Raw genomic sequence first — 72,089 nt, forward strand, 5'->3', positions numbered from 1 at the left:
TATAGCTATACCTCAAGCATTTTAGCCTGTAATGCAACATCCATTCCGCACTCAAAAACATTACGTTTGAGTGCGGGATTTTCATAGTGCCTGTATTACAGGTTGTGCGGTCCGGCTACAATGCTTGTGCTACAGCCTATACCGACACGATCCATACTGCCATCTGAGACCAGTAGTTATGGAATGTTTCACAAAACTCATAACTAAACTGTTACAAAGTACACTAACACCAATAAACAACCTATTAACCCCTAAACTGCCGCCCTCCAGCAATGCAAACACTATATTAAACTTAATAACCCCTAATCTGCCTCCCAGCCACATCGCCACTATTAAATAAACCTATTAACCCCTAATCCACCGTTCCCCGACATCGCTAACACTAATAAGTTATTAACCCCTAATTCGCTGCTCCCCGACATCGTGACAGCTAAATAAACCTATTAACCGCTAAACCTCCAGCCCCCCACATCGTAACTACTAAACTAAACCTATTAACCCCTAAGCCGCCGGCCCCCACATTGCAAAACACTAAATTAAACTATTAACCCCTAAACCTAACAACTTACCTGTGAAATAAAAAAAATAAGTTTAAACTATAAATGAACCTAACATAACTATTTAATAAAATAAAAAAAATACCAATTAAAAACCTAAATTTAAAATTTAAAAAAACCTAACACTACGAAAAATAACAAACTCTAAGATTACAAAAAATAATAAACAAAATTATCAAAAATAAAAACAATTACACCTAATCTAATAGCCCTATAAAAATAAAAAGGCCCCCCAAAATAAAAACACCCCTTAGCCTACAATAAACTACCAATAGCCCTTAAAAGGGCCTTTTGTAGGGCAAGTTAAACAGCTCTTTTACCTGTAAAAATGACCAAGTCTCCCCCTAAAAGTAACCCCCCCACTTAACCAACCCCCCCAAAATAAAATAAACTAACTCTACAAAATCCTAAGCTACCCATTGCCCCTTAAGGGGTATTTGTATGGGCATTGCCCTTAAAAGGGCATTCAGCACTTTTACTGCCCTTAAAAGGGCATTCAGCTCTTTTACAAGTGCCCAAAGCCTTGGAGCTCGATTACATATGCGGCGTCACCCGCAAAAGCCGGCGACGCCAGTTTTTTAGCGGGTTTGGTATCCTATATACAGCACCGCATATAAATGCGGCACGTATATTTCACCCGTCGCCCGCAATTTTTACTCCCATAAGCTAACATGGGACCGCGTCGCAAATTGGTATCCAATGTGGTGAAAATTGAGAAATCTTACTCCATTTTCACCTTACTATAAAAGGCAGCCATAGCAAGCCTTGCGCTGAGTATGGGAGCACCGTAACTCCTGAAAATGCCTGCAAAAATAAACTGACACCTAACGCATGCGCAATATCAATCTACCTGTTAACCGCAATACCCACCACAATAACTAATAAATGGCTAGATTACGAGTTTTGCGGTAAAAGCTGCTCGGTACTAACTTGCAAGTTATTGTCACCGCTCACTTACCTACAGCACTGGTATTACAGGTTTGCAAAAACCCGGCGTTAGCAGGTGATATTGCACGTAAAGCAAAATTGAGCTACATACCGCACTCCAATACCAGCGCTGTGGTGAGCTGGTTTTACGTGCTTGTGCATGGGGAGAGCTGTCTGAAAAAAAGGCTAACACCTGCAATAAAGGAGCGTAAATCTCCGTAACGCAGCCCCATTGATTCCTATGTGGAAACTAAATTTATGTTTAAACCTAACACCCTAACATGAACCCAGAGTCTAAACACCCCTAATCTGCCGCCCCCGACATCGGCGACACCTACATTACACTTATTAACCCCTAATCTGCCGCCCCCGACATCGCCAACACCTACATTACACTTATTAACCCCTAATCTGCCACCCCCAACATCGCCGCCACCTACCTACATTTATTAACCCCTAATTTTTCACCCCCAACGTCACCGCCACTATACTAAAGTTATTAACCCATATCCCTAAGTCTAACCCTAACAGCCACTAACTTTAATGTAATGTAAATAAATCTAAATAAAACCTACTATTAATAACTAAATAACTCCTATTTAAAACTAAATACTTACCTGTAAAATAAACCCTAAGCTAGCTACAATATAACTAATAGTTACATTGTATCTATCTTAGGATTTATTTTTATTTCACAGGCAATTTTGTATTTATTTTAATTAGGTAGACTAGTTAGTAAATAGTTATTAACTATTTACTAGCTACCTAGTAAAAAATAACTACAAATTTACCCGTAAAATAAAACCTAACGTGAGTTATATTAAAACCTAACCTTACACTACAATTAAATAAATTACATTTATTAAATACAATTAACTAAATTACAAAAAAACAAACACTAAATTACACAAAATAAAAAAAAGAAATGATCAAATATTTAAACTAATTACACCTAATCTAATAGCTCTATCAAAATAAAAAAGCCCCCCCAAAATAAAAAAAACCCTAAACTAAACTGCCAATAGCCCTTAAAAGGGCCTTTTGCGGGGCATTGCCCCAAAGAAATCAGCTCTTTAACCTGTAAAAAAATAAAATACAAACAACCCTCCATTAGTAAAACCCATCACCCACACAACCAAACCCCCCAAATAAAATCCTAACTAAAAAGACCTAAGCTCCCCATTGCCCTTAAAAGGGCATTTAGCTCTTTTTCCACCTAAACCCTAAGCTAAAAATAAAACCCACTCAATAAACCCTTAAAAAAACCTAACACTAACCCCCGAAAATCCACTTACAGTTTTTGAAGACCCGACATCCATCCTCAACGAAGCCGGGAGAAGTATTCATCCAAGCCGGCAGAAGTGGTCCTCTAGACGGGCAGAAGTCTTCATCCAGACGGAATCTTCTATCTTCATCCTTCCGACACGGAGCGGCTCCATCTTCAAGACATCCGGTGCAGAGCATCCTCTTCTGACGATGGCTACTGTAGAATAAAGGTTACTTTAAGGGACATCATCCAAGATGGCGTCCCTTGAATTCTGATTGGCTGATAGAATTCTATCAGCCAATCGAAATTAAAGGTGAAAAAATCCTATTGGTTGATGCAATCAGCCAATAGGATTGAGCTTCAATCCTATTGGCTGATCCAATCAGCCAATAGGATTGAGCTTGCATTCTATTGGCTGTTAGCCTATTAGCTAACTCAGGTTAGGTAGTGAAAAAGAGCCTTAACGCTGCTTTTTCACTCATACCACAATCTCGTAATCTAGCCAAAAGTGTATTAACCCCTATATCCGCCATCAAACCCACATCGGAACTAATAAAAGTATTAACCCCTAAACCGACAACCGCCCCACAACGCAATAAGCCTAATTAAACAATTAACCCCTATATCCGCCATCAAACCCACATTGCAAGTAATAAATAAATTATTAGCCCCTAAATCCGCCAACTCCAACATCGCAAACTACCTATTAAAACTATTAACCCCTAATCCGCCATTAACCCACAAGGCAATAAACCTATTAAAGTATTAACCCCTGAACTGCCAAAGCCCACAACGCAATAAACCTAACCCCTTACCTAACACCCCCTAAATGAACCCAAATTACCCAATTTACAAAATACTAAAGTTACTATTAAATTAAAAAAACTAACACTACTTTAAAAATACAAATAAACTAAGTATAAATTAAAGGGACAGTCTAATCAAAATGCTAGTGTAGACTGTCCCTTTAAGATACAATTACAGAAAATAAAAATAATCTAAGATTACATAAAATAAAAAAGAAAATTACCAAATTTAAAAAAAAAAGATACCTAATCCCTATGAAAATAAAAAAGCCCCCCCCAAAGTACCCCCCCTACTCTAATAAACTACCAGTAGCCCTTAAAAGGGCTTTTTGCAAGGCATTGCCCCAAGATAATCAGCTATTTTACAACAAAATACACAAATCCCCCAACAGTAAAAACAAAAAACAAATAAAAGAACCTAACACTAAAAACCCTAAACTACCCATTGCCCTGAAAAGGGTATTTGTTGGGCATAGCCCTTAAAAGGGCATTTAGCTCTTTTACTGCCCACCCTATCTAAATAAAAATAATAAAAAAAAAACTTAAAAAACCCTAAGTCTAATCCCCAGGTTGGTACTCACCGTTCCTGAAGTCCGGCGGAGAAGGTCCTGTTCCAGGCGAGAAGTCTTCTTCCAAGCGGCGACATCTTCTTTCTTCTTTCTGGAACATCCTTCGCTGAGCGGAGTTGGAGACTGAAGACTGCAAAGCTAAAGACCGGCGACCCTGGAACTGAAGACCAGCTACCGCGGAGCCATGGAGCGTGAAGGATCCTCTTTGTACGATCTTCACAGCACACTGGATAGAGAATTCAAGGGACGTGATTAAAAATTGCATCAAATCAGCCAATAGGATTAAAGCTACTTAAATCCTATTGGCTGTTCAAATCAGCCAATAAGATGAGAGCTACTGAAATTCTATTGGTCTTCAGTTCCAGGGTCGCCAGTCTTCAGCTCTGCTTCGCAAAAGATGTTCCAGGAAGAAGAAAGAAGAAGTCACTGCTTGGAAGAAGACTTCACCGCCTGGAACAGGACCTTCTCCACCGGACTTCAGGAAAGGTGAGTAGCAACCTGGGGGTTAGACTTAGGGTTTTTAAAGGGATTTTTTTTTTTATTTTTATTTTTTTATTTAGATAGGGTGGGCAGTAAAAGAGCTAAATGCCCTTTTAAGGGTAATGCCCAACACATGCCCTTTTCAGGGCAATGGGTAGTTTAGGGTTTTTAGTGTTAGGTTCTTTTATTTGAGGGGGTTTGGTTAGTGGGGGGCTTTACTGTTGGGGCGCTTTGTGTATTTTGTTGTAAAAGAGATGATTATCTTGGGGCAATGCCCTGCAAAAAGCCCTTGTAAGGGCTACTGGTAGTTTATTAGAGTAGGGGGTGTTTTTATTTTGGGGGAGATTTTTTTATTTTCATAGGGATTAGGTATCATTTTTTTAAATTTGGTAATTTTATTTTTTATTTTATGTAATCTTTATTTTTTATATTTTCTGTAATTGTAGCTTAAAGGGACAGTCTACACCAGAATTTTGATTAGACTGTCCCTTTAATTTATACTTTAATAGTAACTTTAGTATTTTGTAAATTAGGTAATTTGGGTTCATTTAGGGGGTGTTAGGTTAGGGGGTGTTAGGTTAGGAGTTAGATTTATTGCGTTGTGTGCTTTGGCAGTTTAGGGGTTAATACTTTAATACGTTTATTGCGTTGTGGGCTTTGGCGGATTAGGGGTTAATACTTCAATAGGTTTATTGTGTTGTGGGCTTTGGCTGATTAGGGGTTAATACATTTATTATTAGTAGTGAGAAGGGGGATTGCAGATATAGGGGTTTTACATGTCAGGTTTATTTTTGGGAGGCGGGTTAGACTTTTACGGGAGATTTTATGTTTTTTTTTTTCTTTTCTTAGGTGCCGGCAGTTTCTAAAGTGCCGTAAGTCACTGGCGACTCCTAAAATTTGAATTTACGCTCATTTCTGGACATCGCTAGTTTTTCAGACTTACGGCACTTTATGAACGGCCGGCAGGGTTTATGTAATACCCCAATGTGCAAGGTGAAATTACGGGCGCCGCAGGTTGCAGCGCTGGCGCTGAAGCCTGCGCCATATATGTAGTCTCGCCCCTAATCTAAAAAACACTAAAAAAAAAACTAACACTAACCCTACATTTTTAACTTAGGTTTTTAATTGGTAGATTTATTTATGTTATTTTATTATATATATTATGTTAGGTTAATTTATAGTTTAAACTTATTTTTTTTTTATTTCAAAGGTAAGTTTTTATTTTTTTAAAGATAGTTATATTGTAATTTTAATTTAACCCCTTAAGGACCACAGCACTTTTCTATTTTCTGACAGTTTGGGACCAGGGCTATTTTTACAATTCTGCAGTGTTTGTGTTTAGCTGTAATTTTCTTCTTACTTATTTACTGTACCCACACATATTATATACCGTTTTTCGCAACATTAAATGGACTTTCTAAAGATACCATTATTTTCATCATATCTTATAATTTGCTATAAAAAAATATATAAAATATGAGGAAAAAAAACACACTTTTTCTAACTTTGACCCCCAAAATCTTTTACACTTCTACAACTACCATAAAACACCCATGCTAAATAGTTTCTAAATTTTGTCCTGAGTTTAGAAATACCCAATGTTTACATGTTGTTTGCTTTTTTTGTTTAGGGCAATAAGTACAAGTAGCACTTTGCTATTTCAAAACCATTTTGTTTCAAAATTAGCGATAGTTCCATTGGAACACTAATATCTGTCAGGAATCCCTGAATAACCTTTCACATGTATATATTTTTAAAACGAAGACAGCCTAAGGTATTAAACTTGGGGTATTTTGACTCTTTTCATGCAACCATTTTACCACTAATCTATGCCAAAGTTTGAAAGAAAAAAAAGGAATGGTGATTTTTTGACAAAATAGCAATTTAAGAATACATTTACTTGAGAATCTTAACTGTCATCATGCACTCATGTCCTATTTGGAACATTTCTGAAGCCGGCCAATGTAATTTACCCCCATCAAACCATATATTTTTAAAAAGTAGACACCCTAAGGTATTTGAAATGCAGGTATTTTAACACTTTCCATGCACTAATCCAACCATCAATCTTTGTCAAACTTTGGGTAGTCATTTATTGTGTTATTTTTCACACACTTTATAGTTTAGGCATGGATTCTTAGTTCCTGTTATGTGTTACTGCAAAAAAGCACCTTAATATGTGTTCAACAACATCTCCTGAGTACAGCGATACCACCCATGAATAGGTTTGTTGGGTTCTCAGGGGGCTAAAAGGCCTTATTTTTAGGGGGCACATTCCAGTTTTCCAACTTGGAATTTTCACATCTGTCATCATCCACCCATGTCCTATTTAGGTCATTTCTAAAGCCGGCCAATGTAAATTACCCCATCAAACCATATATTATTGAAAATTAGACACCCTAGGGTATTTGAAATGCTGGTATTTTAACACTTTTCATGCACTAATTCAACCATCAGTCTTTGTCAAACTTTTGGGTAGTCATTTTTGTGTGTTATTTTTTACACACATTATAGTTAAGGCATGAATTCCTGTTATGTGTTACTGCAAAAAAAACCCTCAATATGTGTTCAACAACATCTCCTGAGTACAGTGATACCACCCATGAATAGGTTTCTTGGGATGACATCTGTCATCATGCACCCATGTCCTATTTGGGACATTTCTGAAGCTGGCCAATGTAATTTACCCCCAACAAACCATATATTTTTGAAAAGTAGACACCCTAGGGTATTTCAAATGCTGGTATTTTAACACTTTCCATGCACTAATTTAACCACCAGTCTTTATCAAACTTTTGGGTAGTCATTATTTTGTGTTATTTTTCACACACGTTGTACTTTAGGCATGGATTCTTAGTTCCTGTTTTGTGTTACTGTAAAAAACACCTCAATATGTGTTCAACAACATCTCCTAAGTACACTGATACCACACAGAAATAGGTTTGTTGGGTTCTCAGGGGGCTAAAATGCCTTATTTTTAGGGGGCACATTCCAGTTTTCCAACTTGGAATTTTCACATCTGTCATCATGCACCCATGTCCTATTTGGGACATTTCTGAAGCCAGACAATGTAATTTACCCTCATCAAACCATATATTTTTGAAAAGTAGACACCCTAGGGTATTTGAAATGCAGGTATTTTAACACTTTCCATGCATTAATTACACCACCAGTCTTTGTCAAACTTTTGGGTAGTCATTTTTTTGTGTTATTTTTTACACACGTTGTACTTTAGGCATGGATTCTTAGTTCCTGTTTTGTGTTACTGCAAAAAACACCTCAATATGTGTTAAACAACATCTCCTGAGTACAGTGATACCACCCAGAAATAGGTTTGTTGGGTTCTCAGGGGGCTAAAATGCCTTATTTTTAGGGGGCACATTCCAGTTTTCCAACTTAGAATTTTCACATCTGTCATCATGCACCCATGTCCTATTTGGGACATTTCTGAAGCCAGACAATGTAATTTACCCCCACCAAACCATATATTTTTGAAAAGTAGACATCCAAGGGTATTTGAAATGCAGGTATGTTAACACTTTCCATGCACTAATTATACCACCAGTCTTTGTCAAACTTTTGGGTAGTCATTTTTTTGTGTTATTTTTCACACAAATTGTAGTTTAGTCATGGATTCTCAGTTCCTGTTATGTGTTACTGACAAAGAACACCCCAATATTTGTTCAGCAAGATATCCTGAATACAGTGATACCACCTATGCATAGGTTTGTTGGGTTGGTTAGGTTTTGCAATGCCAAACATCTGACATGTGTTTGTGATTTTTTCAAATTTAACATATCTTCTTTGACTATATTCTTTTAGGGGGCTTTTTTACATACCCCAATTTATTTGCCCACCATGAACGTGCATATATTCAGAAGTTGAGACCCCAAGGTATTGTATAGAGGGTGTTTTGATGCCTTTGATGCAACTGTTTTAGCCAAAAAAAATTGGACAAAATGTGTGGTGGTATTTTTTCATTTTTACACACACATTGCTTTTTGGCTAATTTAGTTAAAAGTGAGAGTATTTCTTCTGATATGCCTATCTTTAGTTTGGGGCCTATCACATACCCCATTTTTATTTAATGCCATGAAATTGTATATTTTTGAAATGTTGACACCCCAGGGTATTGTATATGGTGTGCTTTGATGCCGTTGATGCAACCGTTTTAGCCAAAAAAAAAATGGAGAAATTGTATGGTGGCAATTTTTTAATTTTCATTTTTACACACACATTGCTTTTTGACTATGATTTAGGAGAGACTGTTGTAAGTTATTGCAAAAAAACACTAGGTTGTTTTCTGCAAGGCACCTTGAGTACACCTATGCCCCCCATGCAAAGGTTTGCCAGGGGTTTTAGTTAAAAAAAAAAAAAAAAAAAAAGTAGTGAAATGTAAAAATCTGGCACAGTAAAAGTAAAAAAACAACCAAAAAACCCTCTAACAGTAAACATAACAGCAAATGTATTTATTTTTTAAAAATGGACCATTGTATGGTACTGCTTGAAGCAGTCCCCAATGCAGAGTCCAGGCTGTCCAGGGCAATCAGGACAGTGATACAAGTGTCCCTTCTCAGCCCCCTCTTGGTACAGACTCTGCATTTTTTTTGTGGTTTCTGCTTTCCGGCATTAGGGGGGATTTTAAAAATAAAATGGGTAGCCCCAACTCTGCTCTCTCCCATCACCGCTCGGGTAGCAGGTGCATCATGGTTTAAAAATCCCCAAAATGATCTGGAGCTGAAACTGTAAAAAAGTCTGTTTCATTCCGAGGTTTGCTTTTTTGAACAACAAAAAAGCGTTGTGGATTGCAATCTGCATTAAGTAAATTGCAACTTTTTTTGTACCAGGCCCTTGTCTTCCGCATAACTAGGTAGGGCTGCAGCAGCTGATCAGCCAGATCAACCCCACCCATATGCCAGTTATAAGCCTTGATGCACACTGGCTTCCTTATGATCTCAGCTCTGCCACGTACAGAGACCGCCACCATCCTCTCTGTGTGGATGGTGGTAAGAAGGTATACATCCTTCTTGTCTCTGTATTTAAGTGCCAACAGCTCCTCTTGGCGCAGAGCTGAGGTCTCCCCCCTTCGTAGCCAGGTGCATGCAAGTTGTCCTGGGAAACCTGCGTGGTTCTTTTTAATTGTATCACAAGCTACTGTATCAAAGCAATACAGTAGCTTGAACAAAAGGACACTTGTATAAAAATTGTCTAAGTACAAGTGATACCCTTTGTTCATTAGGGGTAATATCAGGTCTCAGACAATCTTGCCAGTGGTTCCCATATGTTCTGGGCAACCTGGAGGGTCAAGGTGGCTATCCTTTCCCTCATACACCCGGAAGGCCTGAGTATACCCAGTCTCGCTGTCACAGAGCTTATACACCTTTACCCCATACCTGGAGTGCTTGGAAGGAATATACTGCTTGAATCCCAGCCTTCCCTTATACTTCATCAGGGATTCATCCACGCATATATTCCTTCCAGGTGTAAAAGCCTCTGCAAACCTGGCAGAAAAGTGGGTAATCATGGGGCGGATTTTGTTGCTGAAGTGCATGAAATGTAGAATCATTTCATACCTCTTCCTCAACATACTCTGGGAGAAAATGAGGTAGAGCAGATGGGGCTACTGCTCCAGTAGGAGCGAACAGAAATGCAGGTATGTTAAAGATCTCGATCACTTCCAGCGCTCAGTTTAGCCGACGATGTACAGGATACGTCCTTGGTCGTTAACAGCTTTTTTCTTGCAGGGCGTACCCTATACGTCTTCGGTCGGGGGGTTAAAGTTAGGGGGGTGTTACGTTTAGGGGTTAATAGTTTAATTTAGTGTTTTGCAATGTGGGGGACCGGCGGTTTAGGGGTTAATAGGTTTATTTAGGTGTTGGCGATGTCAGGGAGCGGAGGATTAGGGGTTAATAACTTTTATGTTGATAAATTAAATTGCATATTCTTTTAATAAAAAGTAAAAAAAATAAAGATCAAATCACACTTTCAAGCTATGCAATCACCCGAATGTTCCTGTATGATTTTAATGAAACATATTAATAATAAAATGAACTAGAATTACATGAAATTGTTGATTGCACACATGCCATGTCATGAATTGATATATCAGAAATGAAATCAGCTCTCAACATATTACCGGTCTCCCACCCCCTCAAAAGCTCACAATTATCCAAAACTCACATAGTCATAAATTTAGCTCTTTTGCCCCTGTTACTGAGAAAGAAGTTTCTGACCTTATACTGTCCTCCCACCTCACTACCTGTCCACTCTACCCCACCCCCTCACAGCTACTTTCCTACCTCTCTTCTACCCTTACCCCTATACTCACACACATCTTCATCCTCTCCCTCAGCACCGGTATATTTCCCTCATCTCTGAAACATGCACTGGTCACACAGACAGGCCCATTTATCAAGCTCCGTACGGAGCTTGAAGGGCCGTGTTTCTGGCGAGTCTTCAGACTCGCCAGAAACACAACTTATGAAGCAACGGTCTAAAGACCGCTGCTCCATAACCCTGTCCGCCTGCTCTGAGCAGGCGGACAGGAATCGCCGGAAATCAACCCGATCGAATACGATCAGGTTGATTGACAGCTCCCTGCTGGCGGCCAATTGGCCGCGAGTCAGCAGGGGGCGGCGTTGCACCAGCAGCTCTTGTGAGCTGCTGGTGCAATGTTAAATGCGGAGAGCGTATTGCTCTCCGCATTTAGCGAGGTCTTGCGGACCTGATCCGCAGTGTCGGATCAGGTCCGCAAGCCCTTTGATAAATGGGCCCCATAGCCTCAAAAAACCTTCTCTTGATCCAAACTTCCCATCGAACTACCGCCCTATTTCCCTACTCCCTCTTTCCTCAAAGCTTCTTGAAAAGCTAGTATATGCAGACCTATCCAATTTCCTTACATTAAACTCCCTCCTTGACCCACTACAATCTGGATTTCGCCCCATCACACCACAGAGACAGCAATCATTAAGGTTACCAATGACCTACTTACAGCAAAATCCAAAGGTCACTTCTCTCTGCTCATCCTCTTTTATCTGTCTGCAACCTTTGATACTGTTGACTGCCCATTTTTGCTCCAAACCCTCCAATCCTTCGTCATTTATGACACAGCTCCCTTGTGGTTCTCTTCCTACCTGTCTAACCATGAAATGAAGGAAATTGTCTGCACACCCGGTATAAAAGGTGTAAAAAGAAAAATCTTTATTAATCCATTAATAACTTGCAGGGTAAAACACGCGTCTTACGCATTTCGGCAACACAGCCTTGGTCATAGATGCTCATAACTACATTGAGTCTGGTGCAATAATTTAAAACACAAACATGCAAGTAATTAGTTGAATTAATCACATGACATAATCAACACATAATTGGTACTTAAGGTGGCATTCTCTTATACAATTCACACACACTTAGTGATCAAATATAAGTAAATAGCTACTGAATCGGCAACAATGTTAGTATAGTTTAATACAATAAAACAATATAAACGTAACTATCTATATTAGTTTAATAACTCTTTCCTTAATTGTTCACTTATAGAATAAATCTGTAAAAGTTCAAATGTGAAATTATGTAATAGAATATACCTTCTTATTAACCTGAAATTCACTATTTTTGTCTATTTATCATGAGTTAGAACCTGTTTTATATAATATATATATATATATATATATATATATATATATACAGGTAGCTCTCAGTTTACTTTACGCCGGGGTTAAATCGAAACTGTTGTAAATTGAAACACAGTTTATAATGTAAGTCAATGGGAAGTGAGGGAGATAGGTTCCAGGCCCCTCTCAAAATTGTCATAAGTATCACCTAATACATTATTTTTAAAGCTTTGAAATGAAGACTTTAAATGCTAAACAGCATTATAAACCTAATAAAATAATCACACAACACAGAATATATAATTAAACTAAGTTCAATTAACAAAAAAAATTGCTAAACAGCATTATAAACCTAATAAAATAATCACACAACACATACTTCACTTGCATTTTTCTGCAAACAGTTCTTTCTATGCATTCCAATCTGGACTGATTTATAGACAGGAAGATCTTGTTCCTTTGAAATCTGCTCGATAGCTCAGGTCTGGTTAAACTGATTAATTTCAGCTTTCTTGGCTTTGCTGCAACACAAGCGGACAGCTCCCCCTACTGGCTTTTTTATTAAATGCACTGCTTCTCAATGCTTTTCAATAGCAGTCACATGACTGGAAAAAAAGGTTGTTATTCTGAAACGGTGTAAATTGAACCTTTGTAAAACGAGGGCCACCTGTATATATATATATATATATATATATATATACACACAGTATCTCACAAAAGTGAGTACACCACTCACATTTTTGTAAATATTTTATTATATCTTTTCATGTGACAACACTGAAGAAATGACACTTTACTACAATGTAAAGTAGTGAGTGAACAGCCTGTATAACAGTGTAAATATTTTATTATATCTTTTCATGTGACAACACTGAAGAAATGACACTTTGTTACAATGTAAAGTAGTGAGTATACAGCCTGTATAACAGTGTAAATATTTATTATATCTTTTCATGTGACAACACTGAAGAAATGACACTTTGCTACAATGTAAAGTAGTGAGTGTACAGCCTGTATAACAGTGTAAATATTTTATTATATCTTTTCATGTGACAACACTGAAGAAATTACACTTTACTACAATGTAAAGTAGTGAGTGTACAGCCTGTATAACAGTGTAAATATTTTATTATATCTTTTCATGTGACAGCACTGAAGAAATGACACTTTACTACAATGTAAAGTAGTGAGTGTACAGCCTGTATAACAGTGTAAATATTTTATTATATCTTTTCATGTGACAAAACTGAAGAAATGACACTTTACTACAATGTAAAGTAGTGAGTGTACAGCTTGTATAACAGTGTAAATATTTATTATATCTTTTCATGTGACAACACTGAAGAAATGACACTACAATGTAAAGTAGTGAGTGTACAGCCTGTATAACAGTGTAAATATTTTATTATATATTTTCATGTGATAACACTGAAGAAATGACACTTTACTACAATGTAAAGTAGTGAGTGTACAGCCTGTATAACAGTGTAAATATTTTATTATATCTTTTCATGTGATAACACTGAAGAAATGACACTTTACTACAATGTAAAGTAGTGAGTGTACAGCCTGTATAACAGTGTAAATATTTATTATATCTTTTCATGTGACAACACTGAAGAAATGACACTTTACTACAATGTAAAGTAGTGAGTGTACAGCCTGTATAACAGTGTAAATATTTATTATATCTTTTCATGTGACAACACTGAAGAAATTACACTTTACTACAATGTAAAGTAGTGAGTGTACAGCCTGTATAACAGTGTAAATATATATTATATCTTTTCATGTGACAACACTGAAGAAATGACACTTTACTACAATGTAAAGTAGTGAGTGTACAGCCTGTATAACAGTGTAAATATTTTATTATATCTTTTCATGTGACAACACTGAAGAAATGACACTTTGTTACAATGTAAAGTAGTGAGTGTACAGCCTGTATAACAGTGTAAATATGCTGTCCCCTCAAAATAGCTCAACACACAGCCATTATTGTCTAAACCATTGGCAACAAATGTGAGTACACCCCTAAGTGAAAATGTCCAAATTGGGCCAAAAGTGTCAATATTTTGTGTGGCCTCCATTATTTTCCAGCACTGCCTTAACCCTCTTGGGCATGGAGTTCACCAGAGCTTCACAGGTTGCCACTGGAGTCCTCTTCCACTCCTCCATGATGACATCACAAAGCTTGTGGATGTTAGAGACCTTGCGCTCCCCCACCTTCCATTTGAGGATGCCCCACAGATGATCAATAGGGTTTAGGTCTGGAGACATGCCCCACAGATGCTCAATAGGGCTTAGGTCTGGAGACATGCTTGGCCAGTCCATCACCTTCACCCTCAGCTTCTTTAGCAAGGCAGTGGTAGTCTTGGAGGTGTGTTTGGGGTCGTTATGTTGGAATACTGCCCTGCGGCCCAGTCTCCGAATTGAGTGGATCATGCTCTGCTTCAGCATGTCACAGCACATGTTGGCATTCATGGTCCCTCAATGAACTGTAGTTCCTCAGTGCTGGCAGCACTCATGTAGACCCAGACCATGACACTCCCACCACCATGCTTGACTGTAGGCAAGACACACTTGTCTTTGTACTCCTCACCTGGTTGCTGCCACACACGCTTGACACCATCTTAACCAAATAAGTTTATCTTAGTCTCATCAGACCACAGGACATGGTTCCAGTAATCCATGTCCTTAGTCTGCTTGTCTTCAGCAAACTGTTTGCAGGCTTTCTTGTGCATCATCTTTAGAAGAGGCTTCCTTCTGGGACGACAGCCATGCAGACCAATTTGATACAGTGTGCGGCGCATGGTCTGAGCACTGACAGGCTCACCCCCCCACTACTTCAACCTCTGCAGCAACGCTGGCAGCACTCATATGTCTATTTACCAAAGACAACCTCTGGATATGACGCTGATCACGTGCACTCAACTTCTTTGGTCGACCATGGCGAGACCTGGTCTGAGTGGAACGTGTCCTGTGATGGTCTTTCCCACCGTGCTGCAGCTCAGTTTCAGGGTCTTGGCAATCTTCTTATAGCTTACAATATAAAGTGGGGGAAGCAGAATAATATTAAACAGGATACTTATATATTTATATAATATCTAGTTGTGTATATAATAAGACTACCTGCTTTGGAGTAAAAGCTGAAAACAACTAACAACGTTACAAATGCTACAAACGTAATTTAATTATAAGTCATTGAAAGCAGACTTTAAATGTGGAGTGAAGCCCTTTTTATTTAATTGTATAACTATTTACAATTACGTTGTTAGTTGTTGTAATCTTCTTATAGCCTAGGCCATCTTTATTTAGAGCAACAATTTTTTTTCAGATCCTCAGAGTTCTTTGCCATGAGGTGCCACATTGAACTTCCAGTGACCAATATGAGAGAGTGTGAGAGCGATAATACCAAATTTAACACACCTGCTCCCCATTCACACCTGAGACCTTGTAACACTAATGAGTCACATGACACCGGGGTGGGAAAATGGCTTATTAGGGCCCAATTTGGACATTTCCACTTAGGGGTTTACTCACTTTTGTTGCCAACGGTTTAGACATTAATGGCTGTGTGTTGAGTTATTTTGAGGGGACAGCAAATTTACACTGTTATACAGGCTATACACTCACTGATTTACATTGTGGCAAAGGGGCCTATCTATCAAGCTCTGAAAGGAGCTTGATGGCCCGTGTTTGTGCCGAGTCTTCAGACTCGCCAGAAACAGCAGTTATGAAGCAGCGGTCACAAAGACCGCTGCTCCATAACCTGTAAGCCTGCTCTGAGCAGGCGGACAGACATCGCCGGAAATCAACCCGATCGAGTACGATCGGGTTGATTGACACCCCCTGCAGGCGGCCCATTGGTCGCGAGTCTGCAGGGGGCGGCGTTGCACCAGCAGCTCTTGTGAGCTGCTGGTGCAATGCTCAATACGTAGAGCGTATTGCTCTCCGCATTCAGCGAGGTCTGGCGAACCTGATCTGCACTGTCGGATCAGGTCCGCCAGACCTTGTTAAATAGACGCCATAGTGTCATTTCGTCAGTGTTGTCACATGAAAAAATATAATAAAATATTTACAAAAATGTGAGGGGTGTACTCACTTTTGTGAAATACTGTGTATATATATATATATATATATATATATATTTATATGTACCTATCATATTGTGATATGTTGCACCCAATTTGGAACTTATCAAGCCTATAGTGTTAGACTCCATAATGGAATCTATAGAAACACATACTCATATTCTGAGTTAAAGCCCTTTGGGGTCCTTGTTCCAAAGGTGAAAATCCAAAAAATCTCCCATTTAAGCAACAGTCTAACACGGTCACCCCCTTGTGCTGGTTAAGTAACTCTCTCTATTATTTTCCATTTAAAAAAGTGTTCTCTTCCAAATGAACATCAATGAAGTGTTTAGACAAAAGTGACACTCGCTACTAATTTTTAATGTTTAGCAAGTGCTCCCTGATTCTGTCCCTTGCTTCACGAGAGGTCCAACCTACATACTGTAATTTACAATGTGAGCACCATATCACAAAAGTTGTATGGCAATTCACACATGATTTTATGGAAAAAAAAATCTTATCATGAGTGAAAGATTCAATCTGATCCCCCAACTCCACAAGAAAACATGAGATACATGTATAATGGTGACACTTGTACATTCCTCTGCATGTAAGCCATGAAGTATGTTCTTTTTTTTGAGATCTCTCAACTTGCAAGGAAATAAAATGTTACCAAGTGTTGAACCCCTCCTATACGTAAACTTGCAATCATTTTGGACTACTTGTTTTAATTGATCAACCGCTGATAATAAAGCAAAATGTTTCTTGACAGTTTTACAAATTTAGTCATACTCAGTCGAATATTTTGTTACAAATGTAATGTCATTCGAACCCTGATGACCAACACCAGTTTCTTGTTCCATAACAAATGCGGTCTATAAAGCATATCTACCTCCTTTTTGGCCCTATTTATGTCATAGTCAGAATATCCTCTGAATTTGAGTCTCCCAATCAAAGAATTACTTTGTTTTTCATATTCCAACTCATCCGTACAGTTTCCCCTAATTCTGGTCAATTGACCCTTGGCAATAGCATATGGGACATGACGGGGATGACAACTCTTCCCATGCAAAATTGTAATGCCAGTGATGGGTTTTCTGTACAGAGTAGTTGAAACTTTTCCTTCCTGGTCTATTGCTATGAGAGTAATGTCTAAATAATGAATAGTGGAGTGATGGTGCTCCATAGTAAATGAAATACCCATTTCATTCTGATTGATATAGTTAAAAAATAAATTTATTTGGGAGGAATCCCCCTTCCAAATAAAAATTAAATTGTTGATATAATGCCTATAAAAACCAATATGATGTCTAAAGTGATTAGTATCACCAAAAATGTGTGACACCTCCAACCAACCCAAAAATAGGTTTGTGTAGGAGGGGGCAAACTTGGCCCCCATGGCTGTCCCACATTTCTGGAGATAATAATTGTCCTCAAAAATGAAACAATTGTGTGTCAAAGAAACTCAGCAACAGAAATAACAAACCTCTGAAATTTGCTACTGTAATTAGTATAATGCTGTAAAAAAATACCTAAGCGACCGAAGAACAAAAGTATGGTGTATACTAGAATACAATAAAACAACATTGATTGTAACCCAGGAATTATCTTTCTCCCAATGTACTTCATCTAACAGAGACAATGGGGCCTATTTAAGAACGTGCGAGCAGACATGATTCGATATTGCAGATCATGTCCGCTGCACATCGATAAATGCTGACAGTATACGCTCTCTACATTTATCATTGCACCAGCAGTTCTTGTGAACTGCTGGTGCAATACTGCCCCCTGAAGATTTGCAGCCAATCGGCCGCTAGCAGGGGCTGTCAATCAACCCGATCGTATTGGATCGGATTGATTTCCGGCGATGTCTGTCCACCGCCTCAGAGCAGACGGACAGGTTATGGAGCAGCGGTCCATATGGAGCTTGATAAATAGGCCCCAATAGATGTTGTGTATCCCTCTGATGATAAAGTATAAAATAATGGTTGTAAAATGCTGTCTAACCATTGGGACAAAGGCTCACATAGAGAACCTATGCCAGAGACTCCCTCTAAAAAGAGTTAGAGATTTGTGTATCTTGGGTAATACGTGGAAAATAGGCTCCACTGATTTGTCTGTCTAACCGTACATTTAGTGTAGTTTTGTCTGGGGCATCCTCTACCCCGTTACCACTTTCTGTTGGAGTACTGCAGGGCTCTGTCCTCCGTCCCCTTATCTTCTCAATCTACACATCATCATTAGATTCCTTATAAAGTCCCATGGGTTTCAAAATCATTTGTATGCCAATGACACCCAAATCTAGCTCTCTGCGCCAGACCTATCTTTTTCCTTGCTAACCTGTGTCACCAACGGTCTTTCTCATATCTCATCATGGATGTTCTCTAATCTCTCCAAAACTGAGCTCCTTATCCCCCCTTCTTCCAAAATCTACACCCCCCATTTCTCTATAACTGTTGATAACTCCATCATTACCCCTACCCCTCATGCCCGATGTCTTGGGGTCACACTTGACTAAGATCTTTCATTTACTCCTCACATTCAGTCCTTGGCTAAAGCCTGCCACTTCCACCTTAAAAACATCTCTAAAATTAGACATTTCCTTACACAAGACACAACTAAGATTTTAATCCCCTCTCTCATCCTTTCCAGCCTCGACTACTGCAACTCCACCCTCTCTGGTCTCCCTAGCTGTCACTTAGCTCCTTTACAATCCATAATAAATTACTCTGGCAGGCTCATCTTCCTTACACACCACTATTCATCTGCTGCACCTCTCTGCCAATCCCTTCACTGGTTTCCTCTTGCCTCCAGGATTAAACACAAAATTCGAACCCTGATATGCAAAGTCCTATAAATTCACTGCTCCCCCCTATATCTCAGAGTTTGTCTCCAGATACTCTCCCTCCCATCCCCTTTGCTCTGCTAATGATCTCCTCCATTCGTTACCTCCTCATATTCCCATTTACAGGACTTCTCCAGACTGGCTCCCATCTTGTGGAACTCTCTGCCTCACTCCGCAAGACTCTCCTCTAGTTTTGAAAGCTTCAAGCATTCCCTAAAGACTCTACTGTTCAGGGATGCATACAATCTACACTAACCTTTCCTTACTCCATTGCTTTCCCCTTGAACCCCTTTGCATGTAAGCCTATGAGCCCAGCTGTTTGTAGATCACCTTCATAAGAGCCGGCTACAACAGTGCAACTCTCGGCAGGGCCCTCTACCCATTTGATCCCTAGATACCGCCTATGTTTATAGCGCTGCTGAATCTGTTGGTTCTTTACAAATACCTGATAATAATAATAAAATAATAAATTATTGGTTAAGTAAAAAAAAAAATTTATTCATAGAAACATAGATATTGACGGCAGATAAGAGCCATAGGCCCAGCAAGTCTGCCCGGTATTACCTAACAGTATAAACGTATCTAGTTTATAAAAATAAAGCAACTTTAAAAATTATCATTGTGGTGCTGTTCCCATCTTTGGATTTTCCCTCATCTGTAACAGTCAGTAAAGTGTCATTGAGTCTGTAATTAACATTTGGATTTTTATTCCCTAAATGCATTATTTTACATTTTGCTGTGTTAAACTTTAGATCCCAGTCGTTTGTCCAATCATCCAATTGTTGTATATCACGTCTCATTTTGTCTACCCCCCCTGGAACATCCACTCTGTTACAAATTTTTGTATCATCTGCAAACAGACATACTTTTCCCTGTAGCCCTTTGCTGATATCACAGATAAATATGTTAAACAAAACAGGCCCCAGAACTGACCCCTGAGGAACACCACTAGTAACAGCCCCCTCTGCTGAATGAACTCCATTTACTACGACACGTTGGCCTAGATTTAGAGTTTGGCGGTAGCCGTCAAAACCAGCGTTAGAGGCTCCTAACGCTGGTTTTGGGCTACCGCTGGTATTTAGAGTCAGTCAGGAAAGGGTCTAACGCTCACTTTGCAGCCGCGACTTTTCCATACTGCAGATCCCCCTACGCCATTTGCGTATCCTATCTTTTCAATGGGATCTTTCTAACGCCGGTATTTAGAGTCGTGGCTGAAGTGAGCGTTAGAAATCTAACGACAAAACTCCAGCCGCAGAAAAAAGTCAGTAGTTAAGAGCTTTCTGGGCTAACGCCGGTTTATAAAGCTCTTAACTACTGTGCTCTAAAGTACACTAACACCTATAAACTACCTATGTACCCCTAAACCGAGGTCCCCCCACATCGCCGCCACTCTATTAAAATTTTTAACCCCTAATCTGCCGCTCCGTACACCGCCGCCACCTACGTTATCCCTATGTACCCCTAATCTGCTGCCCCTAATACCGCCGACCCCTACATAATATTTATTAACCCCTAATCTGCCGCCCCCGCTATCGCTGACACCTGCATATTTTTTTTAACCCCTAATCTGCCGCTCCGTACACCGCCGCAACCTACATTATACCTATGTACCCCTAATCTGCTGCCCCTAACACAGCCGACCCCTATATTATATTTATTATTAACCCCTAATCTGCCGCCCCCAACGTCGCCTCCACCTACCTACAATTATTAACCCCTAATCCGCCGACCGGACCACACCGCTACTATAATAAATGTATTAACCCCTAAAGCTAAGTCTAACCCTAACACTAACACCCCCTAACTTAAATATAATTTAAATCTAACGAAATAAATTAACTCTTATTAAATAAATTATTCTTATTTAAAGCTAAATACTTACCTGTAAAATAAACCCTAATATAGCTACAATATAAATTATAATTATATTGTAGCTATTTTAGGATTAATATTTATTTTACAGGCAACTTTGTAATTATTTTAACCAGGTACAATAGCTATTAAATAGTTAAGAACTATTTAATAGCTAAAATAGTTAAAATAATTACAAAATTACCTGTAAAATAAATCCTAACCTAAGTTACAATTAAACCTAACACTACACTATCAATAAATTAATTAAATATAATACCTACAAATAACTACAATTAAATAAACTAACTAAAGTACAAAAAATAAAAAAGAACTAAGTTACAAAAAATAAAAAAATAAAAAAATATTTACAAACATTAGAAAAATATTACAACAATTTTAAACTAATTACACCTACTCTAAGCCCCCTAATAAAATAACAAAGACCCCCAAAATAAAAAAATGCCCTACCCTATTCTAAATTAAAAAAGTTCAAAACTCTTTTACCTTACCAGCCCTGAACAGGGCCATTTGCGGGGCATGCCCCAAATAATTTATTTTACAGGTAATTTTGTAATTATTTTAACTATTTTAGCTATTAAATAGTTAATAACTATTTAATAGCTATTGTACCTGGTTAAAATTAATACAAAGTTGCCTGTAAAATAAATATTAATCCTAAAATAGCTACAATATAATTATTCATTATATTGTAGCTATATTAGGGTTTATTTTACAGGTAAGTATTTAGCTTTAAATAGGAATAATTTATTTAATAAGAGTTAATTTATTTCGTTAGATTTAAATTATATTTAACTTAGGGGGGTGTTAGTGTTAGGGTTAGACTTAGCTTTAGGGGTTAATCCATTTATTAGAGTAGCGGCGAGATCCGGTCGGCAGATTAGGGGTTAATTATTGTAGGTAGCTGGCGGTGACGTTGTGGGGGGCAGATTAGGGGTTAATAAATATAATATAGGGGTCGGCGGTGTTAGGGGCAGCAGATTAGGGGTACATAGGGATAACGTAGGTTGCGGCGGTGTACGGAGCGGCAGATTAGGGGTTAATAATAAAATGCAGGGGTCAGCGATAGCGGCGGCGGAAGAATAGGGGTTAATAAGTGTAAGGTTAGGGGTGTTTAGACTCGGGGTACATGTTAGGGTGTTAGGTGCAGACTTAGGAAGTGATTCCCCATAGGAAACAATGGGGCTGCGTTAGGAGCTGAACGCTGCTTTTTTGCAGGTGTTAGGTTTTTTTTCAGCTCAAACTGCCCCATTGTTTTCTATGGGGGAATCGTGCACCAGCACGTTTTTGAAGCTGGCCGCGTCCATAAGCACCGCTGGTATTGAGAGTTGCAGTTGCGGTAAATATGCTATACTCTCCTTTTTTGGAGCCTAACGCAGCTCTTCTGTGAACTCTAAATACCAGCGGTATTTAAAAGGTGCGGGGAAAAAAAAGCATGCGTAGCTAACGCACCCCTTTGGCCGCAGAACTCTAAATCTAGCCGTTTGTTTTCTGTCCTTAAGCCAGCATTCCACCCAGTTCACAATCTTTGAGTCTAGACCAAGAAGATAGAGTTTGTGAATTAGTTTATTGTGTGGGACGGTGTCCAAAGCTTTGCTGAAATCTAGATATGCTACATCAACTGCTCCACCCTTGTCTAATACTTTTGTTACATAATCAAAGAAGTCAATTAGATTAGTCTGACATGATCTCCCTGAAGTAAAACCATGCTGATTTTGGTCCTCTAAATTGTTTATCTTTATGTAAGTCATAATTCTTTCTTTTAAGAGGCTTTTCATTATTTCCCTACTACTGACGTTATTAGACTGTCATCATGAATATTATTTTTTTTGTCTGTCATGTTTTACTTTGGCTACATATATTTTGCTTCCATAAAGGTTACTGGCGGAAATCTACTTGACATCCCTACAATATTCCTTTTTCTAATACTTTTTTTACTTGTGTGTGTGTATATGTTAGTTTGTGTGTATGTATGAATGAATGAATGTATGTGTGTGTGTATGTATATGTTTGTGTGTATGTGTTTATGTGTGTGTATATATATACTGTATGTGTGTGTATACATATGTATGTATATGTGCATGTATGTATGTATATATGTATGTGTGTGTGTATGTGCGTGTGTATATGTTAGTTTGTGTGCATGTATGAATGAATGTATGTGTGTGTGTATGTATATGTTTGTGTGTATGTGTTTATGTGTGTATATATATATACCGTATGTGTGTGTATATATATATGTATATGTGCGTGTATGTATGTATATGTGCGTGTATGTATGTATATATGTGTGTGTGTGTGTATATATGTGTGTGTATGTGCTTGTGTATATGTGTATATGTGTATATGTGTGTGTGTATATATGTGTGTGTGTTTTTATATATGTATGTGTGTGTGTATGTGTATGTATATGTATATCTATATATATATGTATGTATATATATATATATATATATATATATATATATATATATATATATATATATATATAAATAAATAAAGGAAGGAAGGCACTCTCTGGTCTTTTAGATGATTATTTAATTCAAGCGTGACGTTTCGGGGGGACACTCACCTTCCTCAGACAAACAAAAACTGCAATCAACAGAAAATTTATACAAAAAATAAGCCCCTACCCCAGTGAATAAATTGCGCCCAAACAGTATATATATACACCCCTTACATTTTTGTAAATATTTTATTATATCTTATCATAAAAATCGGAAGAGAGAGAACAGCACTCCATGAGATAGAACAAAAGCTAGAATGACTTCCATGCCTGTTCATTTTTATTGTAACTCCTCAGGGTGTGCGTTCTTTTTGCACACTATGCTCCTTCACAAAGAAAAAATATCCTGTAGCCTATCAGTCTGACCCTGCCCAATGACAGTCCAGCGCCGAAATACCAGGCAATTCTTCTCTGAACAATGGAAGCAACAACCCCAGACGATCGTTTCGGCCTCCTATGGGTCTCATCAGTGAGGTGCAGTTGTATTTCTCTAAGGGCATGTGTGCACGGGGTCCACGTCTGGTTTCCCCATTACTGTTAGGGTGACCCAAGAGCAATTAGCATAAAAATTGAAAGAGAGAGAACAGCACCCCTGAGATAGAACAAAAGCTAGAATGACTTCCATGCCTGCTCATTTATATTGCAACTCCTCAGGGTGCAGTCTCTTTTTGAACACTATGCCCCTTCACAGAGAAAAAATATCCTGTAGCCTATCAATCTGACCCTCCCAATGACAACACTGAAGAAATGACACTTTGCTACAATGTAAAGTAGTGAGTATACAGTCTGTATAACAGTGTAAATATTTTATTATATCTTTTCATGTGACAACACTGAAGAAATGACACTACAATGTAAAGTAGTGAGTGTACAGCCTGTATAACAGTGTAAATATTTTATTATATCTTTTCATGTGACAACACTGAAGAAATGACACTTTACTACAATGTAAAGTAGTGAGCATACAGCCTGTATAACAGTGTAACTATTTTATTATATCTTTTCATGTGACAACACTGTAGAAATGACACTTTACTACAATGTAAAGTAGTGAGTGTACAGCCTGTATAACAGTGTAAATATTTATTATATCTTTTCATGTGACAACACTGTAGAAATTACACTTTACTACAATGTAAAGTAGTTATTGTACAGCCTGTATAACAGTGTAAATATTTTATTATATCTTTTCATGTGACAACACTGAAGAAATGACACTTTGCTACAATGTAAAGTAGTGAGTGTACAGCCTGTATAACAGTGTAATATTTATTATATCTTTTCATGTGACAACACTGAAGAAATGACACTTTGCTACAATGTAAAGTAGTGAGTGTACAGCCTGTATAACAGTGTAAATATTTTATTATATCTTTTCATGTGACAACATTGAAGAAATGACACTTTACTACAATGTAAAGTAGTGAGTGTACAGCCTGTATAACAGTGTAAATATTTTATTATATCTTTTCATGTGACAACACTGAAGAAATGACACTTTGCTACAATGTAAAGTAGTGAGTGCACAGCCTGTATAACAGTGTAAATATGTTATTATATCTTTTCATGTGACAACACTGAAGAAATGACACTTTGCTACAATGTAAAGTAGTGAGTGTACATCCTGTATAACAGTGTAAATATTTTATTATATCTTTTCATGTGACAACACTGAAGAATAACACTTTGCTACAATGTAAAGTAGTGAGTGTACAGCCTGTATAACAGTGTAAATATTTATTATATCTTTTCATGTGACAGCACTGAAGAAATGACACTTTACTACAATGTAAAGTAGTGAGTGTACAGCCTGTATAACAGTGTAACTACTTATTATATCTTTTCATGTGACAACACTGAAGAAATGACACTTTACTACAATGTAAAGTAGTGAGTGTACAGCCTGTATAACAGTGTAAATATTTTATTATATCTTTTCATGTGACAACACTGAAGAAATGACACTTTGCTACAATGTAAAGTAGTGAGTGTACAGCCTGTATAACAGTGTAAATATTTATTATATCTTTTCATGTGACAACACTGAAGAAATGACACTTTGCTACAATGTAAAGTAGTGAGTGTACAGCCTGTATCACAGTGTAAATATTTATTATATCTTTTCATGTGACAACACTGAAGAAATGACACTACAATGTAAAGTAGTGAGTGTACAGCCTGTATAACAGTGTAAATATTTATTATATCTTTTCATGTGACAACACTGAAGAAATGACACTTTACTACAATGTAAAGTAGTGATTGTACAGCCTGTATAACAGTGTAAATATTTATTATATCTTTTCATGTGACAACACTGAAGAAATGACACTACAATGTAAAGTAGTGAGTGTACAGCCTGTATAACAGTGTAAATATTTTATTATATCTTTTCATGTGACAACACTGAAGAAATGACACTTTACTACAATGTAAAGTAGTGAGTGTACAGCCTGTATAACAGTGTAAATTTTTATTATATCTTTTCATGTGACAACACTGAAGAAATGACACTTTGCTACAATGTAAAGTAGTGAGTGTACAGCCTGTATAACAGTATAAATATTTTATTATATCTTTTTATGTGACAACACTGAAGAAATGACACTTTACTACAATGTAAAGTAGTGAGTGTACAGCCTGTATAACAGTGTAAATTTTTATTATATCTTTTCATGTGACAACACTGAAGAAATGAAACTTTGCTACAATGTAAAGTAGTGAGTGTACAGCCTGTATAACAGTGTAAATATTTTATTATATATTTTCATGTGACAACACTGAAGAAATGACACTTTACTACAATGTAAAGTAGTGATTGTACAGCCTGTATAACAGTGTAAATATTTATTATATCTTTTCATGTGACAACACTGAAGAAATTACACTTTACTACAATGTAAAGTAGTGAGTGTACAGCCTGTATAACAGTGTAAATATTTTATTATATCTTTTCATGTGACAACACTGAAGAAATTACACTTTACTACAATGTAAAGTAGTGAGTGTACAGCCTGTATAACAGTGTAAATATTTATTATATCTTTTCATGTGACAACACTGAAGAAATGACACTACAATGTAAAGTAGTGAGTGTACAGCCTGTATAACAGTGTAAATATTTATTATATCTTTTCATGTGACAACACTGAAGAAATGACACTTTACTACAATGTAAAGTAGTGATTGTACAGCCTGTATAACAGTGTAAATATTTATTATATCTTTTCATGTGACAACACGGAAGAAATGACACTACAATGTAAAGTAGTGAGTGTACAGCCTGTATAACAGTGTAAATATTTTATTATATCTTTTCATGTGACAACACTGAAGAAATGACACTTTACTACAATGTAAAGTAGTGAGTGTACAGCCTGTATAACAGTGTAAATATTTTATTATATCTTTTCATGTGACAACACTGAAGAAATGACACTTTGCTACAATGTAAAGTAGTGAGTGTACAGCCTGTATAACAGTGTAAATATTTTATTATCTCTTTTCATGTGACAACACTGAAGAAATGACACTTTACTACAATGTAAAGTAGTGAGTGTACAGTCTGTATAACAGAGTAAATATTTATTATATCTTTTCATGTGACAGCACTGAAGAAATGACACTTTACTACAATGTAAAGTAGTGAGTGTACAGCCTGTATAACAGTGTAAATATTTTATTATATCTTTTCATGTGACAACACTGAAGAAATTACACTTCACTACAATGTAAAGTAGTGAGTGTACAGCTTGCATAACAGAGTAAATATTTTATTATAGATTTTCATGTGACAACACTGAAGAAATGACACTACAATGTAAAGTAGTGAGTGTACAGCCTGTATAACAGTGTAAATATTTATTATATCTTTTCATGTGACAACACTGAAGAAATGACACTTTACTACAATGTAAAGTAGTGAGTGTACAGCCTATATAACAGTGTAAATATTTTATTATATCTTTTCATGTGACAACACTGAAGAAATGACACTACAATGTAAAGTAGTGAGTGTACAGCCTGTATAACAGTGTAAATATTTATTATATCTTTTCATGTGACAACACTGAAGAAATGACACTTTACTACAATGTAAAGTAGTGAGTGTACAGCCTGTATAACAGTGTAAATATTTATTCTATCTTTTCATGTGACAACATTGAAGAAATTACACTTTACTACAATGTAAAGTAGTAAGTGTACAGCCTGTATATCAGTGTAAATATTTATTCTATCTTTTCATGTGACAACACTGAAGAAATGTCACTTTATTACAATGTAAAGTAGTGAGTGTACAGCCTGTATAACAGTGTAAATATTTTATTATATCTTTCATGTGACAACACTGAAGAAATGACACTTTACTACAATGTAAAGTAGTGAGTATACAGCCTGTATAACAGTGTAAATATTTATTATATCTTTTCATGTGACAACACTGAAGAAATGACACTTTACTACAATGTAAAGTAGTGAGTATACAGCCTGTATAACAGTGTAAATATTTATTATATCTTTTCATGTGACAACACTGAAGAAATGACACTTTGCTACAATGTAAAGTAGTGAGTGTACAGCCTGTATAACAGTGTAAATATTTTATTATATCTTTTCATGTGACAACACTGAAGAAATTACACTTTACTACAATGTAAAGTAGTGAGTGTACAGCCTGTATAACAGTGTAAATATTTTATTATATCTTTTCATGTGACAACACTGAAGAAATGACACTTTGCTACAATGTAAAGTAGTGAGTGTACAGCCTGTATAACAGTGTAAATATTTTATTATATCTTTTCATGTGACAACACTGAAGAAATGACACTTTGCTACAATGTAAAGTAGTGAGTGTACAGCCTGTATAACAGTGTAAATATTTTATTATATCTTTTCATGTGACAACACTGAAGAATAACACTTTGCTACAATGTAAAGTAGTGAGTGTACAGCCTGTATAACAGTGTAAATATTTATTATATCTTTTCATGTGACAGCACTGAAGAAATGACACTTTACTACAATGTAAAGTAGTGAGTGTACAGCCTGTATAACAGTGTAACTACTTATTATATCTTTTCATGTGACAACACTGAAGAAATGACACTTTACTACAATGTAAAGTAGTGAGTGTACAGCCTGTATAACAGTGTAAATATTTTATTATATCTTTTCATGTGACAACACTGAAGAAATGACACTTTGCTACAATGTAAAGTAGTGAGTGTACAGCCTGTATAACAGTGTAAATATTTATTATATCTTTTCATGTGACAACACTGAAGAAATGACACTTTGCTACAATGTAAAGTAGTGAGTGTACAGCCTGTATCACAGTGTAAATATTTATTATATCTTTTCATGTGACAACACTGAAGAAATGACACTACAATGTAAAGTAGTGAGTGTACAGCCTGTATAACAGTGTAAATATTTATTATATCTTTTCATGTGACAACACTGAAGAAATGACACTTTACTACAATGTAAAGTAGTGATTGTACAGCCTGTATAACAGTGTAAATATTTATTATATCTTTTCATGTGACAACACTGAAGAAATGACACTACAATGTAAAGTAGTGAGTGTACAGCCTGTATAACAGTGTAAATATTTTATTATATCTTTTCATGTGACAACACTGAAGAAATGACACTTTACTACAATGTAAAGTAGTGAGTGTACAGCCTGTATAACAGTGTAAATTTTTATTATATCTTTTCATGTGACAACACTGAAGAAATGACACTTTGCTACAATGTAAAGTAGTGAGTGTACAGCCTGTATAACAGTATAAATATTTTATTATATCTTTTTATGTGACAACACTGAAGAAATGACACTTTACTACAATGTAAAGTAGTGAGTGTACAGCCTGTATAACAGTGTAAATTTTTATTATATCTTTTCATGTGACAACACTGAAGAAATGAAACTTTGCTACAATGTAAAGTAGTGAGTGTACAGCCTGTATAACAGTGTAAATATTTTATTATATATTTTCATGTGACAACACTGAAGAAATGACACTTTACTACAATGTAAAGTAGTGATTGTACAGCCTGTATAACAGTGTAAATATTTATTATATCTTTTCATGTGACAACACTGAAGAAATTACACTTTACTACAATGTAAAGTAGTGAGTGTACAGCCTGTATAACAGTGTAAATATTTTATTATATCTTTTCATGTGACAACACTGAAGAAATTACACTTTACTACAATGTAAAGTAGTGAGTGTACAGCCTGTATAACAGTGTAAATATTTATTATATCTTTTCATGTGACAACACTGAAGAAATGACACTACAATGTAAAGTAGTGAGTGTACAGCCTGTATAACAGTGTAAATATTTATTATATCTTTTCATGTGACAACACTGAAGAAATGACACTTTACTACAATGTAAAGTAGTGATTGTACAGCCTGTATAACAGTGTAAATATTTATTATATCTTTTCATGTGACAACACGGAAGAAATGACACTACAATGTAAAGTAGTTAGTGTACAGCCTGTATAACAGTGTAAATATTTTATTATATCTTTTCATGTGACAACACTGAAGAAATGACACTTTACTACAATGTAAAGTAGTGAGTGTACAGCCTGTATAACAGTGTAAATATTTTATTATATCTTTTCATGTGACAACACTGAAGAAATGACACTTTGCTACAATGTAAAGTAGTGAGTGTACAGCCTGTATAACAGTGTAAATATTTTATTATCTCTTTTCATGTGACAACACTGAAGAAATGACACTTTACTACAATGTAAAGTAGTGAGTGTACAGTCTGTATAACAGAGTAAATATTTATTATATCTTTTCATGTGACAGCACTGAAGAAATGACACTTTACTACAATGTAAAGTAGTGAGTGTACAGCCTGTATAACAGTGTAAATATTTTATTATATCTTTTCATGTGACAACACTGAAGAAATTACACTTCACTACAATGTAAAGTAGTGAGTGTACAGCTTGCATAACAGAGTAAATATTTTATTATAGCTTTTCATGTGACAACACTGAAGAAATGACACTACAATGTAAAGTAGTGAGTGTACAGCCTGTATAACAGTGTAAATATTTATTATATCTTTTCATGTGACAACACTGAAGAAATGACACTTTACTACAATGTAAAGTAGTGAGTGTACAGCCTGTATAACAGTGTAAATATTTTATTATATCTTTTCATGTGACAACACTGAAGAAATGACACTACAATGTAAAGTAGTGAGTGTACAGCCTGTATAACAGTGTAAATATTTATTATATCTTTTCATGTGACAAAACTGAAGAAATGACACTACAATGTAAAGTAGTGAGTGTACAGCCTGTATAACAGTGTAAATATGTTATTATATCTTTTCATGTGACAACACTGAAGAAATGACACTTTGTTACAATGTAACGTAGTCAGTGTACAGTCTGTATAACAGTGTACATATTTTATTATATCTTTTCATGTGACAAAACTGAAGAAATGACACTACAATGTAAAGTAGTGAGTGTACAGCCTGTATAACAGTGTAAATATTTTATTATATCTTTTCATGTGACAACACTGAAGAAATGACACTTTACTACAATGTAAAGTAGTGAGTGTACAGCCTGTATAACAGTGTAAATATTTTATTATATCTTTTCATGTGACAACACTGAAGAAATGACACTTTGTTACAATGTAAAGTAGTGAGTGTACAGCCTGTATAACAGTGTAAATATTTTATTATATCTTTTCATGTGACAACACTGAAGAAATGACACTTTACTACAATGTAAAGTAGTGAGTGTACAGCCTGTATAACAGTGTAAATATTTTATTATATCTTTTCATGTGACAACACTGAAGAAATGACACTACAATGTAAAGTAGTGAGTGTACAGCCTGTATAACAGTGTAAATATGTTATTATATCTTTTCATGTGACAACACTGAAGAAATGACACTTTACTACAATGTAAAGTAGTGAGTGTACAGCCTGTATAACAGTGTAAATATTTTATTATATCTTTTCATGTGACAACACTGAAGAAATGACACTTTGTTACAATGTAAAGTAGTGAGTGTACAGCCTGTATAACAGTGTAAATATTTTATTATATCTTTTCATGTGACAACACTGAAGAAATGACACTTTACTACAATGTAAAGTAGTGAGTGTACAGCCTGTATAACAGTGTAAATATTTATTATATCTTTTCATGTGACAACACTGAAGAAATGACACTTTACTACAATGTAAAGTAGTGAGTGTACAGCCTGTATAACAGTGTAAATATTTATTATATCTTTTCATGTGACAACACTGAAGAAATGACACTTTACTACAATGTAAAGTAGTGAGTGTACAGCCTGTATAACAGTGTAAATATTTATTATATCTTTTCATGTGACAACACTGAAGAAATGACACTTTGTTACAATGTAAAGTAGTGAGTATACAGCCTGTATAACAGTGTAAATATTTTATTATATCTTTTCATGTGACAACACTGAAGAAATGACACTTTACTACAATGTAAAGTAGTGAGTGTACAGCCTGTATAACAGTGTAAATATTTATTATATCTTTTCATGTGACAACACTGAAGAAATGACACTTTGCTACAATGTAAAGTAGTGAGTGTACAGCCTGTATAACAGTGTAAATATTTTATTATATCTTTTCATGTGACAACACTGAAGAAATGACACTTTACTACAATGTAAAGTAGTGAGTGTACAGCCTGTATAACAGTGTAAATATTTATTATATCTTTTCATGTGACAACACTGAAGAAATGACACTTTACTACAATGTAAAGTAGTGAGTGTACAGCCTGTATAACAGTGTAAATATTTTATTATATCTTTTCATGTGACAACACTGAAGAAATGACACTTTACTACAATGTAAAGTAGTGAGTGTACAGCCTGTATAACAGTGTAAATATTTATTATATCTTTTCATGTGACAACACTGAAGAAATGACACTTACAATGTAAAGTAGTGAGTGTACAGCCTGTATAACAGTGTAAATATTTATTATATCTTTTCATGTGACAACACTGAAGAAATGACACTTTACTACAATGTAAAGTAGTGAGTGTACAGCCTGTATAACAGTGTAAATATTTATTATATCTTTTCATGTGACAACACTGAAGAAATGACACTACAATGTAAAGTAGTGAGTGTACAGCCTGTATAACAGTGTAAATATTTTATTATATCTTTTCATGTGACAACACTGAAGAAATGACACTTTACTACAATGTAAAGTAGTGAGTGTACAGCCTGTATAACAGTGTAAATATTTTATTATATCTTTTCATGTGACAACACTGAAGAAATGACACTTTGCTACAATGTAAAGTAGTGAGTGTACAGCCTGTATAACAGTGTAAATATTTTATTATATCTTTTCATGTGACAACACTGAAGAAATGACACTTTACTACAATGTAAAGTAGTGAGTGTACAGTCTGTATAACAGAGTAAATATTTATTATATCTTTTCATGTGACAGCACTGAAGAAATGACACTTTACTACAATGTAAAGTAGTGAGTGTACAGCCTGTATAACAGTGTAAATATTTTATTATATCTTTTCATGTGACAACACTGAAGAAATTACACTTCACTACAATGTAAAGTAGTGAGTGTACAGCCTTGCATAACAGTGTAAATATTTTATTATAGATTTTCATGTGACAACACTGAAGAAATGACACTACAATGTAAAGTAGTGAGTGTACAGCCTGTATAACAGTGTAAATATTTATTATATCTTTTCATGTGACAACACTGAAGAAATGACACTTTACTACAATGTAAAGTAGTGAGTGTACAGCCTATATAACAGTGTAAATATTTTATTATATCTTTTCATGTGACAACACTGAAGAAATGACACTACAATGTAAAGTAGTGAGTGTACAGCCTGTATAACAGTGTAAATATTTATTATATCTTTTCATGTGACAACACTGAAGAAATGACACTTTACTACAATGTAAAGTAGTGAGTGTACAGCCTGTATAACAGTGTAAATATTTATTATATCTTTTCATGTGACAACACTGAAGAAATTACACTTTACTACAATGTAAAGTAGTGAGTGTACAGCCTGTATAACAGTGTAAATATTTATTATATCTTTTCATGTGACAACACTGAAGAAATGACACTTTATTACAATGTAAAGTAGTGAGTGTACAGCCTGTATAACAGTGTAAATATTTTATTATATCTTTTCATGTGACAACACTGAAGAAATGACACTTTACTACAATGTAAAGTAGTGAGTATACAGCCTGTATAACAGTGTAAATATTTATTATATCTTTTCATGTGACAACACTGAAGAAATGACACTTTACTACAATGTAAAGTAGTGAGTATACAGCCTGTATAACAGTGTAAATATTTATTATATCTTTTCATGTGACAACACTGAAGAAATGACACTTTGCTACAATGTAAAGTAGTGAGTGTACAGCCTGTATAACAGTGTAAATATTTTATTATATCTTTTCATGTGACAACACTGAAGAAATGACACTTTACTACAATGTAAAGTAGTGAGTGTACAGCCTGTATAACAGTGTAAATATTTTATTATATCTTTTCATGTGACAACACTGAAGAAATGACACTTTGCTACAATGTAAAGTAGTGAGTGTACAGCCTGTATAACAGTGTAAATATTTTATTATATCTTTTCATGTGACAACACTGAAGAAATGACACTTTGCTACAATGTAAAGTAGTGAGTGTACAGCCTGTATAACAGTGTAAATATTTTATTATATCTTTTCATGTGACAACACTGAAGAAATGACACTTTGCTACAATGTAAAGTAGTGAGTGTACAGCCTGTATAACAGTGTAAATATTTATTATATCTTTTCATGTGACAACACTGAAGAAATGACACTTTACTACAATGTAAAGTAGTGAGTGTACAGCCTGTATAACAGTGTAAATATTTATTATATCTTTTCATGTGACAACACTGAAGAAATGACACTTTACTACAATGTAAAGTAGTGAGTGTACAGCCTGTATAACAGTGTAAATATTTTATTATATCTTTTCATGTGACAACACTGAAGAAATGACACTTTGCTACAATGTAAAGTAGTGAGTGTACAGCCTGTATAACAGTGTAAATATTTATTATATCTTTTCATGTGACAACACTGAAGAAATGACACTTTGCTACAATGTAAAGTAGTGAGTGTACAGCCTGTATCACAGTGTAAATATTTATTATATCTTTTCATGTGACAACACTGAAGAAATGACACTACAATGTAAAGTAGTGAGTGTACAGCCTGTATAACAGTGTAAATATTTATTATATCTTTTCATGTGACAACACTGAAGAAATGACACTTTACTACAATGTAAAGTAGTGAGTGTACAGCCTGTATAACAGTGTAAATATTTATTATATCTTTTCATGTGACAACACTGAAGAAATGACACTACTACAATGTAAAGTAGTGAGTGTACAGCCTGTATAACAGTGTAAATATTTTATTATATCTTTTCATGTGACAACACTGAAGAAATGACACTTTACTACAATGTAAAGTAGTGAGTGTACAGCCTGTATAACAGTGTAAATATTTATTATATCTTTTCATGTGACAACACTGAAGAAATGACACTTTGCTACAATGTAAAGTAGTGAGTGTACAGCCTGTATAACAGTGTAAATATTTTATTATATCTTTTCATGTGACAACACTGAAGAAATGACACTTTACTACAATGTAAAGTAGTGAGTGTACAGCCTGTATAACAGTGTAAATTTTTATTATATCTTTTCATGTGACAACACTGAAGAAATGACACTTTGCTACAATGTAAAGTAGTGAGTGTACAGCCTGTATAACAGTGTAAATATTTTATTATATCTTTTCATGTGACAACACTGAAGAAATGACACTTTACTACAATGTAAAGTAGTGAGTGTACAGCCTGTATAACAGTGTAAATATTTATTATATCTTTTCATGTGACAACACTGAAGAAATTACACTTTACTACAATGTAAAGTAGTGAGTGTACAGCCTGTATAACAGTGTAAATATTTTATTATATCTTTTCATGTGACAACACTGAAGAAATTACACTTTACTACAATGTAAAGTAGTGAGTGTACAGCCTGTATAACAGTGTAAATATTTATTATATCTTTTCATGTGACAACACTGAAGAAATGACACTACAATGTAAAGTAGTGAGTGTACAGCCTGTATAACAGTGTAAATATTTATTATATCTTTTCATGTGACAACACTGAAGAAATGACACTTTACTACAATGTAAAGTAGTGAGTGTACAGCCTGTATAACAGTGTAAATATTTATTATATCTTTTCATGTGACAACACTGAAGAAATGACACTACAATGTAAAGTAGTGAGTGTACAGCCTGTATAACAGTGTAAATATTTTATTATATCTTTTCATGTGACAACACTGAAGAAATGACACTTTACTACAATGTAAAGTAGTGAGTGTACAGCCTGTATAACAGTGTAAATATTTTATTATATCTTTTCATGTGACAACACTGAAGAAATGACACTTTGCTACAATGTAAAGTAGTGAGTGTACAGCCTGTATAACAGTGTAAATATTTTATTATATCTTTTCATGTGACAACACTGAAGAAATGACACTTTACTACAATGTAAAGTAGTGAGTGTACAGCCTGTATAACAGTGTAAATATTTATTATATCTTTTCATGTGACAACACTGAAGAAATGACACTTTACTACAATGTAAAGTAGTGAGTGTACAGCCTGTATAACAGTGTAAATATTTTATTATATCTTTTCATGTGACAACACTGAAGAAATTACACTTCACTACAATGTAAAGTAGTGAGTGTACAGCCTGTATAACAGTGTAAATATTTTATTATATCTTTTCATGTGACAACACTGAAGAAATGACACTACAATGTAAAGTAGTGAGTGTACAGCCTGTATAACAGTGTAAATATTTATTATATCTTTTCATGTGACAACACTGAAGAAATGACACTTTACTACAATGTAAAGTAGTGAGTGTACAGCCTGTATAACAGTGTAAATATTTTATTATATCTTTTCATGTGACAACACTGAAGAAATGACACTTACTACAATGTAAAGTAGTGAGTGTACAGCCTGTATAACAGTGTAAATATTTATTATATCTTTTCATGTGACAACACTGAAGAAATGACACTTACAATGTAAAGTAGTGAGTGTACAGCCTGTATAACAGTGTAAATATTTTATTATATCTTTTCATGTGACAACACTGAAGAAATGACACTTTGTTACAATGTAAAGTAGTGAGTGTACAGCCTGTATAACAGTGTAAATATTTTATTATATCTTTTCATGTGACAACACTGAAGAAATGACACTACAATGTAAAGTAGTGAGTGTACAGCCTGTATAACAGTGTAAATATTTTATTATATCTTTTCATGTGACAACACTGAAGAAATGACACTTTACTACAATGTAAAGTAGTGAGTGTACAGCCTGTATAACAGTGTAAATATTTTATTATATCTTTTCATGTGACAACACTGAAGAAATGACACTTTGTTACAATGTAAAGTAGTGAGTGTACAGCCTGTATAACAGTGTAAATATTTTATTATATCTTTTCATGTGACAACACTGAAGAAATGACACTTTACTACAATGTAAAGTAGTGAGTGTACAGCCTGTATAACAGTGTAAATATTTTATTATATCTTTTCATGTGACAACACTGAAGAAATGACACTACAATGTAAAGTAGTGAGTGTACAGCCTGTATAACAGTGTAAATATGTTATTATATCTTTTCATGTGACAACACTGAAGAAATGACACATTACTACAATGTAAAGTAGTGAGTGTACAGCCTGTATAACAGTGTAAATATTTTATTATATCTTTTCATGTGACAACACTGAAGAAATGACACTTTGTTACAATGTAAAGTAGTGAGTGTACAGCCTGTATAACAGTGTAAATATTTTATTATATCTTTTCATGTGACAACACTGAAGAAATGACACTTTACTACAATGTAAAGTAGTGAGTGTACAGCCTGTATAACAGTGTAAATATTTATTATATCTTTTCATGTGACAACACTGAAGAAATGACACTTTACTACAATGTAAAGTAGTGAGTGTACAGCCTGTATAACAGTGTAAATATTTATTATATCTTTTCATGTGACAACACTGAAGAAATGACACTTTACTACAATGTAAAGTAGTGAGTGTACAGCCTGTATAACAGTGTAAATATTTATTATATCTTTTCATGTGACAACACTGAAGAAATGACACTTTGTTACAATGTAAAGTAGTGAGTGTACAGCCTGTATAACAGTGTAAATATTTTATTATATCTTTTCATGTGACAACACTGAAGAAATGACACTTTGTTACAATGTAAAGTAGTGAGTGTACAGCCTGTATAACAGTGTAAATATTTTATTATATCTTTTCATGTGACAACACTGAAGAAATGACACTTTACTACAATGTAAAGTAGTGAGTGTACAGCCTGTATAACAGTGTAAATATTTATTATATCTTTTCATGTGACAACACTGAAGAAATGACACTTTACTACAATGTAAAGTAGTGAGTGTACAGCCTGTATAACAGTGTAAATATTTTATTATATCTTTTCATGTGACAACACTGAAGAAATGACACTTTACTACAATGTAAAGTAGTGAGTGTACAGCCTGTATAACAGTGTAAATATTTTATTATATCTTTTCATGTGACAACACTGAAGAAATGACACTTTGCTACAATGTAAAGTAGTGAGTGTACAGCCTGTATAACAGTGTAAATATTTATTATATCTTTTCATGTGACAACACTGAAGAAATGACACTTTACTACAATGTAAAGTAGTGAGTGTACAGCCTGTATAACAGTGTAAATATTTTATTATATCTTTTCATGTGACAACACTGAAGAAATGACACTTTACTACAATGTAAAGTAGTGAGTGTACAGCCTGTATAACAGTGTAAATATTTTATTATATCTTTTCATGTGACAACACTGAAGAAATGACACTTTGCTACAATGTAAAGTAGTGAGTGTACAGCCTGTATAACAGTGTAAATATTTATTATATCTTTTCATGTGACAACACTGAAGAAATGACACTTTACTACAATGTAAAGTAGTGAGTGTACAGCCTGTATAACAGTGTAAATATTTATTATATCTTTTCATGTGACAACACTGAAGAAATGTCACTTTACTACAATGTAAAGTAGTGAGTGTACAGCCTGTATAACAGTGTAAATATTTATTATATCTTTTCATGTGACAACACTGAAGAAATGACACTTTACTACAATGTAAAGTAGTGAGTGTACAGCCTGTATAACAGTGTAAATATTTTATTATATCTTTTCATGTGACAACACTGAAGAAATGACACTTTACTACAATGTAAAGTAGTGAGTGTACAGCCTGTATAACAGTGTAAATATTTATTATATCTTTTCATGTGACAACACTGAAGAAATGACACTTTACTACAATGTAAAGTAGTGAGTGTACAGCCTGTATAACAGTGTAAATATTTATTATATCTTTTCATGTGACAACACTGAAGAAATGACACTTTACTACAATGTAAAGTAGTGAGTGTACAGCCTGTATAACAGTGTAAATATTTTATTATATCTTTTCATGTGACAACACTGAAGAAATGACACTTTGCTACAATGTAAAGTAGTGAGTGTACAGCCTGTATAACAGTGTAAATATTTATTATATCTTTTCATGTGACAACACTGAAGAAATGACACTTTACTACAATGTAAAGTAGTGAGTGTACAGCCTGTATAACAGTGTAAATATTTTATTATATCTTTTCATGTGACAACACTGAAGAAATGACACTTTGTTACAATGTAAAGTAGTGAGTGTACAGCCTGTATAACAGTGTAAATATTGTATTATATCTTTTCATGTGACAACACTGAAGAAATGACACTTTGCTACAATGTAAAGTAGTGAGTGTACAGCCTGTATAACAGTGTAAATATTTTATTATATCTTTTCATGTGACAACACTGAAGAAATTACACTTTGCTACAATGTAAAGTAGTGAGTGTACAGCCTGTATAACAGTGTAAATATTTTATTATATCTTTTCATGTGACAACACTGAAGAAATGACACTTTACTACAATGTAAAGTAGTGAGTGTACAGCCTGTATAACAGTGTAAATATTTTATTATATCTTTTCATGTGACAACACTGAAGAAATGACACTTTGTTACAATGTAAAGTAGTGAGTGTACAGCCTGTATAACAGTGTAAATATTTATTATATCTTTTCATGTGACAACACTGAAGAAATGACACTTACTACAATGTAAAGTAGTGAGTGTACAGCCTGTATAACAGTGTAAATATTTATTATATCTTTTCATGTGACAACACTGAAGAAATGACACTTTGTTACAATGTAAAGTAGTGAGTGTACAGCCTGTATAACAGTGTAAATATTTTATTATATCTTTTCATGTGACAACACTGAAGAAATGACACTTTGCTACAATGTAAAGTAGTGAGTGTACAGCCTGTATAACAGTGTAAATATTTTATTATATCTTTTCATGTGACAACACTGAAGAAATGACACTTTACTACAATGTAAAGTAGTGAGTGTACAGCCTGTATAACAGTGTAAATATTTATTATATCTTTTCATGTGACAACACTGAAGAAATGACACTTTGCTACAATGTAAAGTAGTGAGTGTACAGCCTGTATAACAGTGTAAATATTTATTATATCTTTTCATGTGACAACACTGAAGAAATGACACTTACAATGTAAAGTAGTGAGTGTACAGCCTGTATAACAGTGTAAATATTTATTATATCTTTTCATGTGACAACACTGAAGAAATGACACTTTACTACAATGTAAAGTAGTGAGTGTACAGCCTGTATAACAGTGTAAATATTTATTATATCTTTTCATGTGACAACACTGAAGAAATGACACTTTACTACAATGTAAAGTAGTGAGTGTACAGCCTGTATAACAGTGTAAATATTTATTATATCTTTTCATGTGACAACACTGAAGAAATGACACTTTACTACAATGTAAAGTAGTGAGTGTACAGCCTGTATAACAGTGTAAATATTTATTATATCTTTTCATGTGACAACACTGAAGAAATGACACTTTGCTACAATGTAAAGTAGTGAGTGTACAGCCTGTATAACAGTGTAAATATTTTATTATATCTTTTCATGTGACAACACTGAAGAAATGACACTTTGCTACAATGTAAAGTAGTGAGTGTACAGCCTGTATAACAGTGTAAATATTTATTATATCTTTTCATGTGACAACACTGAAGAAATGACACTTTGCTACAATGTAAAGTAGTGAGTGTACAGCCTGTATAACAGTGTAAATATTTATTATATCTTTTCATGTGACAACACTGAAGAAATGACACTTTACTACAATGTAAAGTAGTGAGTGTACAGCCTGTATAACAGTGTAAATATTTATTATATCTTTTCATGTGACAACACTGAAGAAATGACACTTTACTACAATGTAAAGTAGTGAGTGTACAGCCTGTATAACAGTGTAAATATTTTATTATATCTTTTCATGTGACAACACTGAAGAAATGACACTTTGTTACAATGTAAAGTAGTGAGTGTACAGCCTGTATAACAGTGTAAATATTTATTATATCTTTTCATGTGACAACACTGAAGAAATGACACTTTACTACAATGTAAAGTAGTGAGTGTACAGCCTGTATAACAGTGTAAATATTTTATTATATCTTTTCATGTGACAACACTGAAGAAATGACACTTTACTACAATGTAAAGTAGTGAGTGTACAGCCTGTATAACAGTGTAAATATTTTATTATATCTTTTCATGTGACAACACTGAAGAAATGACACTTTACTACAATGTAAAGTAGTGAGTGTACAGCCTGTATAACAGTGTAAATATTTATTATATCTTTTCATGTGACAACACTGAAGAAATGACACTTTACTACAATGTAAAGTAGTGAGTGTACAGCCTGTATAACAGTGTAAATATTTTATTATATCTTTTCATGTGACAACACTGAAGAAATGACACTTTACTACAATGTAAAGTAGTGAGTGTACAGCCTGTATAACAGTGTAAATATTTATTATATCTTTTCATGTGACAACACTGAAGAAATGACACTTTACTACAATGTAAAGTAGTGAGTGTACAGCCTGTATAACAGTGTAAATATTTATTATATCTTTTCATGTGACAACACTGAAGAAATGACACTTTGTTACAATGTAAAGTAGTGAGTGTACAGCCTGTATAACAGTGTAAATATTTTATTATATCTTTTCATGTGACAACACTGAAGAAATGACACTTTACTACAATGTAAAGTAGTGAGTGTACAGCCTGTATAACAGTGTAAATATTTTATTATATCTTTTCATGTGACAACACTGAAGAAATGACACTTTGCTACAATGTAAAGTAGTGAGTGTACAGCCTGTATAACAGTGTAAATATTTTATTATATCTTTTCATGTGACAACACTGAAGAAATGACACTTTGCTACAATGTAAAGTAGTGAGTGTACAGCCTGTATAACAGTGTAAATATTTTATTATATCTTTTCATGTGACAACACTGAAGAAATGACACTTTGCTACAATGTAAAGTAGTGAGTGTACAGCCTGTATAACAGTGTAAATATTTATTATATCTTTTCATGTGACAACACTGAAGAAATGACACTTTACTACAATGTAAAGTAGTGAGTGTACAGCCTGTATAACAGTGTAAATATTTATTATATCTTTTCATGTGACAACACTGAAGAAATGACACTTTACTACAATGTAAAGTAGTGAGTGTACAGCCTGTATAACAGTGTAAATATTTTATTATATCTTTTCATGTGACAACACTGAAGAAATGACACTTTGCTACAATGTAAAGTAGTGAGTGTACAGCCTGTATAACAGTGTAAATATTTATTATATCTTTTCATGTGACAACACTGAAGAAATGACACTTTGCTACAATGTAAAGTAGTGAGTGTACAGCCTGTATAACAGTGTAAATATTTATTATATCTTTTCATGTGACAACACTGAAGAAATGACACTTTTCTACAATGTAAAGTAGTGAGTGTACAGCCTGTATAACAGTGTAAATATTTATTATATCTTTTCATGTGACAACACTGAAGAAATGACACTTTACTACAATGTAAAGTAGTGAGTGTACAGCCTGTATAACAGTGTAAATATTTATTATATCTTTTCATGTGACAACACTGAAGAAATGACACTTTACAATGTAAAGTAGTGAGTGTACAGCCTGTATAACAGTGTAAATATTTTATTATATCTTTTCATGTGACAACACTGAAGAAATGACACTTTACTACAATGTAAAGTAGTGAGTGTACAGCCTGTATAACAGTGTAAATATGTATTATATCTTTTCATGTGACAACACTGAAGAAATGACACTTTGCTACAATGTAAAGTAGTGAGTGTACAGCCTGTATAACAGTGTAAATATTTTATTATATCTTTTCATGTGACAACACTGAAGAAATGACACTTTACTACAATGTAAAGTAGTGAGTGTACAGCCTGTATAACAGTGTAAATATTTTATTATATATTTTCATGTGACAACACTGAAGAAATGACACTTTGCTACAATGTAAAGTAGTGAGTGTACAGCCTGTATAACAGTGTAAATATTTTATTATATCTTTTCATGTGACAACACTGAAGAAATGACACTTTACTACAATGTAAAGTAGTGAGTGTACAGCCTGTATAACAGTGTAAATATTTATTATATCTTTTCATGTGACAACACTGAAGAAATGACACTTTACTACAATGTAAAGTAGTGAGTGTACAGCCTGTATAACAGTGTAAATATTTTATTATATCTTTTCATGTGACAACACTGAAGAAATGACACTTTACTACAATGTAAAGTAGTGAGTGTACAGCCTGTATAACAGTGTAAATATTTATTATATCTTTTCATGTGACAACACTGAAGTAATGACACTTTCTACAATGTAAAGTAGTGAGTGTACAGCCTGTATAACAGTGTAAATATTTTATTATATCTTTTCATGTGACAACACTGAAGAAATGACACTTTACTACAATGTAAAGTAGTGAGTGTACAGCCTGTATAACAGTGTAAATATTTATTATATCTTTTCATGTGACAACACTGAAGAAATGACACTTTCTACAATGTAAAGTAGTGAGTTTACAGCCTGTATAACAGTGTAAATATTTTATTATATCTTTTCATGTGACAACACTGAAGAAATGACACTTTACTACAATGTAAAGTAGTGAGTGTACAGCCTGTATAACAGTGTAAATATTTTATTATATCTTTTCATGTGACAACACTGAAGAAATGACACTTTGCTACAATGTAAAGTAGTGAGTGTACAGCCTGTATAACAGTGTAAATATTTTATTATATCTTTTCATGTGACAACACTGAAGAAATGACACTTTACTACAATGTAAAGTAGTGAGTGTACAGCCTGTATAACAGTGTAAATATTTATTATATCTTTTCATGTGACAACACTGAAGAAATGACACTTTACTACAATGTAAAGTAGTGAGTGTACAGCCTGTATAACAGTGTAAATATTTTATTATATCTTTTCATGTGACAACACTGAAGAAATGACACTTTACTACAATGTAAAGTAGTGAGTGTACAGCCTGTATAACAGTGTAAATATTTTATTATATCTTTTCATGTGACAACACTGAAGAAATGACACTTTACTACAATGTAAAGTAGTGAGTGTACAGCCTGTATAACAGTGTAAATATTTATTATATCTTTTCATGTGACAACACTGAAGAAATGACACTTTACTACAATGTAAAGTAGTGAGTGTACAGTCTGTATAACAGTGTAAATATTTTATTATATCTTTTCATGTGACAACACTGAAGAAATGACACTTTCTTACAATGTAAAGTAGTGAGTGTACAGCCTGTATAACAGTGTAAATATTTATTATATCTTTTCATGTGACAACACTGAAGAAATGACACTTTGCTACAATGTAAAGTAGTGAGTGTACAGCCTGTATAACAGTGTAAATATTTATTATATCTTTTCATGTGACAACACTGAAGAAATGACACTTTACTACAATGTAAAGTAGTGAGTGTACAGCCTGTATAACAGTGTAAATATTTATTATATCTTTTCATGTGACAACACTGAAGAAATGACACTTTGATACAATGTAAAGTAGTGAGTGTACAGCCTGTATAACAGTGTAAATATTTTATTATATCTTTTCATGTGACAACACTGAAGAAATGACACTTTACTACAATGTAAAGTAGTGAGTGTACAGCCTGTATAACAGTGTAAATATTTATTATATCTTTTCATGTGACAACACTGAAGAAATGACACTTTACTACAATGTAAAGTAGTGAGTGTACAGCCTGTATAACAGTGTAAATATTTATTATATCTTTTCATGTGACAACACTGAAGAAATGACACTTTGCTACAATGTAAAGTAGTGAGTGTACAGCCTGTATAACAGTGTAAATATTTTATTATATCTTTTCATGTGACAACACTGAAGAAATGACACTTTACTACAATGTAAAGTAGTGAGTGTACAGCCTGTATAACAGTGTAAATATTTTATTATATCTTTTCATGTGACAACACTGAAGAAATGACACTTTGCTACAATGTAAAGTAGTGAGTGTACAGCCTGTATAACAGTGTAAATATTTTATTATATCTTTTCATGTGACAACACTGAAGAAATGACACTTTGCTACAATGTAAAGTAGTGAGTGTACAGCCTGTATAACAGTGTAAATATTTTATTATATCTTTTCATGTGACAACACTGAAGAAATGACACTTTGCTACAATGTAAAGTAGTGAGTGTACAGCCTGTATAACAGTGTAAATATTTATTATATCTTTTCATGTGACAACACTGAAGAAATGACACTTTACTACAATGTAAAGTAGTGAGTGTACAGCCTGTATAACAGTGTAAATATTTATTATATCTTTTCATGTGACAACACTGAAGAAATGACACTTTACTACAATGTAAAGTAGTGAGTGTACAGCCTGTATAACAGTGTAAATATTTTATTATATCTTTTCATGTGACAACACTGAAGAAATGACACTTTGCTACAATGTAAAGTAGTGAGTGTACAGCCTGTATAACAGTGTAAATATTTTATTATATCTTTTCATGTGACAACACTGAAGAAATGACACTTTGCTACAATGTAAAGTAGTGAGTGTACAGCCTGTATAACAGTGTAAATATTTATTATATCTTTTCATGTGACAACACTGAAGAAATGACACTTTGCTACAATGTAAAGTAGTGAGTGTACAGCCTGTATAACAGTGTAAATATTTTATTATATCTTTTCATGTGACAACACTGAAGAAATGACACTTTACTACAATGTAAAGTAGTGAGTGTACAGCCTGTATAACAGTGTAAATATTTATTATATCTTTTCATGTGACAACACTGAAGAAATGACACTTTCCTACAATGTAAAGTAGTGAGTGTACAGCCTGTATAACAGTGTAAATATTTTATTATATCTTTTCATGTGACAACACTGAAGAAATGACACTTTACTACAATGTAAAGTAGTGAGTGTACAGCCTGTATAACAGTGTAAATATTTATTATATCTTTTCATGTGACAACACTGAAGAAATGACACTTTGCTACAATGTAAAGTAGTGAGTGTACAGCCTGTATAACAGTGTAAATATTTTATTATATCTTTTCATGTGACAACACTGAAGAAATGACACTTTACTACAATGTAAAGTAGTGAGTGTACAGCCTGTATAACAGTGTAAATATTTATTATATCTTTTCATGTGACAACACTGAAGAAATGACACTTTGCTACAATGTAAAGTAGTGAGTGTACAGCCTGTATAACAGTGTAAATATTTTATTATATCTTTTCATGTGACAACACTGAAGAAATGACACTTTACTACAATGTAAAGTAGTGAGTGTACAGCCTGTATAACAGTGTAAATATTTATTATATCTTTTCATGTGACAACACTGAAGAAATGACACTTTACTACAATGTAAAGTAGTGAGTGTACAGCCTGTATAACAGTGTAAATATTTTATTATATCTTTTCATGTGACAACACTGAAGAAATTACACTTTACTACAATGTAAAGTAGTGAGTGTACAGCCTGTATAACAGTGTAAATATTTATTATATCTTTTCATGTGACAACACTGAAGAAATGACACTTTGCTACAATGTAAAGTAGTGAGTGTACAGCCTGTATAACAGTGTAAATATTTATTATATCTTTTCATGTGACAACACTGAAGAAATGACACTTTACTACAATGTAAAGTAGTGAGTGTACAGCCTGTATAACAGTGTAAATATTTATTATATCTTTTCATGTGACAACACTGAAGAAATGACACTTTTATACAATGTAAAGTAGTGAGTGTACAGCCTGTATAACAGTGTAAATATTTTATTATATCTTTTCATGTGACAACACTGAAGAAATGACACTTTACTACAATGTAAAGTAGTGAGTGTACAGCCTGTATAACAGTGTAAATATTTTATTATATCTTTTCATGTGACAACACTGAAGAAATGACACTTTGCTACAATGTAAAGTAGTGAGTGTACAGCCTGTATAACAGTGTAAATATTTTATTATATCTTTTCATGTGACAACACTGAAGAAATGACACTTTACTACAATGTAAAGTAGTGAGTGTACAGCCTGTATAACAGTGTAAATATTTATTATATCTTTTCATGTGACAACACTGAAGAAATGACACTTTACTACAATGTAAAGTAGTGAGTGTACAGCCTGTATAACAGTGTAAATATTTTATTATATCTTTTCATGTGACAACACTGAAGAAATGACACTTTACTACAATGTAAAGTAGTGAGTGTACAGCCTGTATAACAGTGTAAATATTTTATTATATCTTTTCATGTGACAACACTGAAGAAATGACACTTTCTACAATGTAAAGTAGTGAGTGTACAGCCTGTATAACAGTGTAAATATTTATTATATCTTTTCATGTGACAACACTGAAGAAATGACACTTTACTACAATGTAAAGTAGTGAGTGTACAGCCTGTATAACAGTGTAAATATTTATTATATCTTTTCATGTGACAACACTGAAGAAATGACACTTTACTACAATGTAAAGTAGTGAGTGTACAGCCTGTATAACAGTGTAAATATTTATTATATCTTTTCATGTGACAACACTGAAGAAATGACACTTTTCTACAATGTAAAGTAGTGAGTGTACAGCCTGTATAACAGTGTAAATATTTTATTATATCTTTTCATGTGACAACACTGAAGAAATGACACTTTGTTACAATGTAAAGTAGTGAGTGTACAGCCTGTATAACAGTGTAAATATTTTATTATATCTTTTCATGTGACAACACTGAAGAAATGACACTTTACTACAATGTAAAGTAGTGAGTGTACAGCCTGTATAACAGTGTAAATATTTTATTATATCTTTTCATGTGACAACACTGAAGAAATGACACTTTACTACAATGTAAAGTAGTGAGTGTACAGCCTGTATAACAGTGTAAATATTTTATTATATCTTTTCATGTGACAACACTGAAGAAATGACACTTTGCTACAATGTAAAGTAGTGAGTGTACAGCCTGTATAACAGTGTAAATATTTTATTATATCTTTTCATGTGACAACACTGAAGAAATGACACTTTACTACAATGTAAAGTAGTGAGTGTACAGCCTGTATAACAGTGTAAATATTTTATTATATCTTTTCATGTGACAACACTGAAGAAATGACACTTTTCTACAATGTAAAGTAGTGAGTGTACAGCCTGTATAACAGTGTAAATATTTATTATATCTTTTCATGTGACAACACTGAAGAAATGACACTTTACTACAATGTAAAGTAGTGAGTGTACAGCCTGTATAACAGTGTAAATATTTTATTATATCTTTTCATGTGACAACACTGAAGAAATGACACTTTGTTACAATGTAAAGTAGTGAGTGTACAGCCTGTATAACAGTGTAAATATTTTATTATATCTTTTCATGTGACAACACTGAAGAAATGACACTTTACTACAATGTAAAGTAGTGAGTGTACAGCCTGTATAACAGTGTAAATATTTATTATATCTTTTCATGTGACAACACTGAAGAAATGACACTTTACTACAATGTAAAGTAGTGAGTGTACAGCCTGTATAACAGTGTAAATATTTATTATATCTTTTCATGTGACAACACTGAAGAAATGACACTTTACTACAATGTAAAGTAGTGAGTGTACAGCCTGTATAACAGTGTAAATATTTATTATATCTTTTCATGTGACAACACTGAAGAAATGACACTTTGTTACAATGTAAAGTAGTGAGTGTACAGCCTGTATAACAGTGTAAATATTTTATTATATCTTTTCATGTGACAACACTGAAGAAATGACACTTTGCTACAATGTAAAGTAGTGAGTGTACAGCCTGTATAACAGTGTAAATATTTTATTATATCTTTTCATGTGACAACACTGAAGAAATGACACTTTACTACAATGTAAAGTAGTGAGTGTACAGCCTGTATAACAGTGTAAATATTTATTATATCTTTTCATGTGACAACACTGAAGAAATGACACTTTACTACAATGTAAAGTAGTGAGTGTACAGCCTGTATAACAGTGTAAATATTTTATTATATCTTTTCATGTGACAACACTGAAGAAATGACACTTTACTACAATGTAAAGTAGTGAGTGTACAGCCTGTATAACAGTGTAAATATTTTATTATATCTTTTCATGTGACAACACTGAAGAAATGACACTTTGCTACAATGTAAAGTAGTGAGTGTACAGCCTGTATAACAGTGTAAATATTTATTATATCTTTTCATGTGACAACACTGAAGAAATGACACTTTACTACAATGTAAAGTAGTGAGTGTACAGCCTGTATAACAGTGTAAATATTTTATTATATCTTTTCATGTGACAACACTGAAGAAATGACACTTTACTACAATGTAAAGTAGTGAGTGTACAGCCTGTATAACAGTGTAAATATTTTATTATATCTTTTCATGTGACAACACTGAAGAAATGACACTTTGCTACAATGTAAAGTAGTGAGTGTACAGCCTGTATAACAGTGTAAATATTTTATTATATCTTTTCATGTGACAACACTGAAGAAATGACACTTTACTACAATGTAAAGTAGTGAGTGTACAGCCTGTATAACAGTGTAAATATTTATTATATCTTTTCATGTGACAACACTGAAGAAATGACACTTTACTACAATGTAAAGTAGTGAGTGTACAGCCTGTATAACAGTGTAAATATTTATTATATCTTTTCATGTGACAACACTGAAGAAATGACACTTTACTACAATGTAAAGTAGTGAGTGTACAGCCTGTATAACAGTGTAAATATTTTATTATATCTTTTCATGTGACAACACTGAAGAAATGACACTTTACTACAATGTAAAGTAGTGAGTGTACAGCCTGTATAACAGTGTAAATATTTATTATATCTTTTCATGTGACAACACTGAAGAAATGACACTTTACTACAATGTAAACTAGTGAGTGTACAGCCTGTATAACAGTGTAAATATTTATTATATCTTTTCATGTGACAACACTGAAGAAATGACACTTTCTACAATGTAAAGTAGTGAGTGTACAGCCTGTATAACAGTGTAAATATTTTATTATATCTTTTCATGTGACAACACTGAAGAAATGACACTTTGCTACAATGTAAAGTAGTGAGTGTACAGCCTGTATAACAGTGTAAATATTTATTATATCTTTTCATGTGACAACACTGAAGAAATGACACTTTACTACAATGTAAAGTAGTGAGTGTACAGCCTGTATAACAGTGTAAATATTTTATTATATCTTTTCATGTGACAACACTGAAGAAATGACACTTTGCTACAATGTAAAGTAGTGAGTGTACAGCCTGTATAACAGTGTAAATATTTTATTATATCTTTTCATGTGACAACACTGAAGAAATGACACTTTGCTACAATGTAAAGTAGTGAGTGTACAGCCTGTATAACAGTGTAAATATTTTATTATATCTTTTCATGTGACAACACTGAAGAAATGACACTTTGCTACAATGTAAAGTAGTGAGTGTACAGCCTGTATAACAGTGTAAATATTTTATTATATCTTTTCATGTGACAACACTGAAGAAATGACACTTTACTACAATGTAAAGTAGTGAGTGTACAGCCTGTATAACAGTGTAAATATTTTATTATATCTTTTCATGTGACAACACTGAAGAAATGACACTTTGCTACAATGTAAAGTAGTGAGTGTACAGCCTGTATAACAGTGTAAATATTTATTATATCTTTTCATGTGACAACACTGAAGAAATGACACTTTACTACAATGTAAAGTAGTGAGTGTACAGCCTGTATAACAGTGTAAATATTTATTATATCTTTTCATGTGACAACACTGAAGAAATGACACTTTGTTACAATGTAAAGTAGTGAGTGTACAGCCTGTATAACAGTGTAAATATTTTATTATATCTTTTCATGTGACAACACTGAAGAAATGACACTTTGCTACAATGTAAAGTAGTGAGTGTACAGCCTGTATAACAGTGTAAATATTTTATTATATCTTTTCATGTGACAACACTGAAGAAATGACACTTTACTACAATGTAAAGTAGTGAGTGTACAGCCTGTATAACAGTGTAAATATTTATTATATCTTTTCATGTGACAACACTGAAGAAATGACACTTTGCTACAATGTAAAGTAGTGAGTGTACAGCCTGTATAACAGTGTAAATATTTATTATATCTTTTCATGTGACAACACTGAAGAAATGACACTTTACAATGTAAAGTAGTGAGTGTACAGCCTGTATAACAGTGTAAATATTTATTATATCTTTTCATGTGACAACACTGAAGAAATGACACTTTGCTACAATGTAAAGTAGTGAGTGTACAGCCTGTATAACAGTGAAAATATTTATTATATCTTTTCATGTGACAACACTGAAGAAATGACACTTTACTACAATGTAAAGTAGTGAGTGTACAGCCTGTATAACAGTGTAAATATTTATTATATCTTTTCATGTGACAACACTGAAGAAATGACACTTTACTACAATGTAAAGTAGTGAGTGTACAGCCTGTATAACAGTGTAAATATTTATTATATCTTTTCATGTGACAACACTGAAGAAATGACACTTTGCTACAATGTAAAGTAGTGAGTGTACAGCCTGTATAACAGTGTAAATATTTTATTATATATTTTCATGTGACAACACTGAAGAAATGACACTTTGCTACAATGTAAAGTAGTGAGTGTACAGCCTGTATAACAGTGTAAATATTTTATTATATCTTTTCATGTGACAACACTGAAGAAATGACACTTTGCTACAATGTAAAGTAGTGAGTGTACAGCCTGTATAACAGTGTAAATATTTATTATATCTTTTCATGTGACAACACTGAAGAAATGACACTTTACTACAATGTAAAGTAGTGAGTGTACAGCCTGTATAACAGTGTAAATATTTTATTATATCTTTTCATGTGACAACACTGAAGAAATGACACTTTGCTACAATGTAAAGTAGTGAGTGTACAGCCTGTATAACAGTGTAAATATTTTATTATATCTTTTCATGTGACAACACTGAAGAAATGACACTTTGCTACAATGTAAAGTAGTGAGTGTACAGCCTGTATAACAGTGTAAATATTTATTATATCTTTTCATGTGACAACACTGAAGAAATGACACTTTACTACAATGTAAAGTAGTGAGTGTACAGCCTGTATAACAGTGTAAATATTTATTATATCTTTTCATGTGACAACACTGAAGAAATGACACTTTGCTACAATGTAAAGTAGTGAGTGTACAGCCTGTATAACAGTGTAAATATTTTATTATATCTTTTCATGTGACAACACTGAAGAAATGACACTTTACTACAATGTAAAGTAGTGAGTGTACAGCCTGTATAACAGTGTAAATATTTATTATATCTTTTCATGTGACAACACTGAAGAAATGACACTTTACTACAATGTAAAGTAGTGAGTGTACAGCCTGTATAACAGTGTAAATATTTTATTATATCTTTTCATGTGACAACACTGAAGAAATGACACTTTACTACAATGTAAAGTAGTGAGTGTACAGCCTGTATAACAGTGTAAATATTTATTATATCTTTTCATGTGACAACACTGAAGAAATGACACTTTACTACAATGTAAAGTAGTGAGTGTACAGCCTGTATAACAGTGTAAATATTTATTATATCTTTTCATGTGACAACACTGAAGAAATGACACTTTGCTACAATGTAAAGTAGTGAGTGTACAGCCTGTATAACAGTGTAAATATTTTATTATATCTTTTCATGTGACAACACTGAAGAAATGACACTTTACTACAATGTAAAGTAGTGAGTGTACAGCCTGTATAACAGTGTAAATATTTTATTATATCTTTTCATGTGACAACACTGAAGAAATGACACTTTGCTACAATGTAAAGTAGTGAGTGTACAGCCTGTATAACAGTGTAAATATTTATTATATCTTTTCATGTGACAACACTGAAGAAATGACACTTTACTACAATGTAAAGTAGTGAGTGTACAGCCTGTATAACAGTGTAAATATTTATTATATCTTTTCATGTGACAACACTGAAGAAATGACACTTTACTACAATGTAAAGTAGTGAGTGTACAGCCTGTATAACAGTGTAAATATTTATTATATCTTTTCATGTGACAACACTGAAGAAATGACACTTTACTACAATGTAAAGTAGTGAGTGTACAGCCTGTATAACAGTGTAAATATTTATTATATCTTTTCATGTGACAACACTGAAGAAATGACACTTTGTTACAATGTAAAGTAGTGCGTGTACAGCCTGTATAACAGTGTAAATATTTTATTATATCTTTTCATGTGACAACACTGAAGAAATGACACTTTGGGGCCTAGTTATCAAGCCGTCAACCTCAAATACGCTGGAATTCCGCAGCGTATTTGTGGCGAGGCTGATACGCCTTAGTTATCAAAGGCTCGAGACTGGCAAAAGTAGAATTTTGTGACGTAAGCATCGATCCGCCGGACTCAGTCCGACACAGATCGATTCTTACGTCACTCCAGATGTTCCGCACACAAGTGCGGCACATTCTCACTACTTTTGCTAGTTATCAAAAAACTAGCAGGTACGCTCGGCACTTTTACGGCCCAGCGTACCTGGTTTTCAATCCGCCACCCCTGGAGGCGGCGGATCCCATAGGAATCAATGGGAGTCTGACCATAGCGAAAGTACAAGTTCGCTGCTGACAGACATCCCATTGATTTCTATGGGAGCTGTCTACACCTAACACCCTAACATGTACCCCGAGTCTAAACACCACTAATCTGTCCCCCCTACACCGCCGCAACTAAATAAATGTATTACCCCCTAAACCGCCGCTCCCGGAGCCCACCGCAAGCTATAATAAATATGTTAACCCCTAAACCGCCACTCCCGGTCCGCGCCGCAACTATAATATATGTATTAACCCCTAAACCGCCGCTCCCGGAGCCCACCGCAAGCTACTCTATACATATGAACCCCTAAACCGCCGCTCCCGGAGCCCACCGCAACTATAATAAATGTATTAACCCCTAAACCGCCGCTCCCTGAACCCGCCGCAACCTATATTAAATGTATTAACCCCTATCCTGCCCCCCCTACACCGTCGCCACCTATAATAAATTTATTAACCCCTAATCTGCCCCCCCTACACCGTCGCCACCTATAATAAATTTATTAACCCCTATCCTGCCCCCCACTACGCCACCGCCACTGTAATAAAATTATTAACCCCTAAACCTAAGTCTAACCCTAACCCTAACGCCCCCCTAACTTAAATATTAATGAAATAAATCTAAATAAATTAACTCTTATTAACTAAATGAATCCTATTTAAAACTAAATACTTACCTTTAAAATAAACCCTAATATAGCTACAATATAAATAATAATTATATTCTAGCTATCTTAGGATTTATTTGTATTTTACAGGCAACTTTCAATTTATTTTAACCAGGTACAATAGCTATTAAATAGTTATTAACTATTTAATAGCTTACCTAGCTAAAATAAAGAGAAATGTACCTGTTAAATAAATCCTAACCTAAGTTACAATTACACCTAACACTACACTATACTTAAATTATTCCTATTTAAAAATAAATACTTACCTGTAAAATAAACCCTAAGATAGCTACAATATAATTAATAATTATATTATAGCTATCTTAGGATTTATATTTATTTTACAGGTAACTTTGTATTTATTTTAGCTAGTTAGAATAGTTATTAAATAGTTATTAACTATTTAATAACTACCTAGCTAAAAGAAATACAAAATTACCTGTAAAATAAATCCTAACTTAAGTTACAATTAAACCTAATACTACACTATCATTAAATTAATTAAATAAATTGCCTACAAATAACTACAATTAAATACAATTACATAAACTAACTAAAGTACAAAAAATAAAAAAAGCTAAGTTACAAAAAATAAAAAAATAAGTTACAAACATGTTAAAAATATTACAACAATTTTAAGCTACTTACACCTAATCTAAGCCCCCTAATAAAATAACAAACCCCCCCAAAATAAAAAAATGCCCTACCCTATTCTAAATTAAATACATTTCAAAGCTCTTTTACCTTACCAGCCCTTAAAAGGGCCATTTGTGGGGACATGCCCCAAAGAAAACAGCTCTTTTGCCTGTAAAAGAAAAATACAACCCCCCCAACATTAAAACCCACCACCCACATACCCCTAATCTAACCCAAACCCCCCTTACAAAAACCTAACACTAATCCCCTGAAGATCATCCTACCTTTAGTTGTCTTCACTCAGCCGAGCCACCGATGGAACTGAAGAGGACATCCGGAGCGGAAGAAGTTAATCCTCCAAGCGGCGCTGAAGAAATCTTCCATCCGATGAAGTCATCATCCAGGCGGCGCTGAGGAAAAGTCTTCGATCCGGCCGATGTCATCTTCAAAGAGGCGCTGAAGAGGTCTTCTATCCGGGCGAAGTCATTTTCCAAGCCGGGTCTTGAATCTTCCTTCCGCCGACGCGGAACCACCTTCTTCACCGACGGACTACGACGAATGACGGCTCCTTTAAGGGACGTCATGTGACAACACTGAAGAAATGACACTTAACAACAATGTAAAGTAGTGAGTGTACAGCCTGTATAACAGTGTAAATATTTATTATATCTTTTCATGTGACAACACTGAAGAAATGACACTTTGTTACAATGTAAAGTAGTGAGTGTACAGCCTGTATAACAGTGTAAATATTTTATTATATCTTTTCATGTGACAACACTGAAGAAATGACACTTTACTACAATGTAAAGTAGTGAGTGTACAGCCTGTATAACAGTGTAAATATTTTATTATATCTTTTCATGTGACAACACTGAAGAAATGACACTACAATGTAAAGTAGTGAGTATACAGCCTGTATAACAGTGTAAATATTTATTATATCTTTTCATGTGACAACACTGAAGAAATTACACTTTACTACAATGTAAAGTAGTGAGTGTACAGCCTGTATAACAGTGTAAATATTTATTATATCTTTTCATGTGACAACACTGAAGAAATGACACTTTACTACAATGTAAAGTAGTGAGTGTACAGCCTGTATAACAGTGTAAATATTTTATTATATCTTTTCATGTGACAACACTGAAGAAATGACACTTTACTACAATGTAAAGTAGTGAGTGTACAGCCTGTATACCAGTGTAAATATTTTATTATATCTTTTCATGTGACAGCACTGAAGAAATTACACTTTACTACAATGTAAAGTAGTGAGTGTACAGCCTGTATAACAGTGTAAATATTTATTATATCTTTTCATGTGACAACACTGAAGAAATGACACTTTGTTACAATGTAAAGTAGTGAGTGTACAGCCTGTATAACAGTGTAAATATTTTATTATATCTTTTCATGTGACAACACTGAAGAAATGACACTTTACTACAATGTAAAGTAGTGAGTGTACAGCCTGTATAACAGTGTAAATATTTTATTATATCTTTTCATGTGACAACACTGAAGAAATGACACTACAATGTAAAGTAGTGAGTATACAGCCTGTATAACAGTGTAAATATTTATTATATCTTTTCATGTGACAACACTGAAGAAATTACACTTTACTACAATGTAAAGTAGTGAGTGTACAGCCTGTATAACAGTGTAAATATTTATTATATCTTTTCATGTGACAACACTGAAGAAATGACACTTTACTACAATGTAAAGTAGTTATTGTACAGCCTGTATAACAGTGTAAATATTTATTATATCTTTTCATGTGACAACACTGAAGAAATGACACTTTGCTACAATGTAAAGTAGTTATTGTACAGCCTGTATAACAGTGTAAATATTTTATTATATCTTTTCATGTGACAACACTGAAGATATGACACTACAATGTAAAGTAGTCAGTGTACAGCGTGTATAACAGTGTAAATATTTTATTATATCTTTTCATGTGACAACACTGAAGAAATGACACTTTACTACAATGTAAAGTAGTGAGTGTACAGCCTGTATAACAGTGTAAATATTTTATTATATCTTTTCATGTGACAACACTGAAGAAATGACACTTTGGGGCCTAGTTATCAAGCCGTCAACCTCAAATACGCTGGAATTCCGCAGCGTATTTGTGGCGAGGCTGATACGCCTTAGTTATCAAAGGCTTGAGACTGGCAAAAGTAGAATTTTGTGACGTAAGCATCGATCCGCCGGACTCAGTCCGACACAGATCGATTCTTACGTCACTCCAGATGTTCCGCACACAAGTGCGGCACATTCTCACTACTTTTGCTAGTTATCAAAAAACTAGCAGGTACGCTCGGCACTTTTACGGCCCAGCGTACCTGGTTTTCAATCCGCCACCCCTGGAGGCGGCGGATCCCATAGGAATCAATGGGAGTCTGACCATAGCGAAAGTACAAGTTCGCTGCTGACAGACATCCCATTGATTTCTATGGGAGCTGTCTACACCTAACACCCTAACATGTACCCCGAGTCTAAACACCACTAATCTGTCCCCCCTACACCGCCGCAACTAAATAAATGTATTACCCCCTAAACCGCCGCTCCCGGAGCCCACCGCAAGCTATAATAAATATGTTAACCCCTAAACCGCCGCTCCCGGTCCGCGCCGCAACTATAATATATGTATTAACCCCTAAACCGCCGCTCCCGGAGCCCACCGCAAGCTACTCCATACATATGAACCCCTAAACCGCCGCTCCCGGAGCCCACCGCAACTATAATAAATGTATTAACCCCTAAACCGCCGCTCCCTGAACCCGCCGCAACCTATATTAAATGTATTAACCCCTATCCTGCCCCCCCTACACCGTCGCCACCTATAATAAATTTATTAACCCCTAATCTGCCCCCCCTACACCGTCGCCACCTATAATAAATTTATTAACCCCTATCCTGCCCCCCACTACGCCACCGCCACTGTAATAAAATTATTAACCCCTAAACCTAAGTCTAACCCTAACCCTAACGCCCCCCTAACTTAAATATTAATTAAATAAATCTAAATAAATTAACTCTTATTAACTAAATGAATCCTATTTAAAACTAAATACTTACCTTTAAAATAAACCCTAATATAGCTACAATATAAATAATAATTATATTCTAGCTATCTTAGGATTTATTTGTATTTTACAGGCAACTTTCAATTTATTTTAACCAGGTACAATAGCTATTAAATAGTTATTAACTATTTAATAGCTTACCTAGCTAAAATAAAGAGAAATGTACCTGTTAAATAAATCCTAACCTAAGTTACAATTACACCTAACACTACACTATACTTAAATTATTCCTATTTAAAAATAAATACTTACCTGTAAAATAAACCCTAAGATAGCTACAATATAATTAATAATTATATTATAGCTATCTTAGGATTTATATTTATTTTACAGGTAACTTTGTATTTATTTTAGCTAGTTAGAATAGTTATTAAATAGTTATTAACTATTTAATAACTACCTAGCTAAAAGAAATACAAAATTACCTGTAAAATAAATCCTAACTTAAGTTACAATTAAACCTAATACTACACTATCATTAAATTAATTAAATAAATTGCCTACAAATAACTACAATTAAATACAATTACATAAACTAACTAAAGTACAAAAAATAAAAAAAGCTAAGTTACAAAAAATAAAAAAATAAGTTACAAACATGTTAAAAATATTACAACAATTTTAAGCTACTTACACCTAATCTAAGCCCCCTAATAAAATAACAAACCCCCCCAAAATAAAAAAATGCCCTACCCTATTCTAAATTAAATACATTTCAAAGCTCTTTTACCTTACCAGCCCTTAAAAGGGCCATTTGTGGGGACATGCCCCAAAGAAAACAGCTCTTTTGCCTGTAAAAGAAAAATACAACCCCCCCCAACATTAAAACCCACCACCCACATACCCCTAATCTAACCCAAACCCCCCTTACAAAAACCTAACACTAATCCCCTGAAGATCATCCTACCTTTAGTTGTCTTCACTCAGCCGAGCCACCGATGGAACTGAAGAGGACATCCGGAGCGGAAGAAGTTAATCCTCCAAGCGGCGCTGAAGAAATCTTCCATCCGATGAAGTCATCATCCAGGCGGCGCTGAGGAAAAGTCTTCGATCCGGCCGATGTCATCTTCAAAGAGGCGCTGAAGAGGTCTTCTATCCGGGCGAAGTCATTTTCCAAGCCGGGTCTTGAATCTTCCTTCCGCCGACGCGGAACCACCTTCTTCACCGACGGACTACGACGAATGACGGCTCCTTTAAGGGACGTCATCCAAGATGGCGTCCCCTCAATTCCGATTGGCTGATAGGATTCTATCAGCCAATCGGAATTAAGGTAGGAAAAATCTGATTGGCTGATGGAATCAGCCAATCAGATTGAGCTCGCATTCTATTGGCTTTTCCGATCAGCCAATAGAATGTGAGCTCAATCTGATTGGCTGATTGGATCAGCCAATCGGATTGAACTTGAATCTGATTGGCTGATTCCATCAGCCAATCAGAATTTTCCTACCTTAATTCCGATTGGCTGATAGAATCCTATCAGCCAATCGGAATTGAGGGGACGCCATCTTGGATGACATCCCTTAAAGGAGCCGTCATTCGTCGTAGTCCGTCGGTGAAGAAGGTGGTTCCGCGTCGGCAGAAGGAAGATTCAAGACCCGGCTTGGAAGATGACTTCGCCCGGATAGAAGACCTCTTCAGCGCCTCTTTGAAGATGACATCGGCCGGATCGAAGACTTTTCTTCAGCGCCGCCTGGATGATGACTTCATCGGATGGAAGATTTCTTCAGCGCCGCTTGGAGGATTAACTTCTTCCACTCCGGATGTCCTCTTCAGTTCCATCGGTGGCTCGGCTGAGTGAAGACAACTAAAGGTAGGATGATCTTCAGGGGATTAGTGTTAGGTTTTTGTAAGGGGGGTTTGGGTTAGATTAGGGGTATGTGGGTGGTGGGTTTTAATGTTGGGGGGGGGGTTGTATTTTTCTTTTACAGGCAAAAGAGCTGTTTTCTTTGGGGCATGCCCCCACAAATGGCCCTTTTAAGGGCTGGTAAGGTAAAAGAGCTTTGAAATGTATTTAATTTAGAATAGGGTAGGGCATTTTTTTATTTTGGGGGGGATTGTTATTTTATTAGGGGGCTTAGATTAGGTGTAAGTAGCTTAAAATTGTTGTAATATTTTTAACATGTTTGTAACTTATTTTTTTATTTTTTGTTACTTAGCTTTTTTATTTTTTGTACTTTAGTTAGTTTATGTAATTGTATTTAATTGTAGTTATTTGTAGGTAGTTTATTTAATTAATTTAATGATAGTGTAGTATTAGGTTTAATTGTAACTTAAGTTAGGATTTATTTTACAGGTAATTTTGTATTTCTTTTAGCTAGGTAGTTATTAAATAGTTAATAACTATTTAATAACTATTCTAACTAGCTAAAATAAATACAAAGTTACCTGTAAAATAAATATAAATCCTAAGATAGCTATAATATAATTATTAATTATATTGTAGCTATCTTAGGGTTTATTTTACAGGTAAGTATTTATTTTTAAATAGGAATAATTTAAGTATAGTGTAGTGTTAGGTGTAATTGTAACTTAGGTTAGGATTTATTTAACAGGTACATTTCTCTTTATTTTAGCTAGGTAAGCTATTAAATAGTTAATAACTATTTAATAGCTATTATACCTGGTTAAAATAAATTGAAAGTTGCCTGTAAAATACAAATAAATCCTAAGATAGCTACAATATAATTATTATTTATATTGTAGCTATATTAGGGTTTATTTTAAAGATAAGTATTTAGTTTTAAATAGGATTCATTTAGTTAATAAGAGTTAATTTATTTAGATTTATTTAATTAATATTTAAGTTAGGGGGGCGTTAGGGTTAGGGTTAGACTTAGGTTTAGGGGTTAATAATTTTATTACAGTTGCGACGGTGTAGGGGGGGCAGATTAGGGGTTATTAAATTTATTATAGGTGGCGACGGTGTAGGGGGGGCAGGATAGGGGTTAATAGGTTTAATATAGGTTGCGGCGGGTTCAGGGAGCGGCGGTTTAGGGGTTAAACTATTTATTTAGTTACGGAGATGGGCGGGATCAGCAGGATAGGGGTTAATAATTTTATAATAGAGGGCGACGGTGTAGGGGGGGCAGGATAGGGGTTACTAGGTATACTGTAGGTGGCAGCGGTGTCCGGGAGCGGCGGTTTAGGGGTTAATACATTTATCAGAGTTGCGAGAGGGTATAGGAGCGGCGGTTTAGGGGTTAATAACTTGATTTAGTTGCGGGGCGCCGGTATAGGGATAGAACAGTGTAGTTTAGTGTGAGTGCTTAGTGACAGGCTAGCAATAAAGCTGGGAAAAAGCCGAAGGGCAGCGAGATCGGATGAGTGATAACTGTCACAGTCCGCTGCTCATCGCCCCGCGGCTTTTTGACAGCTTTATTTGATAACTTAGGCGTACTTTTTCAGGTCCGCTGCGGCGATGTGAGGCGAGCTTAGGCGGGCGTATTGGGCCAGCGAAGCCAGAAAAGTAGACGGCTTGATAACTACCCCCCTTTACTACAATGTAAAGTAGTGAGTGTACAGCCTGTATAACAGTGTAAATATTTTATTATATCTTTTCATGTGACAAAACTGAAGAAATGACACTACAATGTAAAGTAGTAATTGTACAGCCTGTATAACAGTGTAAATATTTTATTATATCTTTTCATGTGACAACACTGAAGAAATGACACTTTACTACAATGTAAAGTAGTGAGTGTACAGCCTGTATAACAGTGTAAATATTTTATTATATCTTTTCATGTGACAAATATGAAGAAATGACACTTTGTTACAATGTAACGTAGTCAGTGTACAGTCTGTATAACAGTGTAAATATTTTATTATATCTTTTCATGTAACAACACTGAAGAAATGACACTTTACTACAATGTAAAGCAGTGATTGTACAGCCTGTATAACAGTGTAAATATTTATTATATCTTTTCATGTGACAATACTGAAGAAATGACACTTTACTACAATGTAAAGCAGTGATTGTACAGCCTGTATAACAGTGTAAAACTTTATTATATCTTTTCATGTGACAACACTGAAGAAATGACACTTTGTTACAATGTAAAGTAGTGAGTGTACAGCCTGTATAACAGTGTAAATATTTTATTATATCTTTTCATGTGACAACAATGAAGAAATGACACTTTGTTACAATGTAACGTAGTCAGTGTACAGTCTGTATAACAGTGTAAATATTTTATTATATCTTTTCATGTGACAAAACTGAAGAAATGACACTACAATGTAAAGTAGTGAGTGTACAGCCTGTATAACAGTGTAAATATGTTATTATATCTTTTCATGTGACAACACTGAAGAAATGACACTTTGTTACAATGTAACGTAGTCAGTGTACAGTCTGTATAACAGTGTAAATATTTTATTATATCTTTTCATGTGACAAAACTGAAGAAATGACACTACAATGTAAAGTAGTGAGTGTACAGCCTGTATAACAGTGTAAATATGTTATTATATCTTTTCATGTGACAACACTGAAGAAATGACACTTTACTACAATGTAAAGTAGTGAGTGTACAGCCTGTATAACAGTGTAAATATTTTATTATATCTTTTCATGTGACAACAATGAAGAAATGACACTTTGTTACAATGTAACGTAGTCAGTGTACAGTCTGTATAACAGTGTAAATATTTTATTATATCTTTTCATGTAACAACACTGAAGAAATGACACTTTACTACAATGTAAAGCAGTGATTGTACAGCCTGTATAACAGTGTAAATATTTTATTATATCTTTTCATGTGACAAAACTGAAGAAATGACACTACAATGTAAAGTAGTGAGTGTACAGCCTGTATAACAGTGTAAATATGTTATTATATCTTTTCATGTGACAACACTGAAGAAATGACACTTTACTACAATGTAAAGTAGTGAGTGTACAGCCTGTATAACAGTGTAAATATTTTATTATATCTTTTCATGTGACAACAATGAAGAAATGACACTTTGTTACAATGTAACGTAGTCAGTGTACAGTCTGTATAACAGTGTAAATATTTTATTATATCTTTTCATGTAACAACACTGAAGAAATGACACTTTACTACAATGTAAAGCAGTGATTGTACAGCCTGTATAACAGTGTAAATATTTATTATATCTTTTCATGTGACAATACTGAAGAAATGACACTTTACTACAATGTAAAGTAGTGAGTGTACAGCCTGTATAACAGTGTAAATATTTATTGTATCTTTTCATGTGACAACACTGAAGAAATGACACTTTACTACAATGTAAAGCAGTGATTGTACAGCCTGTATAACAGTGTAAATATTTATTTTATCTTTTCATGTGACAACACTGAAGAAATGACACTTTGTTACAATGTAAAGTAGTGAGTATACAGTCTGTATAACAGTGTAAATATTTTATTATATCTTTTCATGTGACAACACTGAAGAAATGACACTTTGTTACAATGTAAAGTAGTGAGTATACAGCCTGTATAACAGTGTAAATATTTTATTATATCTTTTCATGTGATAACACTGAAGAAATGACACTTTACTAAAATGTAAAGTAGTGAGTATACAGCCTGTATAACAGTGTAAATATTTATTATATCTTTTCATGTGACAACACTGAAGAAATTACACTTTACTACAATGTAAAGTAGTGAGTGTACAGCCTGTATAACAGTGTAAATATTTTATTATATCTTTTCATGTGACAACACTGAAGAAATGACACTTTACTACAATGTAAAATAGTGAGTGTACAGCCTGTTTAACAGTGTAAATATTTTATTATATCTTTTCATGTGACAACACTGAAGAAATGACACTTTGCTACAATGTAAAGTAGTGAGTGTACAGCCTGTATAACAGTGTAAATATTTTATTATATCTTTTCATGTGACAACACTGAAGAAATGACACTTTGCTACAATGTAAAGTAGTGAGTGTACAGCCTGTATAACAGTGTAAATATTTATTATATATTTTCATGTGACAACACTGAAGAAATTACACTTTACTACAATGTAAAGTAGTGATTGTACAGCCTGTATAACAGTGTAAATATTTTATTATATCTTTTCATGTGACAACACTGAAGAAATGACACTTTACTACAATGTAAAATAGTGAGTGTACAGCCTGTTTAACAGTGTAAATATTTTATTATATCTTTTCATGTGACAACACTGAAGAAATGACACTTTGCTACAATGTAAAGTAGTGAGTGTACAGCCTGTATAACAGTGTAAATATTTATTATATATTTTCATGTGACAACACTGAAGAAATTACACTTTACTACAATGTAAAGTAGTGATTGTACAGCCTGTATAACAGTGTAAATATTTTATTATATCTTTTCATGTGACAGCACTGAAGAAATTACACTTTACTACAATGTAAAGTAGTGAGTGTACAGCCTGAATAACAGTATAAATATTTTATTATATCTTTTTATGTGACAGCACTGAAGAAATGACACTTTGTTACAATGTAAAGTAGTGAGTGTACAGCCTGTATAACAGTGTAAATATTTATTATATCTTTTCATGTGACAACACTGAAGAAATGACACTTTGTTACAATGTAAAGTAGTGAGTGTACAGTCTGTATAACAGTGTAAATATTTATTATATCTTTTCATGTGACAACACTGAAGAAATGACACTTTGCTACAATGTAAAGTAGTGAGTGTACAGCCTGTATAACAGTGTACATATTTATTATATCTTTTCATGTGACAACACTGAAGAAATGACACTTTACTACAATGTAAAGTAGTGAGTGTACAGCCTGTATAACAGTGTAAATAGTTATTATATCTTTTCATGTGACAACACTGAAGAATAACACTTTGCTACAATGTAAAGTAGTGAGTATACAGCCTGTATAACAGTGTAAATATTTTATTATATCTTTTCATGTGACAACACTGAAGAAATGACACTTTACTACAATGTAAAGTAGTGAGTATACAGCCTGTATAACAGTGTAAATATTTATTATATCTTTTCATGTGACAACACTGAAGAAATTACACTTTACTACAATGTAAAGTAGTGAGTGTACAGCCTGTATAACAGTGTAAATATTTTATTATATCTTTTCATGTGACAACACTGAAGAAATGACACTTTACTACAATGTAAAGTAGTGAGTGTACAGCCTGTTTAACAGTGTAAATATTTTATTATATCTTTTCATGTGACAACACTGAAGAAATTACACTTTGCTACAATGTAAAGTAGTGAGTGTACAGCCTGTATAACAGTGTAAATATTTTATTATATCTTTTCATGTGACAACACTGAAGAAATGACACTTTGCTACAATGTAAAGTAGTGAGTGTACAGCCTGTATAACAGTGTAAATATTTATTATATCTTTTCATGTGACAACACTGAAGAAATGACACTTTACTACAATGTAAAGTAGTGCGTGTACAGCCTGTATAACAGTGTAAATATTTATTATATCTTTTCATGTGACAACACTGAAGAAATGACACTTTGCTACAATGTTAAGTAGTGAGTGTACAGCCTGAATAACAGTGTAAATATTTATTATATCTTTTCATGTGACAACACTGAAGAAATGACACTTTACTACAATGTAAAGTAGTGAGTATACAGCCTGTATAACAGTGTAAATATTTTATTATATCTTTTCATGTGACAGCACTGAAGAAATTACACTTTACTACAATGTAAAGTAGTGAGTGTACAGCCTGTATAACAGTATAAATATTTTATTATATCTTTTTATGTGACAGCACTGAAGAAATGACACTTTGTTACAATGTAAAGTAGTGAGTGTACAGCCTGTATAACAGTGTAAATATTTATTATATCTTTTCATGTGACAACACTGAAGAAATGACACTTTGTTACAATGTAAAGTAGTGAGTGTACAGTCTGTATAACAGTGTAAATATTTATTATATCTTTTCATGTGACAACACTGAAGAAATGACACTTTGCTACAATGTAAAGTAGTGAGTGTACAGCCTGTATAACAGTATAAATATTTTATTATATCTTTTTATGTGACAGCACTGAAGAAATGACACTTTGTTACAATGTAAAGTAGTGAGTGTACAGCCTGTATAACAGTGTAAATATTTATTATATCTTTTCATGTGACAACACTGAAGAAATGACACTTTACTACAATGTAAAGTAGTGAGTGTACAACCTGTATAACAGTGTAAATATTTATTATATCTTTTCATGTGACAACACTGAAGAAATGGAAGAAATGACACTTTACTACAATGTAAAGTAGTGAGTGTACAACCTGTATAACAGTGTAAATATTTATTATATCTTTTCATGTGACAACACTGAAGAAATGGAAGAAATGACACTTTACTACAATGTAAAGTAGTGAGTGTACAACCTGTATAACAGTGTAAATATTTATTATATCTTTTCATGTGACAACACTGAAGAAATGACACTTTGTTACAATGTAAAGTAGTGAGTGTACAGCCTGTATAACAGTATAAATATTTTATTATATCTTTTTATGTGAGAGCACTGAAGAAATAACACTTTGTTACAATGTAAAGTAGTGAGTGTACAGCCTGTATAACAGTGTAAATATTTATTATATCTTTTCATGTGACAACACTGAAGAAATGACACTTTGTTACAATGTAAAGTAGTGAGTGTACAGTCTGTATAACAGTGTAAATATTTATTATATCTTTTCATGTGACAACACTGAAGAAATGACACTTTGCTACAATGTAAAGTAGTGAGTGTACAGTCTGTATAACAGTATAAATATTTTATTATATCTTTTTATGTGACAGCACTGAAGAAATGACACTTTGTTACAATGTAAAGTAGTGAGTGTACAGCCTGTATAACAGTGTAAATATTTATTATATCTTTTCATGTGACAACACTGAAGAAATGACACTTTACTACAATGTAAAGTAGTGAGTGTACAACCTGTATAACAGTGTAAATATTTATTATATCTTTTCATGTGACAACACTGAAGAAATGGAAGAAATGACACTTTACTACAATGTAAAGTAGTGAGTGTACAACCTGTATAACAGTGTAAATATTTATTATATCTTTTCATGTGACAACACTGAAGAAATGACACTTTGCTACAATGTAAAGTAGTGAGTGTACAGCCTGTATAACAGTGTACATATTTATTATATCTTTTCATGTGACAACACTGAAGAAATGACACTTTACTACAATGTAAAGTAGTGAGTGTACAGCCTGTATAACAGTGTAAATAGTTATTATATCTTTTCATGTGACAACACTGAAGAATAACACTTTGCTACAATGTAAAGTAGTGAGTATACAGCCTGTATAACAGTGTAAATATTTTATTATATCTTTTCATGTGACAACACTGAAGAAATGACACTTTACTACAATGTAAAGTAGTGAGTATACAGCCTGTATAACAGTGTAAATATTTATTATATCTTTTCATGTGACAACACTGAAGAAATTACACTTTACTACAATGTAAAGTAGTGAGTGTACAGCCTGTATAACAGTGTAAATATTTTATTATATCTTTTCATGTGACAACACTGAAGAAATGACACTTTACTACAATGTAAAGTAGTGAGTGTACAGCCTGTTTAACAGTGTAAATATTTTATTATATCTTTTCATGTGACAACACTGAAGAAATGACACTTTGCTACAATGTAAAGTAGTGAGTGTACAGCCTGTATAACAGTGTAAATATTTTATTATATCTTTTCATGTGACAACACTGAAGAAATGACACTTTGTTACAATGTAAAGTAGTGAGTATACAGCCTGTATAACAGTGTAAATATTTTATTATATCTTTTCATGTGATAACACTGAAGAAATGACACTTTACTAAAATGTAAAGTAGTGAGTATACAGCCTGTATAACAGTGTAAATATTTATTATATCTTTTCATGTGACAACACTGAAGAAATTACACTTTACTACAATGTAAAGTAGTGAGTGTACAGCCTGTATAACAGTGTAAATATTTTATTATATCTTTTCATGTGACAACACTGAAGAAATGACACTTTACTACAATGTAAAATAGTGAGTGTACAGCCTGTTTAACAGTGTAAATATTTTATTATATCTTTTCATGTGACAACACTGAAGAAATGACACTTTGCTACAATGTAAAGTAGTGAGTGTACAGCCTGTATAACAGTGTAAATATTTATTATATATTTTCATGTGACAACACTGAAGAAATTACACTTTACTACAATGTAAAGTAGTGATTGTACAGCCTGTATAACAGTGTAAATATTTTATTATATCTTTTCATGTGACAACACTGAAGAAATGACACTTTACTACAATGTAAAATAGTGAGTGTACAGCCTGTTTAACAGTGTAAATATTTTATTATATCTTTTCATGTGACAACACTGAAGAAATGACACTTTGCTACAATGTAAAGTAGTGAGTGTACAGCCTGTATAACAGTGTAAATATTTATTATATATTTTCATGTGACAACACTGAAGAAATTATACTTTACTACAATGTAAAGTAGTGATTGTACAGCCTGTATAACAGTGTAAATATTTTATTATATCTTTTCATGTGACAGCACTGAAGAAATTACACTTTACTACAATGTAAAGTAGTGAGTGTACAGCCTGAATAACAGTATAAATATTTTATTATATCTTTTTATGTGACAGCACTGAAGAAATGACACTTTGTTACAATGTAAAGTAGTGAGTGTACAGCCTGTATAACAGTGTAAATATTTATTATATCTTTTCATGTGACAACACTGAAGAAATGACACTTTGTTACAATGTAAAGTAGTGAGTGTACAGTCTGTATAACAGTGTAAATATTTATTATATCTTTTCATGTGACAACACTGAAGAAATGACACTTTGCTACAATGTAAAGTAGTGAGTGTACAGCCTGTATAACAGTGTACATATTTATTATATCTTTTCATGTGACAACACTGAAGAAATGACACTTTACTACAATGTAAAGTAGTGAGTGTACAGCCTGTATAACAGTGTAAATAGTTATTATATCTTTTCATGTGACAACACTGAAGAATAACACTTTGCTACAATGTAAAGTAGTGAGTATACAGCCTGTATAACAGTGTAAATATTTTATTATATCTTTTCATGTGACAACACTGAAGAAATGACACTTTACTACAATGTAAAGTAGTGAGTATACAGCCTGTATAACAGTGTAAATATTTATTATATCTTTTCATGTGACAACACTGAAGAAATTACACTTTACTACAATGTAAAGTAGTGAGTGTACAGCCTGTATAACAGTGTAAATATTTTATTATATCTTTTCATGTGACAACACTGAAGAAATGACACTTTACTACAATGTAAAGTAGTGAGTGTACAGCCTGTTTAACAGTGTAAATATTTTATTATATCTTTTCATGTGACAACACTGAAGAAATTACACTTTGCTACAATGTAAAGTAGTGAGTGTACAGCCTGTATAACAGTGTAAATATTTTATTATATCTTTTCATGTGACAACACTGAAGAAATGACACTTTGCTACAATGTAAAGTAGTGAGTGTACAGCCTGTATAACAGTGTAAATATTTATTATATCTTTTCATGTGACAACACTGAAGAAATGACACTTTACTACAATGTAAAGTAGTGCGTGTACAGCCTGTATAACAGTGTAAATATTTATTATATCTTTTCATGTGACAACACTGAAGAAATGACACTTTGCTACAATGTTAAGTAGTGAGTGTACAGCCTGAATAACAGTGTAAATATTTATTATATCTTTTCATGTGACAACACTGAAGAAATGACACTTTACTACAATGTAAAGTAGTGAGTATACAGCCTGTATAACAGTGTAAATATTTTATTATATCTTTTCATGTGACAGCACTGAAGAAATTACACTTTACTACAATGTAAAGTAGTGAGTGTACAGCCTGTATAACAGTATAAATATTTTATTATATCTTTTTATGTGACAGCACTGAAGAAATGACACTTTGTTACAATGTAAAGTAGTGAGTGTACAGCCTGTATAACAGTGTAAATATTTATTATATCTTTTCATGTGACAACACTGAAGAAATGACACTTTGTTACAATGTAAAGTAGTGAGTGTACAGTCTGTATAACAGTGTAAATATTTATTATATCTTTTCATGTGACAACACTGAAGAAATGACACTTTGCTACAATGTAAAGTAGTGAGTGTACAGCCTGTATAACAGTATAAATATTTTATTATATCTTTTTATGTGACAGCACTGAAGAAATGACACTTTGTTACAATGTAAAGTAGTGAGTGTACAGCCTGTATAACAGTGTAAATATTTATTATATCTTTTCATGTGACAACACTGAAGAAATGACACTTTACTACAATGTAAAGTAGTGAGTGTACAACCTGTATAACAGTGTAAATATTTATTATATCTTTTCATGTGACAACACTGAAGAAATGGAAGAAATGACACTTTACTACAATGTAAAGTAGTGAGTGTACAACCTGTATAACAGTGTAAATATTTATTATATCTTTTCATGTGACAACACTGAAGAAATGGAAGAAATGACACTTTACTACAATGTAAAGTAGTGAGTGTACAACCTGTATAACAGTGTAAATATTTATTATATCTTTTCATGTGACAACACTGAAGAAATGACACTTTGTTACAATGTAAAGTAGTGAGTGTACAGCCTGTATAACAGTATAAATATTTTATTATATCTTTTTATGTGAGAGCACTGAAGAAATAACACTTTGTTACAATGTAAAGTAGTGAGTGTACAGCCTGTATAACAGTGTAAATATTTATTATATCTTTTCATGTGACAACACTGAAGAAATGACACTTTGTTACAATGTAAAGTAGTGAGTGTACAGTCTGTATAACAGTGTAAATATTTATTATATCTTTTCATGTGACAACACTGAAGAAATGACACTTTGCTACAATGTAAAGTAGTGAGTGTACAGTCTGTATAACAGTATAAATATTTTATTATATCTTTTTATGTGACAGCACTGAAGAAATGACACTTTGTTACAATGTAAAGTAGTGAGTGTACAGCCTGTATAACAGTGTAAATATTTATTATATCTTTTCATGTGACAACACTGAAGAAATGACACTTTACTACAATGTAAAGTAGTGAGTGTACAACCTGTATAACAGTGTAAATATTTATTATATCTTTTCATGTGACAACACTGAAGAAATGGAAGAAATGACACTTTACTACAATGTAAAGTAGTGAGTGTACAACCTGTATAACAGTGTAAATATTTATTATATCTTTTCATGTGACAACACTGAAGAAATGACACTTTGCTACAATGTAAAGTAGTGAGTGTACAGCCTGTATAACAGTGTACATATTTATTATATCTTTTCATGTGACAACACTGAAGAAATGACACTTTACTACAATGTAAAGTAGTGAGTGTACAGCCTGTATAACAGTGTAAATAGTTATTATATCTTTTCATGTGACAACACTGAAGAATAACACTTTGCTACAATGTAAAGTAGTGAGTATACAGCCTGTATAACAGTGTAAATATTTTAT

The sequence above is a fragment of the Bombina bombina genome, chromosome 12 (genome assembly GCF_027579735.1).
Source record: "Bombina bombina isolate aBomBom1 chromosome 12, aBomBom1.pri, whole genome shotgun sequence".
Taxonomy (NCBI): Eukaryota; Metazoa; Chordata; class Amphibia; order Anura; family Bombinatoridae; genus Bombina; species Bombina bombina.